At 44.4% G+C, this 72,089-nt stretch overlaps 2 protein-coding genes across 2 annotated transcripts; one reads left to right on the forward strand and one right to left on the reverse strand.

Annotated features, from left to right (window-relative positions):
* Positions 1-38,875: 38,875 nt before the first annotated feature.
* spata2 (spermatogenesis associated 2) lies at positions 38,876-45,393 on the reverse strand. The gene is made up of 5 exons (XM_048240900.1): positions 45,268-45,393; positions 43,999-44,119; positions 41,879-42,514; positions 41,521-41,798; positions 38,876-41,094 (listed from the first exon to the last, which is right to left on the reverse strand). Exons 3-5 carry the CDS (start codon positions 41,952-41,954, stop codon positions 39,565-39,567), a joined length of 1,884 nt encoding a protein of 627 aa, XP_048096857.1. The 5' UTR covers positions 41,955-42,514; positions 43,999-44,119; positions 45,268-45,393; the 3' UTR covers positions 38,876-39,564.
* On the forward strand, positions 44,543-53,905 carry rnf114 (ring finger protein 114). Its single transcript, XM_048240899.1, has 6 exons — positions 44,543-44,721; positions 45,721-45,871; positions 48,285-48,391; positions 48,512-48,626; positions 50,594-50,701; positions 52,014-53,905. Exons 1-6 carry the CDS (start codon positions 44,585-44,587, stop codon positions 52,077-52,079), a joined length of 684 nt encoding a protein of 227 aa, XP_048096856.1. The 5' UTR covers positions 44,543-44,584; the 3' UTR covers positions 52,080-53,905.
* Positions 53,906-72,089: the final 18,184 nt, after the last annotated feature.

The following is a 72,089-nucleotide window of genomic DNA, read 5'->3' on the forward strand; positions in this document are numbered from 1 at the left end:
TTTTTTTGTTTTTTTTCTTAGCTGACAAAGACACACACATCACAAGGACATGAACACACAAAAAGGAACAAATAGTGTACTGTATGTCCTAAATGATCAGGGAAGTAGATAGCAAATCAACAGTGTAAATGATTACTAAATGGCTGACTTTTTTTTTTATGTAGCAGGCCTTTTGCTGTAGAGATAATGACTCCCTATCCCTATCCATACAGGGCCGGCATTCCCATCATCTTGTGATAGACTATGCTTGACCTAATGTGTGTGTGTGTGTGTGTGTGTGGGAGAGGGAGAGAGCGTGTCACCACCTCCCACCATGCGAGCAGCATGGCCAGATCTGCCCCAGCGCCGATGGTGGAGAGAATTTGCTATTCGGACTAGGCCTACTGTCATTCTCATTGCGACTCCCCACACTGCCACAACGTTCCCCCTAACTGTCCCTATGAGCACCGACCTCGTCTAACATACCCAGTGGCATTAGACAAAGGCTCCACCACGTTACTGTCGCCGCGATTGTGGAGGTACACGTTCAGAAGACAGAAGCTAGAGCTATGGATATTAGGCTACCTCCAGCCTCGTTCGCCACACCACTAACACCCTGCTAACTTCCCGATGAACACTCGAACCCATTGAAACATTATTCCCACCAGTGACATTGGGCAAACGAGTCAACGTTTGTGCTTGGTGTAAGCTAAACTATGGAGTAAACTCTCACTTTGTCCAGCTGCATCATTGCAAGGCAGGGGACGCATCTGAAGCCTCACTAAACGAATCACCGTCATTTTCTGAAGGCAGATATTCCCCTTCAGAATCAGGGTCCGCTTGAATAGAAGACCCAACACTTCATTTCAGGTAAACTTTTTTTTTGATGCCATTAGGCGATAATCTAATGCAAATACTACCGCTGGCGTTGACAATATCGGCTCTGACAAAGTGGCTCCACGCGCACACTAGCTCCGGTATTTCATGCACTGATTCAATGCGCTGTAGCTAGAAAGTTTTGTTTAAAGCGTGTCCTTTTTTTTCGGGGATGGCGGTATGACATGTCTGCCATCTAGTGGAGTGGAAGTCGAACGAAATATGACACCCTATTTGACTAAATCGGCCGTTTTATTCAGTACCGCATCTTGTCGACTATAGTCGCCTAGAGGGTTAAAGGACAATTCCGGCGCAAAATGAACCTAGGGGTTAATAACACATGTGTACGGAGTTCGACCGTTCGCTGGGATTTGTTTTCATGCTAGTCGAATGTGAGCAGTTTTATTGCAAACCGCTAATTACCGTTTAACGCTAGCCTTCGGGGCAGACGTACAGTAAAAAGTAATCGCTATTTATAATAGCACCACACTTACACGGTAGCATAATGAGGGTCTCTACATGTAAACCGAAGCATTGAAAACTTTGTAAGTGTACAGGCAGTTTAATAAAAAAGAAACACATTACCGTTCCCGTCTGGTTCACATACAGGCAGGCGCCTTGGGAAATCAGAACCCTGGGATGTGAAGCGAATCTCGCGTGAAACGTTGTTGCCGAAAGAAAGCACTGAGCGCATAAGAGAAGCAGTGAACGCAACAGGAGACATAAGAGATGGCAGGTTATTTGAACGAATTTGAAGACATCGAGGATGAATCCTTTCGGTTTGATGGACGTCCTTATCTTTTCGAGCCGGAATATACCGACGAAGAGCTGGAGCTCCGAGAAAGGGCTACGAGAGAGAGAGCTACCTATGCCGCACACAGCCTCGCACTTCTGGAAACTGGTGGTGTGCCTGCGGACATTGTGAAGCTATGGCCACCGAAGAGGAGTGCCTGTGTTGCATGGAGTGGGACCTGTTGCGTCGCGACACCCAAGAGACGCAGTGTTTTGTAGAGTCTGAAGATTTCCCCTCATTGATAAACAGGGCTGTAGTTGAAACTTTTTTCCATGTCCCGAAAAGAAATTGGAGGTGGCGATCCATACCAGAGGGACCAGATGTAGATCCACTAAGTAAGTAGCCTACACTAGACAAGTTATGTTACATCGGAGCTATTATTTCTGATAGGCCTATATTGAGCAAATTACGTTTGATTTTAGTTCACATCGCCTGCCTGTATATGTGAACCAGACGTGAACGCTAATGTGTACACATTATGCTACTGTGTAAGTGTGGTGCTATTTTGAGCCTTGTTAGTGGTATAGAAATAGAGGTTACTTTTTACTGTACGTCTGCCCCGAAGGCTAGCGTTAAACGCTAACCCCTAGGTTAATTTTGTGCCGGAATTGTCCTTTAATATACCAAACACAGCTGGGTGCCCCATTTCTCCTCAACCCAGAAGCGAGATAGGTCACAAGTCGCAAAGGTCACAGGACAGGCTGACCCATCAGGTACCTTTCATGCTCTCTTCTGACCTTTCTGTGGGCTGTCACATTGACCCTCCACACCTCTAGCATTAACATCCTCCATAATTGGCTTTTACATCAGCCATAATGACCATTTACATGACATTAACGCTCAGCCTGTACATAATGTTCACTTGTGTTGAGTGGCTGCACAACATGAACTCAAGCGCTGTTTTCTCAATGAAAATACCAGCACGATGGTATCTGTTCCTGTGCCTGTGCAGGGAATTAGCTTTAAGGATGAAAGCTGGAGGATCAGAAGCCAAGAGATTTATAGATCAGAGACATAGCAGAGCTTGACATTTTGTCATTCGGCTGTATAAGCTGCCAGTCAGAGCCGCATATGATAGATGGATGTCCACTGTCATCTGTCCAGACTGGAGACGCTAGTCCTCAAGAATCTTATGTTACACGTTTGGCACAAACATTTAGTTTGAAAGGTCCCCACAAAATTGGCATAACTTTTTCTATTATGCTGTGACTTTGCTGAGATATTGGTAATTCAATTGGTGAGAAATTGTGTTAAAATGCACTTATCTGAAAATGCTGCTAAATTGTAAATGTGTTTACCTTAAAATGCCACTATTTTTCTGAGATTTCAGTAATTCCATTGATGGCTAATTGCATCAAATGTCCTTTCCTGAAAATGTAGTTATAAATGAAGTTAGCTAAATGTCATGACTTGTGTTTGAGCATTATGTGGATTATTGTAAGGTTCACGGGGAAGCTTTGTCAGACAGACGGATTGTACCATTCAGGTGGAACAGCCTGACATCTGCTGTGTTAGACAACATTCCCATGGAAATAGGATAAACAAACCAAAGCCAAAAAAGGGTCTGCCAAAACAGTCACTGCCATCTTTAAGCTGTTATACAAGTGATAATCTGTTTTTCTGGTATAACGGTGTTGCCAGTGTTGCTTAATATTACAATGTTGTAAACACAGATGTGTTTGTGACTTCAGGAGGTTATACTTTTGTGGCATTTTATGTTTGAATGCACGAGAGCAAAACCAGCATCAGGTGATAACTGACAGTAATCCACACATGAATATAAAAATATAATTGGGCATACATTCTTTGAATGACTTTTTATGGCATTTATTGACATATAGGTTCATTATCAATTACCTATTAAAATACAATTAAACAACCATGACATACAATTAAGAAAAAGTACATTGTATTAACACCAATACAATCTTTTCAGATACAACACGTATAAAATCTTTCGTTTTTAACTCAGATGAAATATCAAAGTTCTTGTCAGTTGGTCTCATTACAAAGGTTCTCCCCTTTGAGAGCAGCAGAAACGTTCTAAGCCACGGAAGAGAGGGCGAGAGATGAGAAAAGACAACAGCAGATAAGATGGAGATTTGTTTCCAATCTCTGCTAGCACTACGTAGATCGATCAGCAGGTCATGCCGACTGTGAGTTGGCCACGTGTGTCAGAGCTGCAGGGGAGGTTACATGAACTGTGCCTGAGCCAGGGTAGAGGTGGCCGAGGACCCGCCCGCCTGTGAGCCCCATGTGAATCCATGTGAGCCCCAGGACAGCTACACAATTAATGTAATGCTTCCCAACACACAAGTACTCTTTTGATCCCGCGAGGGAAATCTGGTCTCTGCATTTATCCCAATCCGTGAATTAGTGAAACACACACAGCACACAGTGTACACACAGTGAGGTGAAGCACACACTAACCCGGAGCAGTGAGCTCAGCTGCCTGCTACAGCGGCGCTCAGAGAGCAGTGAGGGGTTAGGTGCCTTGATCAAGGGTACTTCAGAGGTGGATGTGGACACGGGAGAGCAGTGCTCAACCATTTCCCCGCCAACATTTTTCCTACTGGGTCGGGGATAGTGTTTCATGGTGTATCGATACTAAAAAGGTATCACGATGCCTTCACGCAAAAAACGATACGATTTCCGACGTTTTTAGAATAGATCATTTGTTAAAATAATAACGTTTAGTGTCTGTGAACTGCTGCTCTCACTGCTCCTTGCACGCATCTAGGCAAGTGGGCGTGTCAAGCAGGCAGCTCCGAGTGAGTGAGTACGCAGGCAACGTCTACATAGTCTTTCCCGACAGTCCTTGTGGATAAAACAAATGTGAAATCTGGAACTATTTTGAATACATCGCGAATAGTGAAGGCAAGCCATCAGGTACACAGAGGCCCGTTTGTAAAATATGTTTCAAAGTCATTTTAAAGCAGTAGGCTACGCATGGAACTTGGCTAAACACCTCGCAGACATATCCCAAAAAATGTAAAGAGTTCAAAGAACGACAGGTTAACGAATATGCTATAGAAAACACGACTACATGGTTAGTGCCAAGTTCTTCTCTTGTTTTAGTCTAGCCTAAGTGAAACGAGTATGGTTCTCTGGGATAAAGCGAACCTTCCTTCATCAATTTTGACGTGACGTAACGAGCTGTAATCATTTTGACGAGACATAACGAGCTGTAATCATAGGGTGCTGTGATGAAAGCATAATGTTCATGCCAGAATAACATTACCATAACTTGTAAACAATCTATTTCATGTTCGGTCAGTACTACTGGTGATATTTGTCATGGCGTGTAGATTGCAATTTGTTCAATAATTATTGCCCAGTTAGTCTAGTTGACAGAAAGGTGAACCCGGAAATGTTGAGTAAGTTTTATGATAGAAATATATAGTATGGGTCCCCAGCATGCAGAAACAGCAGGATGCTAATTTGCATATGTTGGGCACTTTGTGTAATTAAGCTAATTAGCATAAATTAGCATAATCGCCTATATTGATCATATTATAGGAGCTGCATGGCCAAAATGGACAATGTTAGTATGTTTTTAGGGGTTACTGGAGATGCTGAGTCCATATCTGACATGTTCAAGACTCAAAATCACTATTTAAACATGGTTTGGTCACGTTCTTACTCTCATATAAAATAATACAGATATATTATATTGTAATCCTCTAGTGTTCTAAGGAAGGCTATTGAAATGTCTAGCCCGACCCCTCAAAAAAAAAAAAAAAAAGGTTTGTATCAAACCGAATTGTTCGGTTGGTGTATCGTTACAGCCCTACTGTATATCGCTAGAGCCCTATCCTCCAAAAATCTGTCTAAATTGGACCAAAAAACTCAGCAAAATCAGCTTAATGAGAGTAAAAACGTGACCAAACCAAGTTAAAATAGTGATTTTCAATCTTGAAAATGTCAGATATGGACTCAGCATCTCCAGTAACCCCTAAAAACATACTAACATTGTCCATTTTGGCCAAGCAGCTCTTATAATATGATCAATATATGTGATTATGCTAATTTATGCTAATTAGCTCAATTACACAAATTGCCCAACATATGCAAATTAGCATCCGGCAGTTTCTGCATGCTGGGAACCCATACTATATATTTCTATCATAAAACTTTGGTGTACTCAACATTTCCGGGTTCACAATGGGGCTCTATGGGCTGTCCACCGGACTAAGATGTAGGATAGGCTACCCGAAATGCGCTAATTAAAGCCCACAGCATATAATACCACCAAAGCGTGTTGAGTCCTAATAATAATAGCGGCTTATTGTTACATTGAGCAAATCATGTTATCAAAGAAATAGGCGTAATGTAGGAATGCACATAACAGGTAATGGTGTAGGCCTATCTACTTGAAGACCTGAGTGGTTGGAACGTCGTACTTGTACACTGGGCATAAAGAAGACTATCCTCACATTTTTCCCTTTGCAACTGTCAAGGAAATCCCATGAACACAGGAAGGCCTAGGGTAGACTATACTGTACATAAGATGGCCTAAAGATTAGCCCTCTGCATAGCATTCAGTGATTTGCATGCAGTAATTTCAACACTGACCTTGATCTAGCCTAGTTTGGCTATTTAAAGCTACTTTATTGCCAAAACACAACACAATGTAAATTAACTATAACAAACAATAAAGGACTTAGTCATACAAAGTAGGCCTACTATTTTACTGACTATAAAAAATAACTAGATGTACCGCATAGCGGTACAAAATATGACCGCCGCTCAGTCCTGTACATCCATTCCGCGAAAATAAATCACACTTCAATTTGTCTCCACATTTTACTCCATCCCCCACTCTTGAAACTTTTGTGTATGCTTGTTTGGCATGCCTGAGTGTGTGTGTGCGGTTGCACAGAAAGTAGCCTACTGGTGCTGAAAAGGTGAATAGATTGTAGAATAGCCAAAGAAGATGTAGCATTGTTATAAAACCTTTAAAATCTCTAAACAATCACAAGTAGGGCAGTTCATCACAGTTCATCCATTGCAACTGGATTGATGAAAGGTCACTTACACCTGTAGGCTACATTGTATTTGGGAAAAGCAAAAGGTATCAGCATAATGTTATTTTTTTTTTTTTTTTTAATTTTTTGTATTTTTTTATGTATTTATAAACAAAAACATCTCTGTCAGTTCCATGCCGTTTTCAACAGCTATCAAAAACAAAGGTCATTTTTGGATGGATGGATTTTTTGTGAATGTTTCTTCTTCTACATAAGATTTTAGTCATCTTTAGTTCATGTAATACTTTATTGTCAATGCACAAATTAAGTAACAGTAGTCTGAAACGTTATTGTTAATGCACAAATTAAGTAACAGTAGTCTGAAACCAAATGCTGTTTTACATCTAACCAGTGGTGCAAATAACTGACATGTCCAAATGGGCCTTGATGAAATCATTAGCTAGACTGTTCATACACATTTTAACGGGCCAAAGTTGAAGAGCTTTTGTCTGTTATTCGCAAATATAGGCTGATTCATGTTCCCTTGCATTGTGTAACTGAGGTCCATGGCTAGTCTGGCTTTCATCAGACCAAGCTCAATCTTTTAAGAAATCAAAAAATAAATAGCGGGCAGATCAGGCTGGGTTCACCCAGCCTAGTCCATAGGCACCCGATATTGTTTAATTTTCAGATTGAGATATACACGCTCTGGCTATTCTAAATGCAAAAATGCATTAGGGAGTTATGACAAAACTGTAACTAACAAACTAGATCCTAATAGAAAGCTGTTAGCTTCCCTAAGCTACAGGTAGGATTATAAGGTAGGCCTATTGACAACATAAATTGTCAATAGGCTATGCTGGCGACACAAATAAAATCTCCTTTGGAAACCAATGGCTTACGACTTACAGTATCAAGCGGACTTAAACTGCCTTATCGTGGCGAAAAGTTGTAATAACATTCACGCAGCTCCATGAGTCAAGGAAAAAAGCGAATGAAGTAGCCACTTCTAAATGGGACCCACTACACAGTAGCTTAAGGTGTGTTGCTAAAAGCAGCCATAATGAAATGAAGGTGTCATTGTTTGGATACTTCACACACACGTGCTTTTTAATTTCACAGACTACAACTACCTAGCTGGAATCAAAGCACATCGATTCCCGTCTCACACCCTGCGCACGCAAAACAAAATAAACAGGCGTCTCAGTCTCACGTATGTATAGGCAAAACTGTATCAGACCGGTGTAGTGTAACGCTGGTAAATCTTCCATTGCACAGAATGATTTTGTAGCACGCGTGCAATAAATGACAGTCGAAAAGATACAAACAGTGCTGCTATACATTTGCTTGGTATAACCGCATTTATAGTTTTCTACAAATGCAATCAATCAAATGCCTCCATCACTCAACCAACGCTTAACGGTAACATTACCTAGGTCCTTATTGATATTACAAGATTAGCGTACATGCAGTAAAACCAAGCATGTCAATAAACATCCTCAGATTTATTTTCGCTTCAAGAAGAAATGGGAATTACACTTCATGTGAACATCGTCCTGTCCTTATTAGATGTTCGCCATGTAAATTACAGTCCTTGTAGGAAGTGTCCATTGTTTTTCCCCAACCCACTTTTAACTTCCAACAAAATTACGTCTCACTGCAACGATCGCCATCTAGTGGACAAGCGACTACTTATCGCCAATACTGAAAATGCAGCCATGATGATGATGATGAATATTTATTTTGGCTTTCTTTTGATCCTACTGAATTTGTAATTATGTATCGGCCGTTCTAATACCGATAGTATGTGGGTGCCTGTGTGTGTGCATGTTTATATGTGTGCACCGCCATTTACAGGCCAATGAGTGTACAGTCACTAAATGTACACATAACCTAATTTTTTTAGACCCCCCCATGGATGAAATTCTACTGAGAAACTTGGCATACCCCAGACCCCCAGAGAATGCCAGGTCAATCATACACATAAAATTTGGTGCAGTTCTGAACATCTTAACTGAAGATAGGGGCGATTAAAGCAGAATAATATTGCATTTTCATTTTTTTGCAGGGGGTGCAAATCACAAATGAGTGATTATGAGCCAGGTTGATGTGGGCCCTTGAGACCAACATACCATAAAAGAGAACTGTGTCTGCCCTACCCTCCTTTCGGGGGGTCCAGTCCAGCGGGGGGGCTGCAGATCAAAACGAAAAATGGCTGTTCCATGCTATCCATGTGGGGGTACATGCCCACCAAGTTTGTATACCCGGTCTTTCAGTGTCCGGGAATCCTTGTTGGTGTACGTCACTAAATGTACACATAAGTTATTTTATTGTAGGGCCCCATTGACCGAAAAGTACACAAAACAGTGGCATGCATTCGGAGGGTGTCATAATGATCCTACACTTTTAATTTCGTGCAGTTTTGACCTTGTCAGCCAGAGATATTGTGATGAAAACACCTAATTTTTTGCTTTTTAATTTTTAACTAGGTGGCGCTATACATGAAATAAGTGGTAATGGGATGGGTTGACATGCCCCTTAAGACCAACATACAAAAAAGGTGGACCTCCTAGGCCCTACGGTTCTCAAGATATTCACAGAAAACTGTCTCCGCCACCTACAGGCCAGTTGGTTTATAGTAACATAAATTAATTTATTGTGTGGCCCCCATGAACGGAATTCCACAAAACTTGGCGTGCATACAGAGGGTGTCATAATGATCCTACACTTCCAATTTCGTGCAGTTTTGACTATGTTAGGTCACAGATACCTTCAATTACACCACCTCATTTTACTTTTTTTTGTGTTTAACTAGGTGGCGCTATACATGAAATGAGTGGTTATGGAATGGGTTGACATGGCCCCTTGAGATCAACATACAAAAAAAAAAATGGTCCTCCTAAACCCTACGGTTTTGAGATATTCACAGAAAACTGTGTCTGCCCTACCCTCCTTTTCGGGGTCCAATTCAGCGGGGGCTACAGATCAAAACGAAAAACGATGGTTCCATGCTATCCATGTGGGGTTACATGGCCACCAAGTTTCGTGTACCCCGGTCTTTCAGTGTCCCGGGAATCATTGACGGAAATTTGGGCATGCGAAAAAGAAAAAAGAAAAAAATCTGAGTAAACCTATATGACCGCCGCTTCGCTGCGCGTTGGTCATAATAATTATGTAGGAAGTTTAGAACCCAGAATTGACCTGCACACTACAAAAGTGCACCGAATTCAACACAAATGACTCAATACACTTGGAGGAGTATGAGTCCTTTCTTTTCCAGATATCTTAGGATTTTGCCGTAGTATCGTTTCAGTATCGAGCATCGTGATATTTATGGCAGGTATCGTATCGAAGTCATAATTTTGGTATTGTGACAACACTAGTCGGGGATCGAACCGGCAAACCTTCGGTTACAAGCCCGAAGCCCCCTAATCAGTAGATCACAGCTGCCCCCAATAATCTAATACTTAATCTTAATCTAACACACAACTACCATGCTCACACTACATGTCTTTCCAACACACAACAATAATCCTTCCCAACACACAACTACCATGCTCACACTAAATGTCTCTCAAAGTTTGACCCTCCCCCAAATAACACACTCTCAAAGAAGTTTTCCAACACTGGTCTTCTTTCTTTGTGTTCAATTACTACATGGATTATTATTACCCTGCTGTGTGTTGTGGATGCAAAATCGATTTCCAGTTCCACCGTCCTCTCTGTCTCTTTCCTGTCCCCTCCTCCTGGGCGTGAACAAGCTATGACTCAATCACCCGCGAGCGATCACTAGCTGGCTATCAACCATTTCCTTTCTTACAACGCGTAGGAAATGATTAAGCCTGTCCTCACTCGGCTCTCTTTTCCACTACTCCTTAAGGACACCAATTGAAGACGAGTGGGAATTCAAGTGGAAGGTCATTTACTGCTGTTTCCCTTCACCAAACACTTAACCCTTAAAGGTGTAGGTTTTTGAACATTCTAAGTTCCGCAACAATTGAAGGTTCTAAAATTCTATGTTGAATTCAATGAACCCAGATATTCTTTAGAATGTTCATTTCCCAACATTCCCGTCACACCGGTGTGACGGTACTCCTTTAGGTGCGATTTGTAGGATTGTTACCGAACGTTCTGTAGGCCAAAATCAAAACACTGGTGAACGTTCTCAATAATACCAGACGCGAGCCTCTTCTGGGTTGCCAGATGTAATGAAGACTTAGCTAATAACGTTAGTTGACCTGCAGCTGCTTTAACGTTTCTCCAACTATGACCCAGCTACACATTACGGAAGCAGTGAAAACAAAAAATACCTCTCTAACCAACGTAACATATTTAGCTGAAGTTAGCGATGCAGATGAAGTTTAGCCTAGGCTACCTGTTGTGGAGAAATATGGCCAGCTCTGCGTCAGACTTGATATTCTTCGTTTGACGAAGACGTCACCATCTCAGGAAGCTCCTCCGATGTCCACTTAGGCCTAATTTGTTTCTTGTTTTAAGTTTGGAAAATGTCCTGCCTCTCGTAGGCACATTATACCTGCACGTACAGAGAACAGTATTTTCAAACACATTTAACTCCTCCAAGAAATAAAACTAAAACCCAGGGGCGGACCTGCCATTAGGCATGGTCAGGCAATTGCCTGGGGCCTCGGCCACCAGGGGGCCTCGTCATCCCCGTATCGTATTTATTTTTTTTTTTTTTTTTTTTTAAATAAATGATCACCGCATCCAAACAATATATTCTAATCCATAATAAAGATTGAAAAAATATTTTGCCTCATGATTGCTCATAAACTCATCATAAAATCAAATGACTGCAGGTCCGCTTTCTGTCACCATAGCAGCAAATAGCTATGAACGAGGTCTTGGTGAGGTGTCGAGTTGAGCGATTGACAGCAGCCATGAAACGTTTCCAGAGTGGAAGTGATAAAAGAAAAAGAAAAAGCGAGGAGGAAGAATTTAGAAAGAAATTGCCTAAATTAACCAACTTCTTCCAGTCGAAGAATTCTTCCACAGAAGAAAGTAATTTTGATGGCTCTTGTACTTTATACAACAATTGGGTTCTATGGAACTATTTATTTGTTTCTGATTGGCCGAGAGACGTTCCATGAGTTGGAATATCCCTGGACATTTAAACCACAAAGACCCGTAACGAGGGATCTGGAATGTTGATTACCTAGCAACCAAGACGCTGTCTATTGAAAAGGGAACTATTTTTGATGCGTAAGAACGATGTTGATATTAACATGTTTAAACAATAATGGGGTGTTTTCAGATTATTTAGTTTGTTGTAGAATTGTTGTATAAAAGCAATATAGCACTCGTGATCGTGGGATTGGTCATGGATATTCCCACAGCTGTTGTTGCATGCGCCACTCGGCCTCCGGCGTTATGGCCAGACACCGTAAGAGATGCAGAGCGAGTTGAAATCGTTAAAAAAAGGCCCTGTGCAAATTAAGAACTCCCAAAACTGCAGATAAACCACCCAGAAGATTCACGGTTGAACATTATTACATGACCATGAAAAATGGAGAAAAAATAAACAGAAAATGGCTAGTTTATTCGGTCAGTGCAGACGCTGTTTATTGTTTTGGATGTCGGGTTTTTGGAAGATCGAACACCTCAGTTCGCACGCACACACTCACTCTCACTCTCTGGATTTTTTGCTTTATCAAAGTTCTTTCCCAATAAATATTTCCATTAGTGGATTGCTGACTGTAGGTTACAGTGAGACTTACCACACCCTAGTTTCCATATTTCCAGGCTATCTTTAGAATGAGAAGTTTTATGTTTGGCTCCCTGACCAAAAACCCAATGGTGTTTAAAATCAGAGGCGACAACTCCATTAGTCTAAAAGGTTTCCCTTGAATCAGCCCATTTGGAAGTGCTTTAGGCCTTCCCATTGCCCTTGACAGATGGGTCTTACTTCTGAGCCGACTTCTGGAAGGAATGTGTCCCTCTGGTCTATAACAGAATGACTTTGTGAAAAGGGGGGCTCTTTGTAAATTGTCTTAATTACAATATCATCTCTGCCACAAATGGAATTGAGTTAAACTGATTTAATCTCACTGGAGCTGGAAATCTGCTTCATAGGCCTTGCTCCAACTTCTGATGCAAAATACATCCCTAGCGCCACCATTACCATTGTGAGAGGAAAGAATAGGAACATAAGTGCTTAACATAAGTCTTCTGGAAAGTAAGCTTACATAGAGGTTGCATTTCTAGTCTTCTCTATTGCTTTTTCGGCAACCAAAGCCTGTAATATTTACTCCCCACAATGCATGCTTTGTTGACTAATGGCATACAGCATATTAATCATTCTCACAGAGCAGCACAGCCATTGCATCACTGCAAAACAAACCACGGCGAGGGAAACTACATCTTATCCTGATAGCTCAGGTACTGTATAGACTAAACGTGTTTGGGCAAACACACACACACACACATATGTGCTCATTCAGCTGCACCAGTAGAGTATAAGGGATTGTGTAGTACTGTACACTGTTTATTTCACCCCCCCCCACCAACCCCTTTCTTAAGCACCCTGAGGAGTCAGTGTGTCTAAGTAAAGCTCTGGGAATAACAGCATAAGCATAAGCCACTGTCAATAAAGCCTTACCTCGTGGTATGCTAATACTAACACTACTAGCGGCAAAGGGATATTTTCTCCTGCCGAATGTGACACTGCGCTGGAGTTCTAGCTTGCACTCAGGGATCAGAAGGGTGAGAGAGAGAAAGAGAGAGAGAAATTCAATTCATTCTAGGATGTGTCGATCGAGGCAAGCACCAGCCCTATAGCGAGCAGAACAAAAAGCAGGTAGCGTGTCAGCATCCTCCGCTCACATCAGGCTGCTGCCGAGTGCCCTGTGGAGATGACCGTGATGAATCATGACTTCTTCGCGACTTCAAATGGAAGCACATACACCCTGAGACACAGGCCCCTCTTATGTCTTTTGCACTGTCTGCCAATAATGTCTGCTCAACATGGATTTCAGCTCTGACTGGCAGTGGCTGAACACATATTACACAAGGGCAAGCAACCCATTCAGATTGCAGGTGCCTTTGCATCAGCCTCTGACAGCTGCTGTTCAGGAGTAAGATAGAGATATTCACAGACTTTCTTTCTTCATCATTCTAATGTGTCAAAGAGGTTTTGTTTCGTAATATTCACACCAAACAAAACAATTAAAGTGTTCTACTACTTTTGTAACCAACAACTCTTTGATAACTTATAAGGGTAAAGACATATGTAAAAAGAGTTTTGCAGAGACAAGTCTGAAATACACTCCTTTGTACAGTACATTTGGGAGAGTTATTAAAAAGCATACAAAGGTATCATACTGCTCGCGTAAACAAGGCCAAGGTATCCACCCTACATAAATGGGAGGCATTAATATGCAGGGTCAAAAATCTCATACCTCTTGTGTGATGAGTTGCGTCATTGTATAAAATACTGCTGTTGCTGTTGAGTGCACTTTCTTTTCTCTTTCTCTGTAAATACCTGTTTTTGTCATTTTGCATTTTTAATCTCTTCTTTTTTTTTAGGTGTATGCTTTTATATATCATGTATCATTTTATTATTTCATGTAACCGTATTGCCCCCCCCCCGCCCCCGTTTATATAACTCAATAAACAGTTCATTACAAAAAAAAAGCATACAAAGGTACATTTCTATGCATACATACCCCCACCCCTCCCCAACACACACACATTTTGTTGTTGTTGGGGTTTTTTTGTCTAAAAAAATCATAAAAGTGTCTACATTTTATATCCATATGTCACCCCATGTGGATGATAAAGGTCACACACACACTTTAATTACTCTGTCATTATAGAGTCTAACTACAGTGTGTAGGAAGGACTGTAGAGGCACTTGGTCCTGGCAGAGGGTATGGTGAGAGTAGCACTGTTTCACAATTGCCTACCAGTATGGCGTAGTCTGGTTGGAGGAAGAAGGTTGTGTAGTGGGTGTAATGGGTTCATCATCTCTTTAAGCATGGAGATGGCTGCTTTCTCCCTGCGCTATTTTAAGAGGTGGGGGAGTGGCCGAATGCCCCTTCTAGAGATGATCATAAACGCCCTGCGTTGCACTCTTTCAAGCTCCACCTCCAGCCCTTTGCTACATCCAACCAGAAGTACATGTCCATACTCTAGCACGGATCTAATGAGGGCACAATATAAAAGACAATCCCTTTGACGGCTTCATGTTAAGCACTAGGCTAAAGATGATTTTCAAGGATGCTTATGGTTTAAAACAATAACTTACTAGGTGAAGAAAACTGCCTTTTTAAAGGACAAAATGAACCTAGTGGTTAATAACACATGTGTACCGAGTTCGACCGTTCGCTGGGATTTATTTTCATACTAGTCGAATGTGACCAGTTTTATTGCAAACCGCTAATTAGCGTTTAACGCTAGCCTTCGGGGCAGATGTACAGTAAAAAGAAATCGCTATTTCTATACCACTAACAAGGCTCAAAATAGCACCACACTTAATAAGGGTCTCTACATGTAAACCGAAGCATTGAGAACTTTGTAAGTGTACAGGCAGTTTATTAAAAAGAAACACATTACCGTCTGGTTCACATATACACATCCACATAGAATCCAAAAAATTAAGAGGGGTGTTGAAAGAAGATATCTTGAAGATACTATATAACATGGGCACCTGCCTGGATGGTGGTTTAAACACAAGATATATGATGGATTGTCAGGACCAAATGGTGCAGCAAAAATCGCAGGCAGCATCTTGTCAGCCATCTTACCCCTATTGTGAGTGTGTGTGTCAACTCCTTCATTTTGTGGGTGTATTTTGTGCTTGTTTGTGGGTATATTCCTGGCTGTGAGTGTGTGTGCCAACTCCTTCATTTTGTTCCGGAGGTGTAGGGAGATTGGGTAATTTGATTTTTTAAGCTGATCTACTTTACTTTACATTACATTACATTTGGCTGACGCTTTTTTAACCAAAGCGACTAACAACATGGTAAACAGTAAGTTTTAGAACAATTCTCACAATTTTAGGACAGTTTAAAAAAAACACATTAGAGTACAGTAAGAATAAGTGCGTCGGTGAGTGCTGTATTTTAACAGTTACTTGTCAGTTTAACGGCTGGTGAGTGCTAGGATCAGTAAGACTTGTTGTAAGTGTTGCTATGAGAGTAGATGTTCTCTAAAGTTCTTTACTTACACATGCTTTTCTTGTTTCATGTGACTCACAGTATGAATTATAATTCTCATTAGCCTCTGTGTGATCTTGCGTGAAGAACAACAGAATAGCATAGAGGTTAGGATTAAGTATGCACCCGAAACACATACACACACACGACCCAGAGACAAGACACCTTGTGATTAATTGTCACCTTGGAATGTCATGTGTCACTCTCTTATAATGATACACCTATGACATTTCTGGGGGAGGGAGAATAAACTAATAGCGTTCAGTGAGTTCACTCACTCAGGCACTCGAACAGAGATGCACACACGCACACCTCCCGCGCACACACACATACACACACACATGTAAACACACAAACACACACAGCCCCTCCTCTGGCCCTGCTGCCATTATTTAGAAAACTAATCTGGTGCAAACATGCAGTCACTCATCTCCACTGAGGTGAGACTGTAAGTACAAACAGAGTGCCAGGCTCTGCAGATTTGCAGCACAGGCATTGCTAAATACCCCTCATACAAACCAACTCTCTCTCTCTCTCTGTCGCTCTCTCCATGTATGTATATGTGAGTATATGTACTGTAGGGGTGTCTGTTACTGTGTGTTTGTGTGTGTCAAGTCAAGTCAAGTCAGATTTATTTTTAAAGCACATTTAACATGCACATAGTGCAACCCAAAGCGCTCCACAAGACACATAACAACAAGACAAAAGATGCCGGATGGAGCGGCGTAGTCGCCAGCGTACCCATGACATCAAGACATGACAAATACATTTAAAAAAATAACAAAAAATGCCGGACGGAGCGGCGTAGTCGCCAGCGTACCTGTGACACCAAGACATACAAGACAGACAACAAAACAAACAAACAAATAAAAAATATATATTTAAAAAGGGGGAAAAGTGATGTTAAAATTAGTCCAAATTTCAAAACCAGCTGAAAATGTCCAAGGGCAATGATGATCCGTGAAAACTGCGCACAGAGCTGTGTCTTCACAACCGATGCAATGCCAACAAAGTTCTTTAGCAACTGACCAACCCGGTGAATTCACTGGCATTCTGGAGATAACATTAACGTTAGAAGCTAGGCCTTAGACTGCAGTCTGGAGATGACTGGAAGCACAGTCCAAAGTAGCCTACTGGGCGATCGTGTAGATCCGCAATTCGGTGGACTTAACAGCGACCGTTTGTTGCTCCGTGAGATTGCAGCTCTTCACCGTTAACGTTAGTCTGCAGTTGGCAAAGCAGCCCGCAGGTCAGCAACAGCTCGGCGGCCACGGCAGATCTCTCGCAGAGCAAGCCTAGGTCCAGCTGTCCCTAGAGATCCCCTCAACCAGACAGTGAAGTGCACTGTTCACGGATGGATGGAAGGATGTCAGAGGCCCAGTTAGTCTGCAGTTGGCATGGCAGCTCGCAGGTCAGCAACAGCTTGGCGGCCACGGCAGATCTTTCGCAGAGTAGCCTAGGTCCAGCTGTCCCGAGAGATCCCCTCGACCAGACACTGAAGTGCTGCACCGCTCACGGATAGATGGAAGGATGTCCGATGCCCAGCTAGGGCAAAAGCAAGCCATAGCAAGCTCCCAATGGACAAATGTCAATGACATCAGCTGACTTAGAAGCAGTAAAAAGGACTAAGAATAACACGAAAACCATCAAAAATAGCGTAAATAAATAAATAGGGAAAACATCTAACTAGACAAACCAATACAAAAAATAAACATGACATTACATAAAATTACGAACATTACATAAAAACAAACAAAAACATGATGCCAGACGGAGCGGCGTGTCTCACCAGCGTCCCCGTAACCTAGCAACCTGTGTGTGTGTGTGTACACTGTATGGGTAATGGGAATGTGTTTATGATTGGTTGTGGGTGTATTTTGTGCTTGTTTGTGGGTATATTTCTGGCTGTGAGTGTGTGTGTCAACTCCTTCATTTTGTTCCGGAGGTGTAGGGAGATTGGGTAATTTGATTTTTTAAGCTGATCTACTTTACTTACACATGCTTTTCTTGTTTCATGTGACTCACAGTATGAATTATAATTCTCATCAGCCTCTGTGTGATCTTGCGTGAAAAACAACAGAATAGCATAGCAGTTAGAATTAAGTATGCACTCGTTAACACACACACACACACGACCCAGAGACAAGACACCTTGTGATTAATCGTCACCTTGGAATGTCATGTGTCACTCTCTTATAATGATACACCTGTGACATTGCTGGGGGAGGGAGAATAAACGAATAGCGTTCAGTGAGTTCACTCACTCAGACACTCGAACAGAGATGCACACACGCACACCTCCCGCGCACACACACACACACACATGTGCACACACACACACACACACACAAACTCTGGACCACTGAACAACTTTGATTAATTTAATTAGTGACCTTTGAATGCCACCACGTTCCTCTCTGATAAAACCTGGAAGAAGAAGAAGGGAGACTAAACATAGACATTAAAAGATGTGTGTGTGTGTGTGTGTGTGTCAGCGGCGCCGGAACGAGTTTGAAAGTGGGGCTGCAAAAAAAAAAAAAAAGCTGGTTTTGGGCCGGGTTCCCCGAGACAATTTTGAAAATTCCAGAGGCCTACTTGTCTGTGACAACTGTCGCTTATTTTTTTATGACTAGAAATAGCTTGAGCTAATTTGTAGTCTGTCTGTATAGCCGCAAATATCACACGTTACCCTGCTGTGTGCTGACTGAAATATCAGACTTTAACCTGCTATGCTGACTGCCGTGTCAAATAATAATAAACACTGAGCTAACAGCGACATTTTATGTATTTACCGTATTCAACATAATATCATTGTCAATGACTGTGATGAAAAGATCTGCACGTAACCTACAATTTGAAGGTTAGCGTAAAAGGTCCCGGTAACCTGTCACTGTTTATCCCCGTAAGAAAACGACACTAGAATTAGTTACCCAATTGTGTCTGTTCCCTTTGTGTTTGACTGTAATCATGTTATACATTAATTATTGAAAATCCTGTCCCACCACATCCACATCATCTTGTTTCTTGTGTCTTTTTTCATGTGATTTCACCCACACAAAAAATAAAGCACGATTCACCGCAACATTGGTCTGACTGTATTTGGAACCTCACACCTGATAGCCTAATAAGAGATAGCCTGTTAATAACATATAGCACACAGTGATATGACAACATTGTTTTTATTGAATCAATTAAAAATTACATCTCATGCTCTCAAACTGTATACTCTAACATGTACCTTAGCTTGTCGGATCATTGTTTACACATTGGTCCAAGTAGCATTTTTCTGTAGCCCTACGAACGCACCTAGCACTTAGCTTAGCAGCTATGCTAGCAACTGCTTTCCGCATTGATCAACATTGACCGTCACCGTAGTGTAGCGATGTAGTAGTGTATCTAAGATCTCTGTAGTCCTCCACACACAAGTTTCAAGAACAAATACAACTGTAGGTAGCGTAGAGCAGGAATGCACAGCAATTTGTAAGGTAAGTGTGGTGGTGGCATAGGGGGAGGATGCTGGAGGCCAAGACAAGCTGTCTGTCTGTAACAAATAGAAGAGGAGGTGTTCTCTTTTCAAGGATACAAGGATACAAGGAAGTTTATTGTCACATGCATATAGTTACTGAGTAAGAAATGCAGTGAAATTATGTCTGGTGTCAGCCTATTTGTGCATGTATGGGGGGGGTAAAAAGTGCAGTAGAAGGGGTTTAGTAGATTAAGTGGCAAGGGCTGCATAAGAAAGGTGGGGGAGGATTGGGATTGGGCGGGGGGCACCAACAAGGAGCACCCAAGAGCAACAGGGGCAAGGAAAAACTCCCTTACCAAGGAAGAAACCTTGGGCAGATCCACAGCTCAAGGGGCTAACCCAACTGCCAGGGGTCTTGGTGTGTGTGTTGGGGGGATGACAGGGGAGATGGGATAGTGTGCTGTGTATGTGGGGAGAGGGCAGTGTGCAATATGTGTGTTGGAGAAGCTTCCTCATGAGACAATGTGCTGTGTGGGGGGGGGTCAGTGTGCTGTAAGTATGTTGGGGATGTGTGTTGGAGAAGCTTCCTGATGAAATAATGTGCTGTGTATGTAGGGGAGAGGGGGGGGGGGGTGTACTGCAAGTATGGTGAAGGGACTTACTATTGCAGAGTACTGTATGTATGATGTATGTGAATGATGACAGTGAAATGTGTGTGTGTGGCGGAAAGGGGAGTGGAGCAGTGACTGTGTGTGTGTAGTGTGTGTGTGGGTAGGTGGGGGCAGTGTGCTGTATGTATGTAGAGGATGTGTGTTGGAGAAGATCCTGAAGACAATGTGCTGTGTATGTAGGGAGGGGGGGGCAGTGTGCAGCAAGTATGTAGAGGAGGCTTACTGTAGCAAGCAGTGTGCTGTATGTATGTGAGGTGATGATGTAAGTGTGTGTGTTTTTTTGTGTGTGTGTTGGGGATTTTCATTTTCAGAAGCCTCCACAACTCTTGAGTGGAGAGTTGGCAGTGGTGGGTAGTAACGTGTTACAAGTAACGCAAATTAGTTAAAAAGTACTTTTTTCAGGTAAGGAGTAGGCTACTTTCCACGTTCCTTTTTTAAGTCTGTAATTTTACTCTTACTTGTGTAAATATTAGAACTAGAATTCTCTTTACTCAATTACATTTTCCATTGGGCATTCATTAAAATTAGTATTTGATAGAAGTACACGTATATTGTGTACATAAATATTGTTTGGATTACCAAGAAGTCGTCCTTGGTTAATAACAACAGTCTGTTTTTATGAGGATAAAATATGCAGATGATAAGGAAGTAATTGTACTTACTTGAGTATAGATTTTCAGTACTCTACCCACCACTGTGTGTGTGTGTGTGTGTTCATTTATGGGTGTGCATTGGGTGTAACAGTCTAGCAGTTAGTCAAGTCAGGACATATTTAAAGCAAACAGGGGCCGTTATGCATGTCTGTATTTCTGTCCTCACAATGACTGATGCTAAAAAAACGTCTGCATCATATTCACCAGAAGACATTTGGCTGACATAAAATGTATCTTTTGAGCAACTTCTTTCAACTCTCTGATGGCTAAACAGACCTTCTGGGATAATTATATATCAGTCTAAAAGTGGCGTCATTCAGGATAATTTACTGTTGCAGTAAATAAAATCAAACACAGAGAATCAGAGACTTTTCATGTGCTGTCATTTAATGTGCTGTCAACACATCACATATTTACTGGCAGGCTTTGAACAGAGTGTCAAATGCGACAGCTCAGATATACCGACTCTCCCCTCATGTTATTGGGCTTCAGGGCATGTCTGACTCCTGCCACTGATGGCGGGACGAAGGGAGGTATCTTCCTCTTCCTCCTTTATTCGCAGATAAACAGTTTTTTAGTAAGACATCTCCAAAGGTGATACAGCATCGGTCCCTGCCTTCAGACGCATGATATATGACCACAGGCGTAAACATAGGGTATGAAATGTATTGGTGGTGGTGGAACGTGCAGATGTGTATTGAAGTGGTATGTGTGTGTCTGTGTCTGTGTATTTGTGAGTGGTGTAGAAAACTTAGTTCATGTTTTGCCCTGTCACAGCTCGTCTATGTGTTGATGTGTTCCGTGTTTCACCATCTTTCCTCTGTCCACTCTGGATCCATGCTTTAGCTTCGTTATCTGCCACCTGCCAAGTGTCAATTCAGTTAATGGAACAGCTTATCTTATCAATGCTGCAACCCAGCTATGCATTAGTCTCAGTCTGTGTGTGTGCTTGTGTGTCTGTATGTGTGTTTGACACACACACGCGCACACACACACACACACACACACACACACATCTGGGGCATGAAAAGCCATGCACATACAGACAAAGGACACAGAAGCATACGAAAAAGCACAGCATTCTGAGTGTCACCCTCCACTGGCTCCAGGACATCATTGCCAGTTCCCATGACCCAGGCAGACAGGCAGACTCAGGCTCTGGACACAGTCTCTCCCCTGCATGCTCGGTCAAACTTTAAAACAGAAGGAACTGTTTCATGTTTTTTTTTATCTCTGCTTGTGAAAGAGAGAGCGAGAGAGAGAGATTTAGAGAGAGAAGACAGAGACAGAGAACGTGGCATATAGGGAGAGAGAAAGAGAGAGTAGAAAAGGCAAACAGGTCCTTGTCACATTTCTCTTTTGCTTAAAGTAAAGTTATTTTCAATTACCCACTTATTGCTGCAAGCTCAATTTCTTCCAACCAGGATGCAAGCCAACCAATCATTTGCAAAGACATGGAAAGTAACACAAGACACACACAATGAATCTGTGTTTTTACGTGATGCTTGTTTGAGAAGAAATGAGCACATAGTAGCACGCATGCCCATGTTAAGAGCTGTGGGTTACAAAAATGAGAACATGACACAGATCACTATCAAGTAAACATGTGATGACAGTTGGGAACATTAATTGCTAAAAGAACCATGACTGCCAAAGCAGTAGTTTATGGCCATGCATGGGCCTTGTCTGTTTTAATCAGCTGTGATGGGCATACATGTAGCCCAAAGGCATGCTTAGTCTATTGCAACCAGTGAATCTTATCATCTGACCATTTGTGCGGGCTGGCTGCATGTCTGTGCTGTGCAAAATGTGTCTCAACACCTGTCAGCTTGTCAAATGCACTTGCCACACCATCACATTCCTACCTGAGTTTTGAAGGTTTACAACTCTCATGCCCCTCCCCGACTACCACCGAGCACCCTCTCGTCGAGTTTGTGCTCAGCAGTGAGTCAGTACACACCAGACTGCACCAGACTGTGATTGACAGTCAAATCTCACACAGCCCTGCTCTGATTGGACCAGAAGAACCGGGAGCTGTGGATTTTTGCAAAACAAATAACAGGCTAGGTGGAGGTAGAAGTGCGGGTTTTTTTTCTAAAACCGGCTGATTTATGTTGTTCTGTCGGAGCATAGTGTCGGTTTCAGTGAATATGATCAAAATTTAAATTGTGATTCTTACGTATCTGATGGCAGACTCTTGCTGATAGCACACCCACTAGTGTAATTCCAGCATTGGGCTGAGTTAAAATTACAAGCAGACAATCTCCTCTGCAAAACTGTCCAAATCTGGTATTAATGTTTAAACAGTGGACACTGGAGAGGCCACTCCATCAGAGGGACTGGGGAATGAGCCGGGCGCCTCCTGTTCATTCTGGCATCCGAGTCTCCTTCATCTCCTTGTCGGAGTTACTGGATACTGACAGGACGGCCCTTTGAAGCTTTTTGGTTCGCCTGTTCCTCTGTTCAGAACTCACACTGGCGTGTTATGGAGTTGTCTGTTGCTGTGGTGGAAGCCATTCAGAAAAATAAGCATGGTTGAACTATGTGCTCGAAATCTGGCAGGGAGAGAAATAAACAGTGATGCTGCTTAATTACATTACGTTACATAATTTGCTATTCAGCAGATGGTCTTACCCAAAGCAACAGTGAATTAATGGCAGGGACAGTCCCTCTCGAGTAACGTGGATGGTTATGTAGGCACAGTCTCATCATCAAGACTCATCTTTTCCACACCTCCCCCCACACTCCCTTTCCTTCACGCACACACACACAAACACACACACACACGCACACACATGCACACACGCATGTAGGCACCATCACTTGTATCTTGGTTCTTTTGCACTCCTCAGGTTGATAATAACTTGGTTGCTGGCATAGACCATGTGCACATTGCACCTCACTTGTAAGTGGAGTTGGATGAAATGTGGTGAATTTAAACTGAAACAGATGATTTAGGTGTATTAAGCTGGACCCGCTAAATAATTTATGTGAACGATGTGAATGTAAACACCCCTCTCGGTACTCTGTTCACCCTCATCTTCGAGAGTCTATTAGTCTTCCTCTATGGCCTCCAGAGACAAGACAAATAGCCAGATGGTTAATTAAATAAATAGATAAACTGTCAGTTCATTTAGTAGAATTAAATATTGTTTTCTTTAATTATTTGAAAATAAATTGATTTAGAAGCATGACAAACGTTGTCATGAAGGTCACTTTTCTCCATCTCACAGTCTCCTGTGAGTAGCCCATATTCTCAACGGGGGCATAAAGGCTTTCATTATCTTCATACCATTCATTGCCTTGAGGTAGCAGGCAAACCATTTATTGTGTTTGTTTCAGCGATTGCATCTGTTTTTTTTTTTCATTTTATGAGAAATTAAAGGGAGATGCTACATAAAAAAAAAAAAATGGCATTTTACCCAACAGCTTCAGACAAAAGCATTTTCAAGGGCTTGGGATGAAACCTCATAACGATTTGCTTTAGTTACAAAAGCCAGAGAAGACGTCATTACTGTCACAGCCCAGTCTGATCTGACAGACAAATTCACTATTTATACATTTGGCTTGAAATTCAATGACGTAGTAAGTAAATTATGCGGGCCCCAAAGCTGCTTCATTTCCACTTGTCAGGGCTGGCTTCTGCTATGGCTTGAGGAAATATGACAGCCAAGGTTTCAACCCCTCAGGCCAAACATATAGATTTGTGGTTAAAGCATACAGACATGTTGCTATAATATGCAGTGCTAACTTGGCCCTCTCTCTACCACTTCACCTTCTAGTTCAGTGTAATTATGGAAATGTAAATGTAAATTCATTTAGCACATTATCATACACAGTGGTCATTCAATGTGCTTTACATGTTAAACATTAATCAATACAACAATATATGTAAAAAGTATAAACAACACTATAAAGACAAAATAATATTAAGAAACAAAATTATGACAAGAAATAAAATAGTGACTAAATGCCATTTCACCACCATTATAAACAGTTTGTTTCTCCCTGCCAGTCCCCGGGAGTGCACTGTTTATACAGGGGAAATTCAGCTGTATGTCATCCACTTTCACAATACGTGAAACTGAATAGATCAGTCCATGATGAAGAGAGAGATATGGTCCATTGAGATGATGAAGTGAAGCCTTATGCTACATACAAGATAAATGAGATGCTTATTCATTCAGCTTGACCAAAAAAAAGCTAGCTAGAGGGTCATCATGCTCTACACAATTCAAAAGGCATAACAGGCTTTTCATCAAGATGACTTTTTTGAAACCCTGTGCTGGTTAAAGCCGAGCTTGGCCCTGATCTGTCCCTGATCCGTAGTCTCTGGCTGTTGCTCTTTAAAGCTGAAGCTGTCAGGTCTGTTTGAGCATTAGAGCTCATCATATTTCAGTCTAACCAGCAGTCATAATTTTCATATCATATCCTGTGAAATTACTTGCTCCCAATGTACAGTTAAGAACAAAATTAGTCTTGAAGATGAAATTGCTTCTTTTGTTTATTTGATGTTTCTACCACATTGTCTTGCAACCTTTTGGCATGTGGCAGTGTCATTTTCAGTCAGAACAAAAATATTAATAAAGAGAAAATCAACATTTAATCATTATTTGCCAGGGGTATGAACAATTTTGTTCTTAACTGTAGATAGAAAGATTGATAGATTGACTGAGAGATTGATTGATTGATTGATTAGCAGGGGCAGACACTGAAATGGATCTGATCCTGGCATGTATCTACTGTCTTCTTACAAAGACTCCTTGGCAGCAATTTGTTCATGGTATGGTATCCTATTCCTTCAAATCCCTCTGCAGGAGGAGGAGGCCATAGATATTCATAAACTGTGCTGTATATGACTACCAGCGACAGCTGAACAGGCTTCCTGAAGTAAAGAGAAGGATTGTAAGGAGCCAACAGGACACTGGCTGGCTTAGTTGTCTGAGAGAACTGCATTTTAATGGAATTATAGAGATAACTCTATCCACAATGAAACATCAACACAATTGAACTAAGGCCACTTTTTATTTGAATTATAGCATTGTCCTTGCTGTGTGTGATTCAGCTGTGTAATAACAGATTATGGTCCCAGCAGAGAGTAGTGGACCTGACTCTGATCTGATCCTGATCTGTCTCTGAGTCAGTCTGAACAGAAACAATGTCAAATGAATGATCAATTGTAAAATACAGCTGCTTCAGGGCCTTGGGTCCATTCTGCTTTGTTTCCACTCTGGCCTGTGTAAGACAAGGCTGCACACGCCCTCTGGGACCAGACCTTGCAAGAAGAGCCTCAGGGGGCTCAAACCCTTTTAAAAGAATCTGGCAATATGTGAGTCACCTTTGTTTCTTGGTGTATTGATTTAGCCGTGATTTAGCTTTGCCTGTAGCCACCACTTCTGTGCCTTGATGATGTTTCTGTCCCTGATCAATCCAGTGCACCTAATGAAGCCCACATCGATCAAATCTCCCTTGAAGATTCAAAGTGATGGCAAATCCACTGTCATTTCTCTCACAGCAAAGTGCTTTAAGCCCCGACAGCTCCTTAATCAATCTACCACAGTCTACGATATCAAGGGGCATCAAGGCCTCATACACCTTAGCTACCAGCGGCGGTGGCGGTAGAAGAACCCAAGGAACTGAAGTTCAAGGAACCGAAGCTTCACCCATTAGCTGAAGATGACCTCATACACTTGATCTTGGTCGAGAGAGTGACAGCAACATGCATACGGCCAGAGTCTACAGGGGCTCTACTTCAAGAGACCCTGCTTCGAGGAGGCCTTGCTCTTCTCGGGACGACATGCGTCCTCTGCAGAGGAGGGGGGAAGTGTAACGGTGCGGTTGCCCGTTACGGCTACAGTTTATTTCATACGGGAGCTAAACACAAAGAACGGACAACGTGGTTTACAAACACACTTTATTTACACACACGAACACGAACGGCATCTAGCATGGTTGCAACGGCAACACCAAAATGCATACGGGACAATATTAGTTAAGAGCCTTACTTTCAGGGTGGCCAACTGAAGGTTGAGGGAACACGGACATTCAGCAAACTTTTCATTGTGTCGGACAATAGCGCTTCCTGGTCTAGGGACTGAGAAAAGACCCGACGGAAAGTCACAAGGAACATTATACGTTCGTGGAATGTGACGTACTGCACAAGCAGAGGTCAAGTGTGCAGGACAAGATGGGTGTTTGGGACGTTCTGGTTATGTATGCTATGCATTAGGTTATGAAATTAGATAATAGGATTGCCTTGTTATGAAACTGTGGGTTTTATGGTATGGAGTGTATTATTGGATATTTATATAGAGAAGATGCGTTTTGTTAGTTGATTGATTGATTGATTGTGCATTGGTTTAGTCGGCAGAGTTAAATTCTCTGGTGGGACTAGAGCAGGTTGAGAGCAGAAGGAGGTAGAATGGTCTGAGGTGAGCAAGTGATTGCCCCTGCTTATAGGCCTAACACTCTTTTTGTGATTTGCTGCAGTTTGCCCTATAATTGAAAAGGGTTGTCAAAGTTCATTTTGATATAGTTTTTGAAGTTTAGTGATTGATTTGAGATTATTGTTTGGAGTTTTGTTTTTTCTTTTATTTTTCCAATTTCTCCATACTGGTACTTGCATGCTCAGCTGCTAAGGTGGAAATACAACCTGGCTATTTTTGAGAAACATCGCCGCAACGCCATCCCGACCACAGAAGGTGATGTATTATGGGATTGCTCCCTGACCATGACCACACATGAACACACATTGCAGGCATGAAATGGCTGACGTTTTACCAGGGGCACAAATCCTTCAGCACTACTAGCAGAGTTCCCACACCACCACCCTACACAACCCCTTCCTTCCCCACTCAAGCCCATAATGTGTGTGAGCAGGCAACACAAACAAACATTGGAACATGGCAACTCAACCCCCCACCACCACCACCACCAGTGTCTCAAAGGCTTATGCGATCACATGGCCACTTAAGGGCATCCACAACTTGTTATTCATCTATCTGGTTCTCTATGAGCCTCTCTGTCTCTCTTGTATGCAGACAAACATGTGCACATGCACACAGACACAGAGACACACACACACACACACACACACACACTTGCAAACAGACAAAGGGATAACAGAGAGATTTGGATATATATATATGTCAAGTTCAAGTTATATATATATATATATATATATATATATATATATATATATATACATACTGTTCAAAAATTAAGGGAACACTTACAGTTTTCCACAATTGTTAAAACACATTTTTTGAAACCTTCCACCCTTTTCCCCAGTCTCAAACGAGTTCTTGCAAAATAAAACACTCGCTTCAAAAGTTTTACTTGTGCTTAGAACCAAACAGTGTCAGAGTACCGATCCAGTGTATGATTGAAGTGTTCCCTTAATTTGAGCAGTAATATTTATATATATATATATGAAATCCAGTCTATTTCAGTGATGTGTGATTGTGTAAGCTTCCACAGGGTGTTGAAACTTTAAGTCATGCAAAAGCACACAAGTTGTCTCCATGTTTCATACAGAACTCTAAGGAGATGGTGTTCTAGTTGAGGGGATTTGGTGTATCGTATACCAACAGCCAAGTTTTATTTTTAATTCATGTCAAAGACAGAGCAAAGATACTTTAAGGAATTAGTTAAAAAAAATGTCCTTAATTTGCATCAGACCTGGCATCATCTTCGAGGATCGTTGCTTTCTGGCAACCACACAAAGCCTTGCAAGAAAAAAAAAATGTTCAAATATTAAAGAGTTGACTTAAGGGAAATGGTGAATCGGGATAACATGTGATGGAATACCTGATGAGACAACTTGAGTGTTCCTGAATTCAGTCTTTGTGTGTGTTTTGGAGTGTATGTGTGTGTGTGTGTGTGTGTGTGTGTGTGTGTGTGTGTGTCTCTGTGTGTGTCTCTGTGTGTGTATGTTTAACCATGACCAGCTCTGTGCGGCAAGGTCTCAGCAGATGGTATGGTGACAGGTATTCATGTCACTTTTGTCAACACAAACAATGAGGTGAAAGGTCACATCACGGTAGCCTGAGGCCAGCTACACTGCAGAGAGGCAGACACAGTAGTGAGTAGAACATGACGGGACTCTGTGGCCTGCTAGTTGGAGTTCATAAACAAGCAATTGCAAACAAACAATAAACGATTGCCAACAAATCCATTAATATATCATGAACGTTTGTGCTGTGACATGATATGTATGTATGCATAATATAAGATGGCCGAAATTGCTTCTACTCTCAGCTTCACACTTGGAGTGAGATGGATGGCTCCCGCTGTGGGTGTTTCAGATACACAGATACCAGATTGCTAAACTGCGGGATGTCATGTTAGTTGTCATGTTAGACAGAGTGTGGTCTGTGCAGATGTCCTGCCTGGTGATAGCACAGAAGGAAAACTGGCTCTCCAAGGATAACTGGCCCTCCATGTGCATCTTGGCTTTATGAAGAGGAGCTTCTGTTTGTGAGGCTCAAGCAATTCATTGTTTTTGTTGTTTTTTTTCCCTTTTAGTCAGGTTTCTCTTCACAGTCCTCTCAGCCAGCTGGACTAGGCTGTGTCTGTCATGCGCCTTCCCTCAGGAAAGCAAGCCATAGTCACTATGGACTGTCAACCTCTGATAGACTCCCTATGTATTGTATACACACACACACACACACACACACACACACACACACACAGGGTACATACACACATTTGAGGACACTCCACTGCTTCTCCCTGTGTGCTCACCATGGCACGTTTCTGCGGCCTTGGCATCAATCAGCCCATTCTTTCCCCCTTCTTAGCGCTCAAGCCTTGTCCTTCACCTTGTCCGTCAGCCCTTTATGTCCATTAGAAACCATTGTAAGGCAGTTCGATTTCTTCTAATCAAATTTGCAATAAAAAAAATAATAAAACAATCCTCTCTGCTCTTTCCCCTGTGTGAAGGTTGTTTCATGATATCTTGCTTGCTCTCTTTCTGTATTCTGTGCATGCGAACAGCGGACATATGATGTGGGCTTTACTTGAAGTAAAAATGCATGTCATGTAAGCCCAGACGGCGCATGGCATGGAGTGGACATGGCCTGGGAGGGACCTCTGGGTGCGGGTCCGAGCCAGTTGCGTTATGAAAGCCTCTCAGCTGGATTATGTGCCAGGCAATTAAACCCTCGTGTGGAGAGAGAGGCATCATTTACATCGTTTCTCACTTAGCCAACGCTCTCCGGTGACGACAGCCAAGCCACTGAACTCATTAGCACTGTGCCGACGCTTCCCTGAAAACCAGCGTCTCACTTCTCCCCCATATGCTCTCTCTCTCTCTCTGTCTCTCTGTCTCTCTCTCTCTCTCTGTTCTTACTTCCTGATGCATACAAACGACAGTCACACAAACCCACACATGCACATGCTCACACACTAACACACACACACACACACACACACACACACACACACACACAGACAGAGCTTCATGTGCATACCCTGAAACACACAGGCAATGCATCTCTCTACCTCCCTGCCTCTCTCTCTCTCTCTCTGTCCCACACACACACGCACACGCACACACACATACATTCTCTTTCTAAATTACTCTGTAATTATCTCACTCTTATCCTTTCTGGATGTCAGTACGGCCGGCTCTCAACCTGTCCATCAGATAATAATCACTCTCTAAAATCTCCATTCTCTCATTCACTCCCTCTTTCCCCTCTCCACCCTCCAATCACTCGCTTTCCCCATCTCATGCTGTCACTTTTATCTGTGTCAATCTTCTATGCTTTTCAAACACTCTCTGTGTTCTCAGAACAATCAATGGGTACTTTGCTGTCTATAAAATGGGGTGAGCCTATTTTACGACTGTCTATCTCTGAGGTGGGGACAAGGACTAAGAGCCTGCATGCCATGTGCATGTCTATGTGTGTGTGTGTCTCTTCCTCTGTGTCTGTGTGTGTCTGTGTGTGTGTGTGTGTGTGTGTGTCTGTGTGTGCGCGTGTGTGTGTATCTGCCTCTGCCTCTATCATGTTCCCTGTCTGGTGAGTACGCTGACATGTGACTGCCATCCGGAGCCCATTTATCTGCCACATTTATCTGCCCCCTGTTGTTTTCCCCCAGAGCGCAGAGGCAGAGGCTCCTTTTGATGGGAAAGGTAAGGCTTAGTGTCACTCTCCCTCAGCAACCCAATTAGCCTCTAATAAGCTATCGCAGCAGCAGGAACTGCAGCATTGTGTGGTGTTTACATGGCATCGGCACATGGCATCGGCAGCAGATAGCGTTATCTAACAGTGGTAAGACAGTATGGAGTAAATCTTCTCTAAATTCTCCTCAGCATTATATCCCATCATGCCTCACATCATGATGGAGAGGCTACTGGACTCGGGAGTTAATGGTGACATAATCATCAGATGGATTGAGTCCTGTCTGACTGACCGAGTACAGTGTGTCAATGTAAATATAGAGCTGTGTCCTCTCTTATTATCACACTCCAGGGCTCCACAATGGAGCATTATTTCTCCAGTCGTATTCACTCTCTATACAAACATGTTACAATTAAATTAGCCGATGACACTAATAGTGTCAGGAGAGGAGTAGCCTACTAATAGTGCATCACAGCAATAGATAGATAGAAGCTTTATTTGTCATTACATAAAATACAGAGTATCAATACAACGAAATTCAAGTTGCCACTCTTGGTCAGTGCTTTTTTAAAAGAGCGATAAATAATTCATAATTAAATAATTAAACATACACAAACATACACAGAACACAGAAAAACATCCCTGGCATGTCAGTGCAGATATATTCGAGACTGGTTTCAGGAGGATCCAGAATCCACATGGCTGGAAATAGAGTCTGAGAAGACATCCCCTAATGTTTAAATTCTATACACGTCAAAGAAATGGGCAAGTTCAGCTGTAAAGGGAGATTTTCTTTTACAAAACACACTTAAAGTTTGGAGGTTGATTAGGAAAATAGAAGGCCAGGATAAAGTCACATCTTTACTAACCCCACTGCATTTCAATCCAGGTTTCCCTCCCAGTCTTGAGAAAGGTTCTTTCAATGTGTGGTATGACAAAGGTATTAGGACACTAGGGGATATATGGGTAAATGGCTCAGTGTTAAGCTTTAATCAGCTGATAACTGAAAAACAAATACCAGCCACACAACTTTTTAGATATTTCCAACTGCGTAGCTATGTTGTAAACACTGCCAAGAAGTGTCAGACTAGTTGTACAACTTCACCCCTGGAGATAATATTCACCGGTGAAAATGATTTACAAAATTAGTTACAAGAATGTATATAGAGTTCTGCAAGGTAATGAAAGAGGACACAACAACAGTGCGTTTAAAATGGGAGACTGACTTTGGTGTACAAAGACAAACAGAGGATCGGGACGAGCTATGGGTTCATCTAAATGGTTGTTTTACCACTAACAAAGCAAAGGAGCTACAATTTAGAATCACACACAGACTACACATCACCCCATTACGACGTAACAAAATGAACCCGGACCTATCAAAGTTTTGTAACAAGTGCAAAACTGAGGAAGGCTCATACGTTCACTGCCTATGGGATTGTGTTCACATTACTACGTTTTGGGCAGATGTACTCAAGGAAATCAATATCGTTGTGGGTAAAACAATTAGCATCTCTCCTTTATTTTGCATCCTGGGTATGGACCCCCCAGATATCTCTGCCACCAAGTTGACACTTGTAAATATTTAGCTTTTCTGTGCCAGAAGATGTATTCTGTTAAAGTGGGTGTCAGAAGAGTCACCCAATGTAACACAGTGGATAAATGGGGTGTTGGAATTCATGCCTCTTGAGGCCCTCAGCTTTTACTTAAAAGAGGAACCATACAAGTTTGACAAAATTTGGGGGCCATTTATGACTTACCTGGGCCCGGACTGTTTAGAGACACTAACAAAAGGGGTATGTGGGTTGGCCTGGAGAGAATAATTTGTGTTGTCCATATATGCTTGTGCCTGTACATTCCTTATTTATTTTAAATTTTTTTATACTGAAGTATCATTGTGCCCATGTCTGATGCCAATTGTGATAACATGTAATTCTGTCTATGTTCAATAAAAAAAAAAAAAAATCCCCTATATGCCCCGCCCTCTCTCTTGCTCTCACACACACTCTCATCCACCCAGCCCCAAACGCAGCACAACATTTACACACAAAAATACCCTCCAGACCCTCCCAGACAGAACACACTCCAGCACACATGAATAAAATAGCCGCAGTCTAATAGCAAGGAAAGTGCCTGGTGCATAGGTGCACAGAATGCAATATTGTGGTGTTAGAGGTGGATCATGGCAAGGGAGGGGAAGATTGGGGGGTGGCCACAGTTTGCAGAGAGTTCTTTTTTTGGTTTAATGAACGAATGGCCCAGGGGAAGAAACTGTTGGTTAGTCTGGCGGTGCATGCATTTATTGACCAATAGTGGGTTTGATACAGGACAGTGATGAAACCACCTACTGGGCTTGGGTACATCAGGTTGCAGATTGTGGTGCAGGTCTAGTTTTCTTCAGTTAAATACAAAGAAAAGTAAATCATTTATCTTTGACTTTAGGAATAGGAGCAATGCCCACCATCAGATGACTATTGAAGGGAAAAGGGATTGAAGGTGAAGGGGATTATTAATAACTTACTTAATAATAACACTTAAAGGAACCATATGTAAGATTGTGGCCAAAACTGGTACTGCAATCACTTTCAAATTACTGTAGAGCGGTGTATCCCCTCCCCCTCCCCCCTGACTCGAGGTTGCCAACCCACATGCCAAAACACTACTGACTTCGTGATTAGTAGATAGGTGGAGGGTGGCACATCAGGCCAAAACACAACATGACATGACAAAACACAACATCAACATCAGTTGAGGGCTGCAACTTCACTTTTTAAATGACAATATCCTGGCCGGTCTACTATTGTCAGTGATATAAGTATTTGAAATGAACATGATTTCTTAATGTCTAGTGACATATCAGGGCCATTTTATGATTAATTGAAATACATTTCTTACATACGGTTCCTTTAATACTTTATATTCAAATGCTACTGATGATACTGCACTTTCCTGTTCTATAATGTAGAGATATCTGGGATGTGTATAGTTTTTGTTTAATGTGAGCTGTTCTATAATGTAGAGATATCTGGGATTGTGTATAGTTTTTGTTTAATGTGAGCTGTTCTATAATATAGAGATATCTGGGGTTGTGTATAGTTTTTGTTTAATGTGAGCTGTTTCTTGTCCTCCCTGACCCACCTCAGAGAATTGTAAAAATGGGCTCACTCCATTTTATAGACACCAAAGTATCATCAGAGCATTGTTGTCTTGTCTGTCTGACGTGCTGTATGGCACAAGATGAATTTCAGAAAGGACCAAATCTCTCTCTCTTTCTCTCTCTCTCTCTCTCTCTCTCTCTTACACACACACACATACTCCTTTCCTTTCACTTATAAAAGGGGGTTCAGCTGCAAGCCAAAATCCCCTCCTTGGCCCTTTACTGTTCTTGAAAGAGGGCTAAAAGAGTTTAATCTCCTAAAACAACAGGAAGAAAGAGAAGAATGTGTGCTGCCCAAAGAAGACACTCCTCGACCAAAGGCTACAGCCAGCAGCACACACAGACACATCCACTGAAAGTAAAAGAACACACCTGCCCTCTCCCACTGGACATGGACCTCCCTCCTGTCCACTCTGTACGACCCAATTCTGCTGCAATGATGTAAGGGGCATTTGCTAAGACAATGATAAGCGAGGAGGAGGAGGAGGAAGAGGAGGAGGAGGAGGAGGAAGATTTGGGGCAGGGATTTGATTGGTTTGATAACACCCTGAGCAGACAGCTGCCTAATTCTCTGTCAGTTTCTCTTCTCATCTGTGGTGTGCTGTGGGGTGTGACATGACAGTTTCACACCTTATTAGCCGTCCGCTGCTGCGGATGATGATGATGATGATGATGATGATGAAGATGGCTGTAGTGAAAATGATTATAATGGTAGTAGTAGTGGTGGTACTGTAATGATGGTATTAGTGGTTGTGGTAATGAGGACGATGATAATGGTGACAGCGTTGAGTGGCTTACCTGTCCTCAGTCTTTGCCTCCTGCAGAGAGAACGGATGGGAGAAACAGCATGTTCGTGGCAATGAGTGGATAAAGCGCTTTGGGGGGAGACTTGCTCTCTGACGGCTCCTGTGGGGAGAGAAGATGATCCTCTGGGATGCAAGCACATTTATTAAACACACACACACATACACACACAAGCGCATTTATTAAACACACACACGCATACACACACACACATGCACCACACACGCACACACACTCTACTGACCCACACATACATACACACACACACATGCACCACACACGCACACAAACTCTACTGACCCACACATACACACACACACACACACACACACACACACACACATATATATATATAAATATATATATATATATTCATACTGACACACACACACACACACACACATATACGTTCATACTGACACAATTCACCGCTGTAAACAAGCACACCTCTGATTTCACAGCTCCCTCTAGAGCCAGATTGAGAAAAGCGCAGCTTCTGAGCCGTCGTGTTGCAAAATCAGTTATGTGACAGGCGACTTTTGTAATCGCTCGACCGTTGAACAATCATCGGGGAGCGTATGAGTCATCCACTATATGCCAAATGCCAGAACAGAACTGCAGCGGATATAACCAACACTCAAGTGGTTGCAAAATATTATGAATTAATTTTACCATGATGTGACAGCAAAAAAAAAAAAATAAGACAAAATAAATAAATATGTGAATAAATAAAAAATCACCACAAGGCTTAAGACAAGAGTCACTCGTTGAGGTGAGGTCCACTCTGCGAGTTTGATGGAATGTCAATCCAGATTGCCGATCCATGTGTGTTTGTGCAGCTGTGCACTGATTGCACTGATATCTTGTCAGTCTGGATGGAATGGCACTCAATCTCTCTCTCTCTCTCTCTCTCTCTCTCTCTCTCTCTCTCTCTCTCTCTCTCTCACACACACACACACTCTGACTAACATTCCATAAACATTTTGTTTTTAAACGTTGGTCTGATTTCTGAAGATGAAAGGAAATTCATCTCTTTGTCAGGCACATTGTTTCCTAATAAGACATGGGTTTGTTTTGGACGTAACATCTATTAAACCAATGAGAGTGACATTTGCCATTCCCTTTAATAGCAAGTAGCGCAAAATTAAACAGTGTTTTGACGACGAGTGAGTGCATCTCTGCAGAAGGAATCTGCCTGCCCTCTTTAAGCCCACACTAAATTACCATTTACATAGCCTAATGCAGTCAATCAAAACACTGAAGCAGTGAAGCAGTAATAAATGCCTATTTATCTCTATTTATCTCAAAAAATCTGGGACCAGACACGAAATGAATCTGCCCATTAACCCAGACCAACTCCTGGTATAATCTCAGAGCTCTGGTATTCAATAGCATTTGTCTCCCCCTACTGGCTGATGATGCAATAGCAGCGTATGCAGGCAAATCTACTGTTCTTGCTGCCTGTCAGTCACCGCTGCTCAAACCATATTAAAACACTGTCAGCAACCACTTAAAAATTCAGCACTCCTCATAAATAATCCAGGCACCTGTGATGATCTTTAAGAGTTTCCTAAACAGATGTCAGATTTGCAATATGGCCATAAATTTGATGCCATCCAGTCAATGCATAATTCATAGGTGCATTAATATAAAAATATGTATACTTAAAATGATGAATTAGCAATGGACAGGTTATAAATGGAAATGAGTGTTCCATGTTGTGCTCTCTATTCATGGGTCTAAGAGGAAAAGGTTCACGAGTTTCTACACTTAGCATAACAATAACTCACACAATGAAAACAAAACCATACCAATTGCATCTTTTTTTTTAGAATTTTATTCTTCAAATTATTTTATAAAATCATCGCTTTATAACTCATTTATATTTATATATTTATATATATATTTATATACTTTCACCAACAAACATTTTGGCTGGCTCCTTCCCTCTGTTCCCTTGTCCAGTGATCAAAGTGTGTAAAATTGGGAAGGAGACTTTGAACCCTTCATACACACACACACACACACACTACACAGGCACACACACACAAACAGACAGTGCTTGGTGCTTCTCCACTGGTAGCATTTTGACTACGGAGGAGGTGGGGGTGGTGTGTTTGGAGGAGAGTGGAAATGAATGGAGAAAGTTAAGGTGAGCATTTGGAGCAAAGATTCTAGAACAGAGCTCTGTTCTAGAATCTTTGATTTGGAGTGCATGCATGGCTCTGTACATGGAAATACTGCCGTGACCTTATCACCTGAAAGACAGACACAGCATCAGAGAGGAGGTGAAGCCTACAAACTTCCGTGTGTGCGGTAGAGATGGAAAAGGTTGGAGGAGACCCATTTCAGATAGTGGGCATGTGTGACAACCGCAGGAAAGGGTGACCTCTGGTGTCAGAGAGAGGGAACTGCAGAATTTAAATGAAGTATTTATCATTTGGCACCCCATCACAGCAGACCTACAACTCAAGTTACTAACTGGGAGTGAACTCCTTAAGAATCCGATCTGTATATAGGAAAGTTTGGCTGGTAAACAAGTCGAAACAAAAGGCGCGACACACTCTCTGTCCTTTCAGTGCTGGGGGATCATCCTACACACTCCAGAGAGCCCCAACAGATGACGGAACTGTTACACCCGAATGACCTGACTTATGTTCAGTTCACCCTAAACACTGTGATGGAGGGCAACCTTGCAATCGCCCAGAGAAGACGTCGTCCATAGGAAAATGGAGAGGACAGATGGTGGACCACCCCCCTAAGGAAGCTTGTAGTCTCACCGACATCTGACCATCTCACCATGCTTCCCTAGAGGGGTTGGCACCAGGAATGGAAAATGTCAACGTCTACTAGCAAGTTACAGATAAACGGTCAAGTTCTCCAGCCACTCAGCGGTAAACAATTTTCTTTCCTATTTTACCCGTAATTGGCTGGTGCTAATTTCCATCCCTGGTTGACACTGAGCACTAACACAAGCTATGCCTGCGAGTACTCCCGTCATGATGATCTCGCAGCGCCTTTCCCTTACGCAGCGAACAACAGGGACAACTCCGATCTGTTCCATCATGGCTATTGTCATTGTGCCATTGCTCCCTCTCTTTCTCTCTCTTTTTCTCTCTCTCTCTGACAGAGCTGGCTACTACACTCCATTTTCTATAAGCTAGTCTTCACACACAGTCAGACTGAGGGGGAGGACTAGTGTGTATTATGCATGAACAAAAAGGCAAGTGTGCTGTGCACTGTACTATAGCTATAGCACTACAGCTTCCCGGTTCTCCTCCGATGTGGGTTTCTGTCTGTGGGTCAGGTTCAGCCATAACAGAAAGCCATACTGCTTAGGTTTGTGTCCTTACTGCAAATAGTGTTACACAAGAGAATCTCAAGAAGAAAACAAAATGAACACACCAACATTACAAACCATAACTTGCACACACACACAAAAAAAGATACAATATATATATATATATATATATTAAAAAAAAAAGTAATCACAGATCAAATGTGCACATGGCGCTTGTGTCTTTGCAATAACAGCAATAAAATTATATTCTTTCATTTATGGAAAAAAGGTTAACTTCCTTCACCCTTGAGATCTAAGGACTTCATCATATTATCTCTGAGAGGCTTTTCCACTATGACTCCCTGCTGTCGATTAGAAACCTGCTGGACATGGACGGGAGAAGTGGAACATCACACTGAGATGGATGAGGTGTGAGTAACATTTTTACACACACACTCTCTCTCACACACACACACACACACACACATCTAAGAAAAAAAAAATATTTAACAAAACAATGCAACCTAGAGCATCCCACCTGGTTTCAATACTCCATAGCAGCCTCTGGACATCTTAGAGATGACTTGATTCTTCTTATTTCTTTTTCTTTTTTTTTTTTTTTTTTTACAAGGGTAAACGGACACAGGCGTTGCTCATTGGTGGACTACACAGTTAAGTGGCTAACTATCATCTTTGATACAAACTATCAATATCCTTCCCTTCAAGCCCCCCCCCCCCTCCTTCCACCCAACACAAACCCGCCCCCACCCACGACCCTGAACCAACAGTCGCACATTAGGTCTATACAATAATGATTCAAAATATATACTATTGGATTCCAGTGTAATGTTCTTCTCTTTCATTTGTTTTCCTCATTTGATTAAGTCTGAACAGGTTCTTCCACACATTGTGAATATCCAGATGGGGGAAGAGTCTTCTGCAAACATCTATGTGGATAAAATTCAAACGGCTGGGTGAGCGCTCCGCTCGAGGCTAAAGTCAGTCATGTCTGTTGTTGTTGTAGCTGTTGTGTGTTTGTGTGCCTGTTTATTTGTTTTTCTTCTTTAGTTGCTTGTTTTTAAGTAGGCCAAGAATTCAGGTACGGGACAAATTACAAGATCACATGGCCAAAACGAGAGCAGATGGAGAGAGGAAAGGGCCTGGTGGAGGAAGAAAAAAAAAAAAAAAACACAAAAGAAAGAAAAAATGCTTTCAAGCCTAAATTTCTACAAGGCAGTGTGATGGCCCCGATGAGATATGGGCTAGAAGTACATTCCAGGGCTGATATGAGGAGGCTGCTCCCGCAAAAAGAAATTAAGAAAGAGAAGAGAAGAGAAGAGAAGAGAAGAGGAGAGGAGGGACAGAGAAATGGAGAGAAGCCCACACAGCAGCTGAATCAGGGATCCGTCTGGTCCTGGCCAGGGACATTTTCACTGTGGAATCGGACCAGAACAAGGACGGCGACTATTCTGGAGTTAGATTCTATAAGAGGGTAAACAGTACAGAAGTTCAGGATTCCAGGCCCTGCATATTTGTGTGTGTGTGTGTGTGTGTGTGTGTGTGTGTGTGTGACAGTGTAAGAATGTGTGAGTGTGTGTGTGTGTGTGTGTGTGTGTGTCTACCGGTAGACCAGGTGGGAGATGGTGCTGGACTTGAAGTTGAGCTGGTGGTTGGGCAGGAAGCTGTGGTGTGGCGTCTTGCGCGTGCACACGTCGCCACCGTACAGACCCATGCACGAGTCGCACGACACCTTGGAGCAGTTGACGCACGTGTGCGCCGCCCCGGGCTTGTTGCAGAATCCGCAGCGCGACGAGCTGCCCACGCTCAGACGGTCGCTCACGCCGATGCCGCTGGGGGCAGAGGTCGTCACCATGGCGACGGGCTTGCTAGGGTACAGCTTGCCGCTCATCATGGGCTTGTCCAGCAGCTGTGAGTGCGAGTGGGACAGCGGGTGCGGGTGGGGGTGCGGGTGCAGGTGTGAGTGGCTGATCACGTGGGCGTGAGGGTGTGTGTGGGGGTGTGTGTGCATGTGCGCGTTGGAGTAGACGGACAGCTTCTCCTTGGCGGGCAGGTAGCCGTCAAGCTGGCGCAGCAGGGCAGGGGGCGTCACAGTGGCCACTTTGGGGTAGTCCTGGTAGCCGCAGCAGGGCGTGGGCTCGCAGGCCATGCACGAGGAGCAGAGCACCGTGTCGCAACGCTGGCACGAGCTCAGCACCGAGCAGCCCAGCCCACAGCCCTGGCACTTGGCCCCGCTGTGGGCCTTCAGCAGCCAGCCGTCCCTCGGCTCCCGGCTGGGCGGCCGCGACGACGACGAGGCCGAGGAGGAGGGCGTCTGGCGGCCCCCGAGGGCCATCCCGCCAGCGCCGCCGCCGCTGCCGCCGCGCTCCGTGTACAGGTCCACCTCGTCCAGCGAGGACAGGTGGTAGGAGTAGGGGTCGGAGGAGGAGGGCGGCGGGGGGGACTGGATGGGGAAGAAGTCGGCGGCGGAGGCGACGGCGGCGATGGAGGACGAGGATGACGAGGGGCTGTAGGAGGGCGTGGAGGCCAGGGAGAAGAGCGGCGCGTTGGGCCGGAGGATCTCGTCGCGAGCCTCCTCCTCCTCGGCGTCCACGAACAGCGGCTCCTTGCGCAGGCTGAGCGAGGTCCGCAGCACCGGCTTGCTGGCCGGGTGCCAGTGGCCCGCGCTGTCCGTCACGTCCACCGACTTGGACGGACGCCCGGACCGCCGCAGCTGGTGATGGTGGTGGTGGTGGTGATGGTGGTGCGGCGTGGCGGCGCGCTCCATGTCGGCCGGCCGCAGCGACAGCCTCGCCATGTCCATGGCTGCGAGCGAATCGCGGCGCCTTAGAGCCTCGGCGCAGCCGGCCGCATCCTCCCTGCTCGCCCGCCGGAGCTCCAGGGCCTCCAGCTCGGTGGCAGCCCCCCGGGCCAGCGCCACCACCTCCCCCAGGAGCCGGCACTCGGCCTGGGCCAGCAGCAGCTCGAAGGCCAGCTGCCGGAGGTGGAGGGCTCCGCCCGGGGGAGTCTCGCGTGCCTGGTAGTGCGTGTCCTGCTCGCTGCGCGTGTAGCCCATGGAGCGCAGCAGCGAGCGCAGGTCCGACTCGCACATGGCCGACTGCAGCTGGTACACGTACGGCCCCGTGAAGGTCTGCCGCCGGACAGGCAAGGTCGCGTCACGCCACATCATGTCACAAGACACATGCAGACAGACACACAACACACACAGAGACACAAACACACGCGCAAACACACATTAGCAACGTCAGTATATGCAGACAGGTCTCAGCTAAACACTTGTCAAGCTAACATTTGAATAAAAACCATTACAATGTCAGAATTTTCTCAATACATAACATATACTCAAGATAACACATTCTAAACCACATTGATTTCCAGCTCATCTAATATTTTCAATAGTATTGATCAAATGCAATTATTGAAGTTAACATATACTTTGTTATACAGATAACTCAAGTTTTTCTTCACTTCAACTAAAGTTCAATTGAAAGGAAAACCATAAAGAAAGATAAAAAGCCTCCACACTCAGGTGTTCCTGAAAGCTTGGTGCCCTCACCTTGATGCAGCGGAACTCCTTCTTCCAGGGGAAGAGCAGCAGGTTGGTGCAGACCGTCTCCAGTGTGGCGAAGGCCGCCTCCAGAGCCCTGAGGCTGGAACCCCGGGGCGAGCGCAGTGCGTTCTCCGTCACCTCATAGAACCGCAACAGGCGGAACCGCTGCGACGGCTCCGGCTGGTACGCCCCCAGCAGGGCCGTCGCCGTGGAGACGAGCGCCTCCTCGCTGCTGCTGTGTGCTGTTGTGGTCGTTGTCGGACGGTCGCCCTTGGCGCTGCTCCCTGCACTGCTCCCATTGGTGGTGCTGCTGCCACCACCACCGCCGCCACCGTTCCCCCTCCTCCTCCTCCTCCTCCTCCACCTTCGCCCTCCTCCAGCCGCCTCTCCAGCGACGCCACATACCTCCTAAACAGGTCCTCGCGCAGCTTGGCATCCATGGGTGGCGGTGGGCTGCGTAGCCGGCGCCACTCCCTCTCTCATCCCCCTACTCCCTGGGAAGGTACGCTCAGGCAACCCCGGCCATGTTGGGGACCCCCTGCACTGGAAGACGAAAGTGGGGTGGGGGGGCGATGTACTAGTGATGGTGAGGGGGCAGAGGAAGGTAAGGTGGAGTCTCTCTTAACAACGCAACAGCATCGTAGTCAACTCACACACACACGAGACAGACTGTGAGAGGCCAACTCTATGGCCCTGGCAGCCTCCATGGGGGAAATGGGCAGCGGTTTGAGGTGGCACTCGTTTGTTTGTTCGTTTTTATTTCTGGCCGAGTGTGTGCCCGCAGTCCGTTCCTCTGCCAACAGGCATGCCAGGGCACCGTTTCAAACGTAGAAGTTCCACAGAGCAGGGCAGAGTCAGGCTGGAGCAGGAGGGGAAACCAGGGCTGGTCGTCCACGCACTTCTCTTTGGGGCTTCAGGGTGGAAGGCAAACACTCAAGTTCAAGGTCAACAGGGACACGTCAGGGGGTGGTTGCACAGATGGAGGACAACAACTCTGGAGCTGTGACAACACACAAGAAAAACAAACTAATCTGAATGACACTTAACTGGATCGTTCACAAATACACACACATATACTACATTTCTATCAGCAGGAAGCACTGGAGCTTTGTTCTATGACAGCAATGCCAGCGACTGGACTCATGCAAAGACGTTGCCAGCTTGACATGGAGAGTATGCAATGAGTCAGAACCACACACAGTACAAATAGACATGTCAAACTCCAAATGACCTGTGTCACCTTAATGATCATGCTCTCTCCTTCATCTGCATGCATTTATGTGTGTGTGTGTGTGTGTGTGTGTGTGTTACTGGAGTTCAGATAGTGAAGGATGGAGAAACACACCCACATCATCACTAGCAGTGTACGTGCCTTGTGTGGGATGTGTGCATGCATGCATCCCTCTCCTCCCACCTCACTGTATTCCATCGAACCGTTAAGTAACCGTTCACTACAGCTGCACCTGCTCGCTGCCGCCGTCCTGAAGTGATGACACAATGGCACACCGCATTATAGAGTGCACCCTCCACCATCATGGCCTCGCGCTTAAATTCATCACCCTACATATCTACCCCAACGCTACTCAACGTCCATGATAAGCAGCGATGTGAGCCGTGTGCTTCGAACTGCGTCTATGGCTGCCACACCAACTCTGTGACTGCCGAACATTCTGCTACGCTGACTCCCCGTCGTTTGACATTTGCGTGTGCGTCAGTGTCGTGGAGAGTATAAAACAGTTACGTTGAACCTCGTTAGCCAGCGAGCTATCTCGGTCTGAATGCAACCGGTTTTTCTGCACACACGCCCTTCTCTCTCTGCACCGCCGTTCACGGGTGATGCTTTCATCCTCGTAGACACGCAAAGGGGGGTGTTGCTAACAAGCTGACGTTCGACAGCCAAATCACTGCAGCCAAAATGGATGCAGTGGAACCGTGAGAGAAAGACGGCTAAATAATCAATCTATATAAAATGGACTTGCTCATATGGTGTTTGTGTCGCAGGTATAAATTACAATAAAAACAAACTAACGACAAAGCTAACTGGCTAACTACATATGTGGTATGGAGAAATGTATGACGACCCGGGTGTGCACACTTGTACTAAGGAGGTTCCAGTGTGTCATTTGATGTGGATCTAGTTTTTAATTTGGTAGCACGTCAGACCGATCAACTAAACCGACCAAAGCTGTTCAATGCCACAGCACAAGTGACGATAACGCTAACTAGCTAGTTAGCTGTCGTTAGCCATGTTACATCCTCGAGTCCCAGGCACGGCCCCCAAGCACAGAGACGCCCAATTCAGGCTAGCAAGCTAGCCTATCACTTTAAATCGACGAAGAGGCAACGCGCTGATGATAAAATCATTATGACGACCTCAAGAGAAACACAGTGATGTCCACGCTAGTATACACTGCTAATATTACAATAATTTCCCACCAAATTATGTTGACAGTAATTAGACGCCAGTCTCATTTAACACCTTACCTTCGTGTTCTGCTGGAAATCCCCATCGCTGTAATGCGCATGCGTGCCTCTCGGACAGTTCATCAGTACCAACTGGCACGTGCACTTAGGGCAATCCGACTGCAGATGTTCAGATTGCTCTCTGCGGCCAAAGAGTGTTATCATCACATACAAAAAATATCAACAACTTGAGTGAATGTAACACAGCAGTTGCAGTCTTTCTCAGTTAAAAGTATCCACTGCAGATGGTCCTAAAACAATTTTCATATACCGGTAGACTGTTAAATTATTGCTTCATAAATTCTTAAAATGTACAAAATAAAGTATTGAAATTGTTTAAAAAAACAAAAAAACAAAAAAAAACATCTGTTCAGCCATGGCATCTCGTGCATTCAGTTTAATGAAGAATAAACCAATAATGTGTGGGGAAAGTTCTCGCAGACGTGATAAGAACTAGTTACTCTATCGAAACAATGTTTTCTATTTAGCCTACTTTTACTATTTTAAGACTGTTATATTTGTCTTCGCTCCTCCTCTTGTTAGATTCCATTGTGACGTTGTACTCTCGGGGATTGGAGTTCAGAGCGGAAGACAACACAGAGAAGAAATGGCGATGCTAGGGAGCCTTGGTGCGGCGCAGAAAAAAACAAATGCACTCGCTGGAGAAAGAGATTTAACGGAATTCGTTTGTCCAGTTTGCCTCGAAATCTTCGACAGTCCTGTTATTACACAGTGTGGTCATACGTGAGTATTAACGACATCTACAAGCGCGTCAAAGCTTAGTTCTGTCGATGCGAGATAGCAGATGGACTCGAAATCTTGCCGAGTTTTTCTTTGTGCGTTCACACTCAGGCAGTGGAAACAAATAACATAATGCACTGTGGTTCATTTAATGATGCGACTATTAGTGATTTTATATAGTCATATTTTGGAACATGCAATTTAGTGAGTCTTCAAGGAGATGATACGGCTTTTACTTTCAGTTTTGTTTACATCGTGGCACGGCAGTGTTAAGGGCTTCTGGGAAATGTTGTTCTATATCGTCTTACTGGTGTCAATGCTTAGAGCTAAAATGCTGTCAAGTACCACAAGTCCCATAGTCCTTTCCAGACCTAGTGTCAGGAAGTGTTGCGATGTTCTCATATTCAGCCTTTGGAATAGGATATCACATACCACAACAATCGAGGACATTGCGTGCTTAGAAATGGTGTATACTGAATTTCCACCCTGTCAATCATAGTTTTATCTAGACCAGACATGTTCTCGATTTAACCTAATGCGTTATTTTACCTTTGCATTGTAGAGGGTTTCAGTTTCTTTGTCAAACCTGGCACATACTTACCAGCCCCAGTACCTTAGCTCAGTAGCTCTTCTGTTAGTTTACATTTAAATGTATTCATTTAACTGACTATTTTGTGATCAAACAATCAAAACAGTGAAATCAAAACAATGGTGTAATAATAAGTTAGCCTGGGTCCACCCAGATGAACCTGTTAGCAAATTTGCTAACAGGTTCGTCTGGGTTCACCCAGGCTATTAATAAGTGCTAGCTTGCATAAGGAATGGAATGACAGTTGAGAGTCAGTTTAAGTCAAGGGATGTAGATAAGAGGGAGAACTACAATTTTATATACCAATTGGTACATGTCAGTATTATCCTATTGCCATATATTTGTCTTTTAGTCTGCCTGTCTCTTTCATGATATTTGGAGATATCCTCAAAAGTTTCCTCTGTCACGCTCAGGTTTTGCCAGGGCTGTCTGCAGGAATGTCTCCGACCTCAGAAGCCCGTCTGTGCTGTGTGCCGATCGGGGCTGGAGAATTGGACCCGAGCCAATGATCTAGACGCAGCTATCCACACGTCGGTTGGTGCATGCAAGGGCTGTGGCACAGAGGTGGGTGTCAGACAGTTAATTTGTTTTATACTTAACTGAGAGGTTGTGACAGTTGTGTTGCGTCTGATTATTGAGCAGTTTCATAGACATATGCACACATTGCCCATTTGATATGCCAAAGCATATCTTTTTTTTGTTATTTTTTGTTGATAGAAATGGCCAAAAAATAATGATAACAAGTGGTTTTATTCACCCAGGCCTATTAGGAAATATGTTGTTGGACTTAATAATAATAATAATAATAATAATAATAATAATAATAATAAAGCTTTATTTGTATAGCACCTTTCATACACAGAATGCAGCTCAAAGTGCTTTACATTTGAAGCATGTAACACAATAATAGTCAGTCAGTCATTATCAATCACTTTTCTTTGCTGTTTATGTTATACTCAGCAACATATCAAAATATAGAAAATGGCGTCATAAGACTGGCAGCCTTAACCCTCTTACCCCCACAAGCCGCCATATGGCAACTGTGGCAAGGAAAAACTCCCATATTCCAGGAAGAAACCTTGAGCAGAACCTGACTTAATAGGGGGAGCCCATCTGCTTCTGGCTGGCTAAGCCCTCAATAGTAGCAGATGTAGAATAATCTGAAAATGTAGTCTACAGGATAAGATGAGTTAACTAAAAGCTTTCCTGTACAGGTATGTGTTCAGATCTTTTTTAAAATATTTACTGAACTCGCCTGCTTGATGTACAGAGGCAGGGTGTTCCATAGTTTGGGGGCATAATGGATAAGCGCAGCTTCTCCACTTTGTTTGTGGAGCACTTTGGGTGCGATTAAAAGATTAGAATTGGATGATCTAAGTTTCCTTTGTGGTTGATAAGATATTAAAAGCTCAGAGATATATGAAGGTGCTATGCTATGCCATTCAGAGCTTTGTAAGTAATTAACATAACCTTAAAATCAATTCTATAGGAAATAGGGAGCCAGTGCAGTTCAGCCAACACAGGGGTGATGTGTTCTCTCTTCTTAGTCTTAGTTAAAAGTCTAGCCATGAGAGTTCTGTATGAGTGCCAATTTCTTTAGATGTTTTTTTTGGGAAGACCAGTGAAAAGTGCATTGCAGTAGTCTAACCTGCTAGTGATAAAGGCGTGAATTAGTTTTTCTGCATCTTGTTGAGTTAAAAAGGGCGCACTTTGGCAATGTTTCTCAAGTGGAAATAGGCTGTCTGAGTAACTTTACTGATATGGGACTTAAAACTTAACTCTGCATCTAAGATGACACGAGGCTTGTTACTTTTGGTTTGACCTGGTGTGCCAAGTTCCCCAGATTACTAAGAATAATATCTCGCTTTAGTTTTGGTCCAACCAGAAGTACCTCTGTTTTGTCATCATTTAGTTTCAAAAGTTTTTGCTCATCCACTGATTAATGGAGGTTAGGCATGCAGTGAGGGAGCAAAGGCCATCTGGGTTAGTTGGCTCCACAGAAAGATACAATTGGGTATCATCTGCGTAGCTGTGGAAGTTTACATTATGCTGACTTATGGCGTTTCCCAATGGAAGCATATATAGAAAATAGCAGGGGACCAAGGCAGCTCCCTGGGCCACACCAAAAGGCAAGTCATGTTTTCAGATACATGATCTCCTAGACTGATATACAAATCTCTGCCAGTAATGTAGGTTTGAAACCAGTTTAGAGCATTATCAGAGAGACCCACCCCGCCATGAAGGCGGTGAATTAGGATGCTATGATCAATGGTGTCAAATGCCGCACTCAAATCCAGAAGAATAAGGATTGAGACTTTGTTTGAGTCGGTAGCTAGTCTGAGATCATTGACTATCTTTACTAGAGCCGTTTCTGTGCTGTGATTTGATCTAAAACCTGATTGGAATTTTTCAAGGATACTGTTTTCGTTGAGGAAGGTATTTAACTGATTGCAAACAACTTTTTCAAGTACTTTGCTCAAAAGCGATAGATTTGATATAGGCCTGTAGTTGCTCAGATTGGTATGGTCAAGATTTGACTTTTTTAAGTAAAGGTTTCACAACAGCGGTTTTAAAAGCAGTTGGAAATATACCTGTTTCTAATGAGGTATTTATTACCTTGAGAAAAAAGGGAGCTAAGCCATCATATACTTTTTTGAGGAATGTAGTAGGGATTGGATCTAAAACACATGTTGAGGAGCCAGTTTGAGTTATAATTTTACCAAGCTCAGATTGAGCAATAGTGCTAAGGACCTTAATTTTGGGGGCTGTTTTGGGTGTACTATCAAACATATTACTTGTGTTACCAATAGCCTCCCTTATAGAAATGACTTTGTTTTTGAAGAAGTCTGCAAATTCTTCGCATCTTAGAGAGGATGCCTGACTGAGTGTATCAAAAGGTGTAGTTAAGCCTAGTTTATCCCATAGTAAGTCTTTACATTTGTGTGTGTGTGTGTCTGTCTGTCCGTGTGTGTGTCAGGTTCCACTGTTCCAGATGCGGAGCCACACTTCCACCTGCTCCAAATACCAGGAGTACATTGAGGAAGGAGTGAGGAGTTCAGCCCAGACCCAGCCTACTGTAATAAGGTGAGGCATATTTGGGCTGTGTCCTCTTTCCAATCTAGTACTGGTCTCAGTGTGGTTAGATTACAGCAAGGATGATTAACAGGAAGCAATTGTGTGTGTGTGTGTGTGTGTGTGTGACAGTCCTGTGCCGAACCGGTACACATTTGCCTGCCCCTACTGCAACTCCCCGAACCTGGACCAGGATGGCCTTGTGGAACACTGCACAGCACATCATGCCAGAGACCCACGCCAAGTGGTGAGGACCTGTCCATCTTTTCTCTCTTTGTGCAGTCTTCTCTGGAGGATGGAAAAGGAGAAACATTTGAACACTGTTGTTTATAGGATTTGCCATGCAGTGATGGGTCAGGACAGCAGAGTGTAAAAATCAGCCTGTAAAACTGCACCCTATTCTGCCATGTCAAAGATTCAAGTGGTTGATTTTGTGTGGTTTCCTGTGGTTGTTGTGTTGAACTTGATTCAACTTCCAGGGGCCTGTACTACGATGCGGGGTTACTGGCTTATCTGGGTAACTTCGAGAGTAACTTGATCAAGTGTGGCATAACTTCCCGATTAACCCATTACTTTCTGAAGGTGGATAGGTTTTAACCGAGGTATGCTGCCATGGCAATTTACGCTGCATCTCAAACCTGCTCCGAGCAGGTTATGTTCTTCGTTAACCCGAGGTTTCCGTTCAACCACAACCTTTATAAGTACCACCCCTCCACTAACAATTTTTCCCGAGACAATGTCGGCGTACCTGGATGATCCATAGGCTACGACATTGGAGCGCAAATCATGAGGGGCTCTCTTCGCAGGGCGAGGGTTTTTAAAGACCGCCAGAATCCGCTAATATACCCGGACGATATTCTCTATGACGATATCTTGTCAGCCGAGGGAATTCGTTATCTTTGTCAGCTGATCTAGACAGACGTCTCTAATGTCGACCGTCGTAGCAATGGCCTTACGTGGACAATTCATGTATTCCATCGGTGATGCTGAACATCTGAGCAAGAATACTGTATGCCTGAAAATAAATCGGACATACAGTAGGCCTAATAAATTAAAATCACCATTTTAACATGAACTTGTTGAATTAAATGTCATATTACCCTGCACATAAAGGCTGCACATTTCCACAGCACCAGAATCCGACCGAATGCCTCCCTCAACCCCCTCCATAATCGGCCTTCCACTATTATTTGCGATGGCCAACTCCTCTGCTACTGTAAAACACTCTGGTGCCTTTCCTCCTACAGTAGTGTTCAAAGACACCTTTTTCTTGTTAGCTGTAAAACAGAGGCCAAGTAGGGTCTGGGTAGGTTAAGCTCCCTTCGTAGTACAGGCCCCTGATCCCGAACCCCAATGTCACATCCAGCATGCATGCTAAGAGGGGGAAAAACACATACACACGGGTGTTGACGTGTGGCGTGTCAACATTAGCCTATCTCCTCAAACTTGAAGCTACAGCCACTTAAAAAAAGTCTTCAACCTAACTAGAACCCCCTCCTGCTAATACTTCTGTACTTACAATACCGGATAATAGTGTACACATGCATTCACTTGTGCACTAATATTAGGTAAGTACAGAAGTATGCGCTTTGATGATAAGGCTACTCAACTTTGCAACTGAAGTTCTAGATATCCTAGAGTCCAAAATAACTTTAAGGCATAAAACACACACTAACAGTGCAATATTCCGTGAACACTAACCTTGTGTCTCTTTGGAGTGTGTTATAACAGTCAAATGATCATTCCGTGTTATTTCATTTCTCTATGTACACGTCTGTGTTGTCTGATATGTTGAAGAATAATGACACCCCTAGCCCTGCTGCCACTTCCTTATTTTCAGTCTGTTACCTGTCTAAGGGAAGTGCTTCAGCACTTTGTCACTCCTTTCTTTCTGTCTTTTTTCCTTTCTTTCTTTGTTTCTTTCTTTCTTTCTCTCTTTCTTGCATTCTCTCTCTCTTTCTTTACATCTCTTTTTCATCTCTTGCTCTCGCTGTCTTGGTTCCTGTTTGGTAGTTGTATGCCTGTACTTGTCTGGGTGGTGTTGAAGCTACTGACACTGTTGACATGGTGTCACAGATGTTTCATCTCTCCCCCCTTAATAAGCGTGACTCATGCTCTAGCATATTTTGCTCTATCTTATTTCTTCTACTTTCCTTTTTTTTGATTTGCTTACTTTCTCTTTTTTTCGCTCACTCTCTGTCGTGTCTTGTGCAGGTGTGTCCCATCTGTGCCTCTATGCCCTGGGGAGACCCCAACTACAGAAGTGCAGACTTCCTGCAGCATCTGAGGATCCGGCACACATTCTCCTATGACACCTTTGTGGTGACTATTCCCTTTCATCACCTTGTCTTGCTTTTGTTCTTGTCACAATGACGTGCTCCTCTTTTATATTCATTGCTGATTTTCTGCATTTGGTTACTGATAAAACAGTGAACGTGTCCTTGACCATGTGGCGCTCAATGGTGTTTTATGCCCCCGATGTCGTCTTGCAGCGCTGCCACCGCTGACTTAAAGGTGCGATTTGTAGGATTGTTAGCGAACGTTCTGTAGGCCAAAATCAAAACACTGGTGAACGTTCTCAAGACTACCAGACGCGAGCCTCTTCTGGGTTGCCAGATGTAATGAAGACTTAGCTAGCGTTAGTTGACCTGCAGCTGCTTTAACGTTTCTCAACCATGACCCAGCTACACATTACGGAAACAGTGAAAACAAAAATACCTCTCTAACCAGCGTAACATATTTAGCTAAAGTTAGTGATGCAGATGAAGTTTAGCCTAGGCTACCTGTTGTGGAGAAATATGGCCAGCTCTCGTCAGACTTGATATTCTTAGTTTGAAAGGCGCCACCATCTCAGGAAGCTCCTCCGATGTCCACTTAATTTGTTTCTTGTTTTAATTTGGAAATTTGCCTGCCTGTCGTGGCGTTCATGGCTACAACTGACAGCTGTTGACAGTTGGTCTTTGCTAATTTGGCAACCCAAATGGGAGGGGCGCTAGCCCATTATTATCACGCTATTCTAGAAGTGTCGTTCAAAACATAAACAAAATTTCCGGCCCGTAACTCATTTTTTTCATGGGGTTTACAGGGTTTTACGGGTTAGAGTATTGTTGTCAAATAAGCCATTACTTCAATTCATCGTGTTTCCTTACTCTCTGACAACATATGGTGATCATTTTTTGGAATGGTTACAGTTTATTTTCCATTATTTCCTACATACTGGTCCTTTAAAGGCACCTAATCCAAAACCTACCCCCAACCCTAACCTTAACCCATGGCTAACCCATGTGCCTTCCAGGCAGCACTGCCTTGAAGATAACGTTGAGGGCATAAAACACCAAGAAACCCATGTGGCATGATTGTATGCCTGGAATTATCCCTCTCAATTTTCCTTCACTTTCAGATTAAACCTCTGTCTGTCTCTCTCTCTCTCTCTCTCTCTCTCTCTCTCTCTCTCTCTCTTTCTCTGTCTGTCTCTTTTTCTATTTCTCTCTCTTTCGCTCTCGCTGTCTTTGTCTCTCTTGTTTCCCTATCTCTCTCTTTCTATCTCTTTACCACTCTATCTCTTCCTCACTCTATGCTTATCTCTCCCCGTCTCTCCTCCGCTCCCTCCATCTCTATCTCTTGTTCCCTACAGGACTACTCTACGGATGAAAGTGCAATGATCCAGGAGGCTCTGCAGCGTTCCTTGATGGACCATTGAGGCGCTCCAGAGTCTTGAGGGACGAAGGGAATGGAAGAGCAAGAGAGATTGCTGTGGTACCTCATGTCAGACATAACCAAGCGTGTGCCTATCCCATCCATGACTATCCAAAACATTTCGCCTTCAACTCGGCCCATTCGACAGAAAACATTGTCCTGACACTTTACCCCCAAAGACCCTCGCTGAGTACGACACACAAATTGATTTTTGTAAATCACTAAAGAAGAGCATTTGGTCTATGTCAGAGCATTGGATAAAAGACAAATCATAGTTTAAAAGCTTCTCGTAGGAATATCTAAATAAAGTAAACAGTGCGTTCTGTTAAATCACAAAATGTTTATTCTGCCATGTATCGCAATGATGTCTGAGCTTCCAAAGTGATGTGTTTGTTGAAATATCCTAAAGACTTGATCTAAGTGCAAAGCTAATATAATGATAGTGATAGGAGGATAAGTAATGATGCAAAGCTAAATTTATATACGCACTACCGTAATCTCAGATGTTGTACTTCTGTGTGCTCACTAGATGGCAGTCTCTAGCCAGCGATTGCTGCTGATGGCATATTGAACTCTGTATTAAATGTAGATCCCATAAGCGGAACCAGTGAATACCCTGCTTAAAAATCTGGTAGCTCTCTCTCTCCCTTTCTCCTTCTCTTTCTTTACTTCTTTCTCTACTTACTCTACTTCTCTCTCTCTCTGTCTCTGTCTCTGTCTCTGTCTCTCTCTTTCTGTGTGTGTGTGTGTGTGTGTGTGTGTGTGTGTGTGTGTGTGTGTGTGTGTGTGTGTTTGTGAGGGTAAGGGGTTGGGGAAGCATCTGTCCTGGGCAAGTGGAAAGCTGCTTGTCTTCCTTGATGTCCTTTGGCAGGCATAGCTTTACGATTTCTCTTCTGTGTGTGTGGATGGATGTCTTTTGTGTATGTGTGTGTGTGCGTGTGTGTGTCCGCGTGTGTGTGCAAGGATGTGTGTGTGTTTTCATGAGAAGGTCTGGTGCACTTTCTTGAAGTTCATGTGTAAGAGCAACACATTGGAATGTTAACTGTTGAAGTAGAAGTCCTTTTTTGTTTTCTTTAATAATAATAACAATAACAGGACCATCATGCTCTTCTGCAAATGTGTGCTTCATTCATCAGAACAAACCTTGAGCACTGCTGCAATGGCATCCTTTGGCCTGAGGGTGGCAGTGTTGCTCCAGTAGTTCCCAATCCTTCATCCAGTAAACAATATCTACCTATGCTGCATACACTACTCACAGTTACAGCTTTCTCCTCATTGCTTTCTTCCTCTAATGTTTCTCTTTTCTCAATCAGCTGGTTACATCGTGCGCCATGTCAGGGTTTGCTACCCAGTTTCATATGGCTAGACTAGAAGTCACTCCATAAGTTTGCTTGACTCCATAGCATTTGTAACATGACATATTTAACTAGACAAATGGATCGCTGGTGTAAGCAACCGCATTTATTACATGTTGAGAAAAGTTGTGTGGATTATACTTGGGAGGATCTGGTTGTGATGTTTTCTGTTTGTGATATTTCTTTTTTGTTTGTTTTGTTCATTTTTAGTTTTAAGAGTATAATAACTTAACTCTTGCTATATCTCTCTCGTTGACGGCTTTACTAAATCACTGCCCTTTGTTAACGACATATAGAGTATTCTGGCTAAGCCACAAATGTGTCCGCACTTCAGACAATCTTGACTGAGTGATCGACAGAAAATGTGACTCCCGTATGCGTTTCTGACACGCTCATATCTGTACTCTGATCAGGTCGGTGCCTTCAGTGCGCCGCATCAGATCATTTTCAATTAAAAATCCTTTTTATGTCTAAACACTCTCTCAGTCTGTTTTTTTCCCCCATATCCAACCGCGGGCGACAAGACAGCATGGCGGTTGAATGAACAACACCCCACTTTATCATTCTTTGAAATTGTAATGTATAGTGTGAATTGCACATGTATGCATATGTTATTTCTGAATTGCACATGTATGCATATGTCTCTCTCTCCCCCTCTCTTCTCTCTTTGTCTCATTTCCCATCTATAGGCCTTCTCTCCTTCTCCTACTCCACCTCCTAGTGCTGCTGCTTCCTGTCAGCTCATGTCTGAAGGTGCTAAATCCAGATAAATTAAAGCATTTTAATTATTTAAACACTGGACCCTGGAATCAGTACTAGTTGTGTGTGAGTGTGTGTGAGAGAGAGAGAGAGGGAGGCACTCCAGGACAGAAACAACACAGAGTGTGTGTGTACTGATGGATGACTGTGGTGGAGGGCCGAAGGGGTGTTGGAGAGAGTGTGTGTGTATAGTACAGTGAAGAGCGTTCACTCACTCATATCACAAATACTTCAGTCAGTCGAGGAGCTCTGCTAAAGTGGCCCCTCTTTGCTTGACCTTACACAGCTCACCGCTTGTGTGTGTGTGTGTGTGTACACCACCTCAGAAGGCTCGCTTGCCTGCATCTCATTGGGCAAAGCAGTGTGTTAGATGGAATGGTCCACAGATGTGATAGTATTTTTTTTGTTCTTGTTTGTCTCTCTCTCATGGTTATCATAAATCTCCTTTGTGAGACAGCTTAATATGTCTGCAGGGAAGGCTGGCCAGAGGTCACTGAGGCATTCTGGGGTTTGGATGCCATCACACATGGCCTCCAGTCCACAGGCCTGTCAAGACGAGGCCCTCTGACAAGCTGCGATGGCACTTCCACACATGCCTTCGGTCAGTCACAGCGCAGGCAGTAATTTAGCCATCACTGGACTTCAGCAAAAGACATAAGCTGATCCCAGAGGATGTAATGGCAGGACGTTTTGTTTAAAAAAAAAAAAAAAAAATTCAAAGAAAATCCCTGGCTGTGCGTGTGTGTGTGCATGAGAGAGAGAGAGTTGGGTAGGATGAAAGAACAGCGCAACAAGCGAGCGGGTTGTTGAATGCAGTGTGTGTTTGTGTGTGTGTGTCTATCTGTCTGTGTGTGTGTGTGTGTGTGTGTGTGTGTGTCTGTGAGGAGACACCCTGCAGCAGGTTTCAGGCGCTGGTGTTATTTACCCTGTCCACTGGGAGATGAGAAACTTTTGTTCTCCTATTTTTGTTATCGTGCTCATGTCTGTAATTAGTTAAGCAAAATGTAGCAGGTCTCTTGGCTTGTAGAATCTCTTCAAACTTCTTTTTTCCCCCCCTTTCTTGTTTCCTGAATGTTTTTTTCTCGCTTCTGGCAGATGGAGATGTTGGTCTAACAAGATACTTCAATGCTTCTAGGCAGGAAGGAAGTGGTCCCGTAGAACATGGGAGCCCTCTCCCTCTTTTTTCTGTCTCTCTCTTTTCCTCTCTCCTGCTCTCTCTTTCTCCCTCTCCCTCCCCCTCCCTTTTTCTCTTTGTTTGGTGGTGAATCATGAAAGGGTGGCTGAATTGAGGAGAGAGAAAAAAAAGCAAAATCGGATGGAGGAAAAGTGAACATATATTGAATAAAAATTTCATAAAGTTCAGCGTGTCGTTTCTTTGATGAGAGAAATTAGAAAGTGTGTTAAGTCTGGAGGCTGTGTAGAGGCAGCAATTACCGTTACATGCCCCCCAACGCCCCCCTACACACACACACACACCCCCGGGAAGCTTACACCGGGGGAAGAACAAGAGGGTAACAGGCCGACGATTTGTTTCAGAAGTGTGTCGCACAGAGATTTGCTTCCATTTACACTCCGTGTCTCATCTTCCCTTTGTTCCAGGGTTTATTTCACGTTCACTTCTGTGGTGGAACTCTACCTGTCGGGGGAGAAGACAGAAACCTGTACTCCCTCTCCCAGTCACTCCCTCCCCATGACTTAGCCCTCATGCATTGACATTTGCTCTACATTGTCAGGAAAGCATGCACCTGTGTCATGACGTTGACAGGTTGTTCCGTGAATAATATAGATACAGTGTCATTCTCAGTATTTCATGCTTATCGTGGATTGTGCTGCAGCTTTTCTGGCTCAAGTGCAGGATGTTCCAGCCAGATCTGTAGTTACTCTACCTCAGTCACATGTGTTTTCTATCCATTTGTCAATGATTCACAGTGTGTGCAGACTTTCCCACAGACCAAAACAAAAGCCCATGTTCATAATGTTAAACTGCTACCATAATACTGGTGTGCTGGTAGCAGTTTAGTATTATAAACATGGGATTTTTTATTATTAAATACAGCTTTTCTGATGAAAACAAACCAATCACAATTTCAGAATGTATAAAACGATTGCCATTTGATGGGTATTATCGCAATCTAAGGCATGTAAAGACAATATAAGGCACGGCTATGAGATGTGTCCAATCCGAGACTAACTAGTGCCTGTGAAGAGGTGGATTATGAGTGTCCGCTTGAGAGGCTTGTCCAGATGAGGCAGCGCTCCCGGCTAGTGGTGCTGGCATGTGGCACCCTCGTGGTTGTGGTCTGGGAGGTGTGTGTGATGAGGCCTGTATCCTGTGAGACTTTCCAGTCGCTCACGCATCAGATCGGCACAGCTCTTCATCTCACTCTCACACACACCCGCTTGGGCCAGCTGCTCAAGAGGATGTTTATCGGCATGGCTTTTATCCACGAATCCATGTGGGCTTCACACACACACACACACACACACACATTACAGCACGCTCAAGGCTGTGTGGGGCATGTTTACTGTGTACCTCAGTGCCTGGAAAGTCAGGTCTCTCCTCTTTCAGGTTTTGCTGAGCCAGGTAGCCCTATTTTTGTTGGGTGAATTAGTGGGTGGGGGGGTGTTGTACAGGGAGTTTGCTCACCGCATAAAAAAAACAGAAAAAAAAATTCCTCAAAGTCAGGAGAAACAGGAAGCTTGCGCCGGGAATCCTACCGCCCGGCCCCACGCCGCACGGCAGGTTAACGCCTTCAAATGTTTGAACAGAAAGATGGCCGCCGGGCATCCCCGACTTCAAGCCTGGCTGTGCGGCTTCCCTCTCCTTCCGCTCCTGAGCTCTCTCCTCTCCTCTCCTCTCCTCTCCTCCCCTCTACTCTCCTCTCCCCTTACCGAGCCCCTGAAAGGGATCCGGGCGCAACTTTGATTTAATAATGCCCCAAACCAACCTCTGGCACTGAATCAGCTACTCTCATCGTGCCAAGCTCTTCCTCTTTTTTTTTCTTCACCCTCTTTCACGCACCTACTCGGCTCGTTAACCCCCCCCCCCCACACACACACACACACACACACTCCCTTAGTCTTCCTTCTGATTACTCGTATACACAATCTAGGTGATGGAGAGGACAGAAGCTCTAGCCTGCCTAACCAACACAGTGCCTCATCGTAGTCACAGTTCATCGAACCCAAGCTAACCTAAGTAGAAAGCCTAATCCTGTAGAATTTAAATAGCCTCCTCATAGCTGAATCCCGTTCTTCAGAAAACCTGCAGAGTCTCAGGCTACATTTGCTAAGCAGACAAAAGAGGAGAGAGGAAGGTTGCCAGATCAGCCCTGAGGCTTACGGGGTTTTGAGGGTTAGAGTTACTGGCTTGTCCGGCTGAGTCAAAGATCTCACGTTTATCGCTTGGCCCGCGGTACTATCCGATCCTGTCGGCGGAGGCGTTTTGTTCAGTGTTAAGTGGGGACATGGCACGGGGGTGGGGGGGTTGTCGCCAGAGGTGGTGGTGGGAATGGGAATGCGCTGTGCAGCGGAAGGATGGCGTTGTCGGATGGCCACAGCGGTCTGGAGTTGTCATGTTCATGTCTTCAGGGAGACAAGTGCCAGAGACCCAGTGGTTTTTGTGGCATTGGAGGGGCTGGAGGGTGCTGGGGGGTGGGATGCTGTGATGGAGTTGTTGGCTAAGAGGGATCTCATTGCCAGGAAAAGGAAATAGCGGGGGGATGTTTTGAAGGGTGTCTGTGTGTGTGTGTGTGTCTGTCTGTCAGTGAGTCAATGTGTGTGTCTGTGTGTCAATGTCTGAGTGTGTGTGTGTGTGTGTGTGTGTGTGTGTGTGTGTGTGCGTGTGCGTGCAGATGGGGGTTGGGGAATGTCGGAAGAGTCGGACAGTAAGATGAGCTTGTGTTGCCCTCGGTAACCCCCAATGAGGTTTCTGGTGTCTGGAGGAAATATCTTCCATCGTCAGAGATGGCTGGCAGTTCGCCTCGCCCCGCTGTGCCCCATCTAACAACCAATGTCTCCATTTCGGTGAAGTGAACGCATAAGGGTTGGCTATTAATGCTCCAAACGAAATTGTCCTGATGTAATGCGGTTTTAACAACGAAAAAAAAAAAAAAAAAGAATAAATACAGAAACTAAAGTGACAGTTGAGCAACTGCTGATGAACCGAGCTGAAGAAGCAGTAGAGCAATCTCAATTCTCGTCATCCTCCTGATTTCTTCTCGTTCCTCCCAAACCTAAAAAACCTCACTGTCATGTCATTTCAACTTCAAATGAAGTTGGCTTCTTTCACTGGCTGGTCGCTTGTGTAAGTCACTTTGGAAAGAAACGGCAACCAACAAATAAATCTGACGATGACAAATGTTTTAGGATCTCATGCTGTTATGTAAGCATGAAAAATAGTCATTTATGTTACTTTTTTCTATATTTCTATTTAAAGCCATTCCATGGAAATGGTGGACCTGGGTTGACAGTTCCTAAAGTTATGTGGTGCTTTAAAACCTTAGAAAGTGTTCAGTATCACTGGTGCTGCAGATTCTCTCCTCCTCGAAGTAAAAATGAATATGAAACATATCGGCACGAGGCTAGGAGGAATTGCTAATCACGACTTCATTAGCAAACTTATTTATTTATCTGGGATACGCTCAACCCCTCACCCCTTTACTAATATTTGAAAGTTTGGCCCTTTGAGGTGTACGAATGTGCTCAGCGGATATGTGTGTGTGTTTGCATGTGTGTTTGTGTGTATGTCAGCGTGTTTGTGTGTGCGGCTCTGTGTGTGTGTGTGTGCGTGTTGGCTGGGATGTCCCGTGTGTGAGGTAGTTGCGTGTGTGCGTACTTGCCCACGAAACACTGGGGGGTGTAATGGTGGTGGTGGTGGTGGTGGTGGTGGGGTGGAGAGAGGGAGGGGGGGCTGTCGCAGTGGAATACCAGGCTAAGTGTGGGGAGGGAGAAGCTAAATTTCGTTCGCAGCTCCCAACCCCTCCAGAGTAGGCACAGAGCGGAGCGTTTGAACAGGAGTCGGAGCAGCTAGGCCCCGGGCTGTTATTCCCCCATTAATTTTTCCATTTGAAATCTAGGCACTCTGGGAGACAGAGAGGAAAGGGTGCTGGGGAGTGAGCGACCGGGGAGGTAAGATGTAAGGGGGGGGGCTGTCTTGCAAAGGGGGACTGCAGATGCTTTAATGTCCAACAGGGGAGGCAATTTCATTTCCAAAATATCTGTTAATAATGCCTGAGCCTGGACCCATATACACACACACACACACACACTCCCCGTCCCATACCCTCAGGGGCAACTATACCTCCATCAGATCTCTGTTCGGAGCTAGACGCTCCCTCACCACCTACGGGTACCCTCCAGACACTCCTTACACACACACACGCACACACACACTCTGCACTTCTGGAAGTGTTCCCCTTAATTAGGAACAATCACAGTTCCAGAACATCTCTTTTAAGAAAATATTTGTCCGTGTCTCTCTCCCGTCCTGTGTGCGGCGGTGACTGTCTTAACAGGTGCACAGACAGAGAGAGACACGTTAGTCTGAGAACTGGGTCCACGTGGCCTACAGGCTGCCTTCAGTGCCTCTCCCTCTGTCTCTCCCTCTGTCTCTCTCTCTCTCTCTCTCTCTCTCTCTTTCATGCTGTTAGGTGGCAGCATCTGTATGTCTTGCTTCGACATGTTTCATTTTGTCTGACTTCATCTTGTTTGACAGACAATGAGCGGTTCTAAAGCAAGACTCTGGAGAGCGCAAGGCTGCCTCTGGCATAGTCTCCGCTGTGCTCTCCTCTCTTCACCTCCTCTCTCCTCACCTCACCTCTCCTCTTCTCTCTTATCCTCTCCTCTCTTATCTCCTCTTGTCCTCTTCTTGGCTTCTCTGCTGCTGGTCCAAGCTCAGCGCCCGGGGCAGGAAGTTGCTTACAAAGCGTCAGGAACACAAACCGCAATAAGTAACCGGACCCTTCACATCTCTATTTCTCTCTGTCTCAACCCCCACACACACACACACACAAACACAGACATACACACACACACACACACACACACACACAAACACAGACACACACATATGCTCATCCTCTTCTTTTTACATCCTCCTTTTCCCACTCGAGCTCCGATCACCGTTTTCCTCTCGCTTTTCTTCGTTCTTTGTGGAGAAAGCGCCACAGTTAGCTGATCTGTCAATCACCACGTGTCGGCCTGTCTGCGAGCGGCCATACACCTCCACAGGCTCACGGCTCAATTATTAACAGGCAGGTACTGAGGCAAAATGCTGACGGGACGCAAGCCCACCACCCACACCACCAGCACCCCCACCCACCACCCACCCACCCTCCTGCCGCCCCTCTGTATGTGACAGCTCATTTGAAAGACAATGGTCGTTTCCCTCCACCCCAACCCCCCCCTTAGCTTCCCCCACTTAACTTGTCAAGGCAGTCAAAGCACCTTCGCCGCTCACTCTAAGATGAAAAACGCCCTGCCATGACGTCAATTACCGAGCCATTACCGCAGATGGGATATCAGCGTTGCCGCCGTTGTGCTGTGCCGTGCGGGGGAACGGAGAATAATGATATCGCTCCCGTTCTGCTCTCTCTGTCTCCCTCTCAGAGAGCGTAGTGAGGCCGCGCTAAACTCGTCTCACCTGTTTTTCTTTATAGTCTCCCAGAGGACACACTGCCTAGGGTTTCTTTCCCATTCTTTTTTATCTCTTTATTTTTGCATCATATAATCAGAAACATATTATCTATTATTATTGCTTTCATAAATATTCAAAATATTATAGCATAGATTATAGCATATCGTATTAATATTACACACAGATTTACAGGCCCAGTGTAAATGACATTGAAGAATGGCGGTGAAATTGAGTCATTAGTACCATCGGCTCACTACAGCACCTTATTAGTTAAGTCAAATCCCATTTAGACGAATGCAGCACTGGGATTTACACTGGGAAATGTAATATTCCCATACAGTAATTCAGATTCATAAATATGCCAGCCAGCATACTGAGTGAAGCCATTGGCACTGTGTGTTTAGCAGTCGGAATTTGATCATTTGAATATTCCAAAGGCCCGTTCTCCTGCCCCAGTGGACCGGCTGGCTCCGTATGTGTTCTTAGAGAGAGAGAAAAGGGAGAGGAAAAAGGGGGAGGAAGAAACAGATCGGGATGGTGAAAGAGGAGTGAGGAGAGTCCCAAATAGACATGTAAGATCAGCAGATTCCCTAGAGGCTTTGCTGATAAATAGTCAAGCAAGGCCCAATAATTAACCAGCCCCGCTGTCTCTCTCTGTCTCTCCCTATCTCTGTCTCTCCCTCGCTCCACACCTCCTCTTTAGACTCCCTGCGTTTCCTCAGGTTTTGAGTTGGCACGGCGGCTGTAGTGACGTTTCCTTTTTTTTCTTTACTCTTTTCTGTTTTTCCTTTCCCCCATCCTCTTTTGAGAACAGACGACGCAGGCAGATCTGTCAATCTTCCCCGCCTGCCCAGCGACATACACTTCCACCATCGCCCCCCACGCATCCTCTTAACAGGCTCAATAATTAACCAGCAGGTACTGAATCATAGATCTTATGAGAGCTTGTGTGTGTGTGTGTGTGTGTGTGTGTGTGTGTGTGTGTGTGTGTGTGTTGTGGGGTCTGAGTGAGAGTGTGTTGGTGTGTGTGTGAGGGGGGGCACTATGTGGTTGTTACAAGGATTTAGATGGTGGTTAGGATAGGTGGGCAGGTTGGTAGGCTCTGCTGTGACCTTCTGTGTGTGTGTGTGTGTGTGTGTGTGTGTGTGTGTGTGTGTGTGTGTGTGTCTGTGTCTGTGTGTGTGTGTGTGTGTGTGTGTGTGTGTGTGTGTGTGTGTGTGTGTGTGTGTGTGTGTGCAGATGGGGATATGATAATGCTGTTGTTTGAGGAATCATCCACCAGGCTAGAGGGCCTAACGTGTCAGGCTCACATCAGAGGTTTCTTAGCAGACACGGAGGATCACACACACACACACTCCCTACATCCCTCTCTCTCTCCTTCCCCTTCCCCTTCTTCTCACTCTCTCTCTCTCTCTCTCTCTGTCTCTCCCCCTTTCTCTCTATCTGAGTGCCACTCTTTGATTATGTCTGTCTCCTCCTGTCATCATAGACAGGCTCTTTCACCTTGTCAGTGATCCCCAGCTAAACATTAACAACACCCCTGCCTGCCAGGCAAGTAGAGGGGGGCATCAGAACAAAATGGAGGTATTGGAGGAGGAGGGGCAGTGGGCACAAAAAGAAGCAATGCGCCTGACAGAATGGGTATATGTATTTGTATCATCAGCAGATTCCTGCCTTTCTTTGACATTTTATGGCCCTGTGTTTTCTTCTTTCCCTCTGCCTTTTGTTTTTGTCCCCTCTGTCCCCGGCCCTGGTTCCCTCCCCGCCCGTCCGCCCGTCTGTCTGTCTGTCTGTCTGTCTGTCTGTCTGTCTGTCTGTCTGTCTGTCTGTCTGTCTGTCTGTCTGTCTGTCTGTCTGTCTGTCTGTCTGTCTGTCTGTCTGTCTGTCTGTCTGTCTGTCTGTCTGTCTGTCTGTCTGTCTGTCTGTCTGTCTGTCTGTCTGTCTGTCTGTCTGTCTGTCTGTCTGTCTGTCTGTCTGTCTGTCTGTCTGTCTGTCTGTCTGTCTGTCTGTCTGTCTGTCTGTCTGTCTGTCTGTCTGTCTGTCTGTCTGTCTGTCTGTCTGTCTGTCTGTCTGTCTGTCTGTCTGTCTGTCTGTCTGTCTGTCTGTCTGTCTGTCTGTCTGTCTGTCTGTCTGTCTGTCTGTCTGTCTGTCTGTCTGTCTGTCTGTCTGTCTGTCTGTCTGTCTGTCTGTCTGTCTGTCTGTCTGTCTGTCTGTCTGTCTGTCTGTCTGTCTGTCTGTCTGTCTGTCTGTCTGTCTGTCTGTCTGTCTGTCTGTCTGTCTGTCTGTCTGTCTGTCTGTCTGTCTGTCTGTCTGTCTGTCTGTCTGTCTGTCTGTCTGTCTGTCTGTCTGTCTGTCTGTCTGTCTGTCTGTCTGTCTGTCTGTCTGTCTGTCTGTCTGTCTGTCTGTCTGTCTGTCTGTCTGTCTGTCTGTCTGTCTGTCTGTCTGTCTGTCTGTCTGTCTGTCTGTCTGTCTGTCTGTCTGTCTGTCTGTCTGTCTGTCTGTCTGTCTGTCTGTCTGTCTGTCTGTCTGTCTGTCTGTCTGTCTGTCTGTCTGTCTGTCTGTCTGTCTGTCTGTCTGTCTGTCTGTCTGTCTGTCTGTCTGTCTGTCTGTCTGTCTGTCTGTCTGTCTGTCTGTCTGTCTGTCTGTCTGTCTGTCTGTCTGTCTGTCTGTCTGTCTGTCTGTCTGTCTGTCTGTCTGTCTGTCTGTCTGTCTGTCTGTCTGTCTGTCTGTCTGTCTGTCTGTCTGTCTGTCTGTCTGTCTGTCTGTCTGTCTGTCTGTCTGCGCGTTTCTGCCATTCTGCCCACTTCGCCTGCTTCTCAGAACGAGTCCGATGCAGACGACAAGGATCCCCAAACTTTAGATTTTTTTTTTTTTTTTTTTCCCAAGCTGGAAGCATTGTCCCTGAGGACAGGCAGGAGAGAGAGAGGATGAGAGAGAGAAAGAGAGAGAGAAAGAGAGAATGAGAGAAGAGGAAGAGGGATGAGGAAAGTTCTGGTGGAGCCAGGGGTGTCGGTCATAGGGAATCAGAGGAAAAGTCAGTCCAGCCATTGAGGCCACTGCTGTCAGTACCATTTGAACGTGTTTATAATTACTTAGATTCACAATGTCGCAGAATATCTTTGTGTCCTAAAAATACATTCATACAGTACATACATACATACATACACATACATAGATGTACACAATGCAAAGGTGCAAGGTTCGGAAAAGTTGCTAATTACTTATTTGCTTGGAAATCTTGAATTTCCCCTTGAGGATCAATAAAGTATCTATCTATCTATCTATCTATCTAAATAGTCAGTCTAGTGATTGAGGACACTGTGTGTTACTGGCTGGAGTGAAAGCCATTGCTTTGAATTGAATCTACTCTCCGGATACAGCACCACAGTCGACTCTAGTGGAAATAGTGAATGACTTGGAACCTTGGGGGTCCTTTCTCCTGGTATTTTTTACAGTCTATGGTTTGCACCTTCAGGTTCGATAAGACTTGATGAGTCTTCTTCAGAACTCAAAAGTTCCACAACTTTGAAAAAAAATATGTAGCCTAAGGGCGATTTTCACAGTTTTCCGAGTGGTTCAAAATTCAGGAGTGCATGCTTGGGTGACCAAATTAGAGATGAGTTGAATTGGATGTAAGGCGATGAGTTTAATTGTTTAATGGTGCTTGACTTCTGTTCTGTTCTCCATTCTCTGTGATCTGACTTCTGTTGTTGAATTTTTTCCCTCTTGAATAATTTTCTGAACTGGTGAAGCTCCATCCCACTTTATTCATTAGAACAGTGATGCCATGTGTTTTCAGATGGTCTTTTGTACCGACTATGAGCTCACTGCATCCATAGACACATCAGTGGAAAACTCCTCTGTACCCAGTAATTGAGTTTATGAATAACACAGTGATGTTTATTGTCCATGATGGCGTTGGACACATACCCGCAGTGAAATGTGTCGGAGCGCCTTGTTCTCTGGACGGCTAGTCTGTCGTTATGTGAGTGAGACGGATGCAGTTTACAGGAGAAGCCTGCTAATTAAGTCCAATTAAATGATCCCTCTAATAAGCAGTTGTTTTGTCCTCCCACAGTAGAGCTAGCCCATTCCTCTCCACTCCTCTCCACTCCTCTTTCCTTCCTCCCTTCATTTTCCACTTCTTTACCATTCTACCTTTTATTCTTCATACCTGCATACTCCTCTTTCTCCTCTCTCTCTCTCTCTCACTCTCTCTCTCTCTCTCTCTCTCTCTCTCTCTACCTCTCTCACTCTACCTCTCTCTGTATCTTTTTGTAATGATCTGTCTTCCTTTATCTCTTATTCTTTCTATCCCTTTCTCTCTTTATCTCTCTCTCTCTCCATTCTCTATCTGTCTTCCCTATCAGGGCTTTGTGTTGTCACTCATATACATCCTCTCTCTCCTTCTCCCTCTCTCCCTCTCCCTCTCTCTCTCTCTCTCTCTCCCCTCTCTCTTTCTCTCCTGTGCTCTTTTTGAATTATTAACTCCCAGCTCAGGGGAGTGAATGCTTTGTGCTGACCGGACAGACGACAGATCCGGCCCTGCAGTGCACGCGTTTAGGAAGTCCGGCCATTCTGGGGGATTACATGGCCTGTCCCCATCAACCCACTCCCCACTCCCCAACCCCCAACCCCACTCCATTCATCTATCCATTTATCTATCCATCCTTCTCTCCCTCTTTCCCCCCCTCCACCCACACACATCACATACATACAACAGTGTGCTCTCCCTCTCTCTTTTCCACTTCCTCTCACTGATGGACCACATTGAGTGAGTGAGTGAGTGAGTGAGTGAGTGAGTGAGGGGAGTGCTGTGCTTTACTGTGCTTAAACGCAGGCCCGTGTTTAGTCACACATGATTTAAAAACACACACATTAAAATGTCCATCAATTTCAGCCACTTGCGAGCAGTGGTTTCTTTTTCTTCAGTGTGTGTGTGTGTGCATGTGTGTGTGTGTGTGTGTGTGTGTGTGTGTGTGTTTGTGTTTGTGTTTGTGCGTGTGTGCGTGAGTGTATAAGTGACTGAGGGAGTCAATGTGTGCAGTGTGCCTTTTAAAGATAACATTTAAATAATGACCCATCACATGTTGCATAAGGGGAAAAAAGGAAAGGGTCTGATTTATTCTTGATTATGCACTTGGATGACATCCAGCTCCTTTCCTGCTGCTGCTGTTTCGAAGCCTGGATGGCTTTTCCTGTTTAATATTCGGCTGTGTGAGGACTTGTTGTTCCTGGCTTTGTCCAGAGGGGGCAGTCAAGTGGCATGTAGGCTCTCAGGAGGGCATCTGCATGCCCAGGTCTCTCGCTATGTGATATGTGATGGAATGTGACAGGAGAGTATCTCTAGGAGTAGGAAATCCTGTACCCTGATATAAATGCTGGAGCTTTGTAATACATTGACGTTGGTCTTTTGTCTTTTGTCTGTCAGTGCATAACTGCTAGATTTATAATGGATTTCAAGGAAGTACAGCGGTGAGATTTTTCTTGCCTTGACTTGCTTTTGCCAAAAATTGTCACCTACTACCAACAGTGTACTGCTGACTATAGGACACTGTTATTTCTGCTATCTGATGACATAATGAAGACAATGGTGGTGATCATCATCATACAGTATGTACAGTATGTTATTTATTAGGTATAATTATCATTGTTTTATTTGTGTCCTCTGGTGTGGCTCTTTTAAAATATATCCCCAAAAATACCTCCTTGGAATAGGAAATCGATTATACTATATTTGGTACCCAGGTTATCACTGACACTATGCACTAGTGATAGTATTGGAGGAATCGGTAGTCTGGTCTGTGAGACTGGACCGTGCCGGTCTGGACTGAGTGGTGCCTGCTTGGGCCATCATCCTGCTGGCCAGCCGTCCCCTCACAATCCCCAGTGTGTCTCCCCTGTCCCACCCCACCCCACCCCACACACCAGCCCTCCAATCCACCCCCTCATCCCATCCCTTTCCATCCCATCCCATCCAGGCCAGGCCTGATCAATGGTTAACCCAGCCGCTCTCTGATCAATGGCTCTGCTGACTCTGATACATCAGGAGGGGCGCCGCAGCTGCCATGTAGAGGAAGCCTGGGCTCTGTGCGCAGAGTGACGGAGCACATCCCGCTCTGTCATGCACGCCACCCTCCTATCCTCTCCTGTCCTCTCCTCCATCTACCCCACCACCACCCCTCCAAATAAAAAAACCCTGCACCACCACCCCCTCCACCTATGTGTGTGTGTGTGTGTGTGTGTGTGTGTGTGTGTGTGTGTGTGTGTGTGTGTGTGTGTGTATGTGCCCTACCCTGCCGCTGAGGTCTGACTGATGGGGTGGCCCTCTTTCTGCAGTTGGTCCCGGCCTACGGCTGTGTGGGCGTTGGAATGGGCATTTGGCCCACAGAAACAGAGAGAGAGAGAGAGAGAGAGAGAGAGAACAGAATGGCGCTTAATAAACGCTGTAAAGGGAACTTTCTCATGACCTGTGTGTTCTGTGTCCTAAGGGGACGGTGTTTGTTCCTATTTATTTGTCTGTCATGATGTGAGTTCATCGCCCTCCGTCCCCAAAGCCCATCCTGCCTCAAACCTCACAAAACAGTGACAGGAAGAATCCTCAAGAGTGGGGGGATAACATCTTTTAGACGTTAAAAAGAAAAAGAGTTTGACATGTCAGTGAATGTAAATAAAAGCAGACCTTTTGAGGAGACATTATGCAAGATAACCTCATCCCCTTACTGCACGACTCTGTCTTAGCATTTGTTGCCAAACACAGCGCGGCTTTTTACCCTCACGTAGCGCAGACTGCTGACCCTCTCCCGTGTAAACAAGTGTTCGGGTTAATCGCTAAATCCATTGACTTTGACCTCGTGGGGGAAGCTAATCAACCAAATCATCCCGCTAACCTCTGGTCGGACGTATCGGCCCTCTCTCTCTCTCTCTCTCTCTCTCACTCTCTCTCTCTCTCTTACTGGCCAACAGGCCAACGGGCGGCGCAGGGCTGCTGACAGTCTCGTGACCGGTCGCCACCGCTGCCGCTGCTGCAGAGGTGGTGGAGTTTTCCATCCGCTCATTATTACTGAGATGGATGAGCAATCAGGGGATTAGTGGAACAGCATGTCCTGCTATTGTACAACGGAGTGGCCTATTGCATCACTAGGAACAGTCTCTTACTAGGTAGAGCGTCCATCCTGTATTCATATATTCCAGTTTAATCCCTTTAGTCACATCTACTCACACTGAAATACTTCTCCTCGTTAGGCATAGTCTCAGATGTTACCATTAAAATCGGATTGATGAAATATGATTTATTTTTCTCCATGCCAATAATTAGGGATGGATTACTGCACGGGCCTACCGGGCCCAGGCCCAGGGGCCCAAGGGGTCAGGGGGCCCTGAAGCCCAAGCCTTTGCATGGAATCATTGCCTCAATATCAAAAAATCAGGATGTAGGCTATGAATCTTATTGAATTTAGTATTGGCCATCCCCAAAATGCATCAGAATACAGAAAATGTGCTGATGAATACACATCAAACAAATTAAAAGAATTCTGGGGGAGGACCCCCAACCCACCCCCCCCCCCTCCCACATATGTGACATTTAGTGGGGGCCCTTAATACATCTGGGTCCAGGGGCCTAAAAGTTCATAATCCGTCCATGCCAATAATTAGAAGAATTAAAAGAACTACAAATCTACTAGCTGTTGAGGCTGTGTGCTCATGAAGATTAGTGCTGTCTAAAGTACCTCCGAATACAGTTGTTCCTCCAGGACTGTACATTAAATAACATTAAATAACTAATAATATGTAACTTGTACATATTACTTATAAATAATTACATATATATTATACTGTATGAATATAAATGTAAATACATATGAATGCACTTAAATGTGGGGAGGTAACAGTACTAAAAGCTCCAATGCATGAGGTAATGATGTCCTCAGATAGGGGTAGATGCTAATGTTCTAATACCCCCCTCCCCTCTCCCTAACTGCCCCAACCCCCTCCTGCCTCCCTGGTGCCCCACACCCCTACAGTCTCAGCTGTGGGCACAGAATCATTAACCTGGCTCAGTGTGTCTGATGTGCTGACTGGCACTGCCACCATTGTCTAGCCTGTCATCTTCAGGAAGTGAGGATTTCCCCCTGCTGACAGCTCTGTGATGGGCGATGCCCACTTTCCCTCCCTCTCTCTCTCTCTCTCTCTCCCTCTCTCTCTCTCTCTCTCTACCTCTCTCTCTCCCTCTCTCTCTTTCTCTCCTTCTCTCGTCTTTATATGTGATGGAATGCGCTGGCTCGAGTTTTCCACTGTGCCCAAGGCCCATCTTTACCATCCCAGATGCACACAGTGAAACAGGACTCCAGGTAGTGACTAGGGGGACATTTAATGGAATTGATTGGAGCCATTTACAAGAAAAACATTGTACATGTGCAGCCGTACAGCCCAGAAAAGCAGTTATATTGCCGTTGAAGTGACAACAGTAATTGTAGCAGTCCTGACTTATTTTCTCAGGGAGACATTTAGCATATTTGTGACATGCTCCGAGGAGCTAAGAAAACATTTTGTTTACCAGCATGGTACATTTGAATGGTAATGGCTACTGTAGTGGGGGTCTTTTCTCCACTGTAATGACTGGAATGCCTGTTGATTGAAATTCAGAGGGGCTTCACTGAGGGGTGGCCGGAGTGGGAGAGGGGGGTTGAGAGGGGGAGTCTTTTCCTCGGCGCGGGCCCCTGGCTGTGAGCCGGTTCAAGTATTAACCCAGTGCCGTTAAACAATATTGCTGACTGTTGTGAGAGCTGAAGGGGATCAAAGTTATCATGTAAGGGGGAAGAAGGCCCTTTCAGGGCAGCCTATACAGGCTGTCCACTCCGTCTTGTCCCCCCATTGAAAAGAGCTGAGCAGAGCAGGTCCCCAGGCCCTGTCACACACCCACTCCTTCACTCCCTCATCCTCTTCTCATTTTTCATCCTCTCTCTCTCTCCCTGTGTCTTTCTCTCTGTGTCTCTCTATCTCTCTCTATCTCTCTGCTCTTCACTTTATGCTCCCCTCTTTCCTCCTTCCCTTCCTCCTGCTTGTGTCCTCCTTTTTTAATGTTTGCGGTTTTCTCTCTAGTCTGTGTTTTTTTCCCTCCTTTTCTTCCTTCCTTTTCTGCTTTTCCTTTTGTGTTTACGTCTCTCTCCTGATGACCGTCCTCTACTTTGGTGAATATCTGTGTGTGTGTGTGTGTGTGTTTATGTCTCTCTCCTGATGACCGTCCTCTACTTTGGTGATTATCTGCGGCCGGCATCTCCTTCTGTTTCATCTCCCTCGCTCTCTTTTTTTCTCCCTACTCTCGTTTTATTGCCGTCTTCCTCTCCTCTCTCCTCTCCTCTCCGCTGCTACGACCATCCTTCTCTCTTTATCTCCCTCCCTCACTCGTCCTCTCCTCTTCCTGCCCTCTTCATCTGTCTCTCCCAGATTGCCGGCCGTGTCCCTGTCACCCGGTGGTACGGCTGCGCGTGCAGGGGCTGAAATTGATGTGTTGCTTCATGAAAACTTCATGCTGAGGCATCAACAATCTCACTCGAAAGCTCCTCGGCCTCAACAGCCTCCAGGCCAAGCAGGAGTGGATTTAGTGCAGGAAGCATGAACAACATCACGACTCAAGTTTAGTTTTGATATGATGATATTATCTACTCTATGTTGTGCCAGCATGGGTATACAGATCATTTAAGTTCATGTGAGAAAAAAAATAACGAAATGAATAAACTAATAATAATGAAATAACTTATAAACAATATTTAATAAACAAAACACTGCCAGGATTAACACTCCTGTGTGAAGGATCCAAGCAGAAATGTCCTCCGGAGTGATAGTGCTGTGAGAAAACAACAGTTTGAAAGCAACCAATAGGTCTCTACTAAAACTCCCCACTAACCCTCCCCGTTCTCCCCCCTAAAGTGGCACAATCTCTTGCCTTGCCTCCTCTGAATGTGCATGCTGTAGGATTACAGCAAAGGGCCCGTTTCGCATCCCACTCTGCCGGTCAAACGCGAGAGAACTCTCTGGAGAGCACCCTCCGCTGGGTTCCACTCACACGGGAGGACCGAAATTCTTAACAAGTCTTCGCAGCAGGCTGGTGAATTTCGAGCGCGGGTGCAAAATTGACCATTAGGGCCGGTGCACTGACATCATCAGCTGATTCACTGGATAGTGCTGGGCAGAGAGAGCTAGAGTTTCAGCCCCTATACATTACATATTAAGGGTGGGGGGAGGGAAGGGGGGGCTGTGTGACATTGAACGCTTGACTTTTCACTGTACATTAAACGGATCTCATTTCAGCCCAAAATGCTGAATGCTGAGGTTGAAGTGGCTGCGCTGTGTTTTTAGGGGTGTAGAGCGCAAGGATGGATCGATGTGGGTGGCTATGCGTGGGAAATACACAGATGGAAGGGTTTAATGAGAGAAGGGGTTGATAGATGTGTGTGGGTGTGGGTGTGTGTGTGTGTGTGTGTGTGTGTGTGTGTGTGTGGTGCATGTGAACACGTGTGTGTGTGTGTGTGTGTGTGTGTGTATGGTCTTTCTTAGTTGATGTGTGTGTGTATGGTGTTTATATATCCTTTGGTGTGTGAGTGTTGTATATGTATGTGTTGATATGTGCTTGTGTTTATATGTGTTCTTTATTTATATGTGTTTTATATGTATATGTTTCTGTGTGTGTGTGTGTGTGTGTGTGTGTGTGTGTGTGTGTGTGTGTGTGTGTGTGTGTGTGTGTGTGTGTGTCGGGGTGTATGTGTGTGTGTAGGGAAGGGCATATGCAGGGCCTGGATGGTGATAGATTGGCCTGGGAGAGCAGGGATGCAGATCCACTCCTCAAGATTGATGTTCTGCCATCCTGCTTTAAGTGCAATTAAAAACAGGGCCCCGCGTTACAGACCGCACCCAGTAGCCTCCCGAGGTGGGGTGGTCGGATTTCTCTAAATTTACTCTGCATATCCAGGACTGTCACATGATCCAACACCATGTGTTTGTCCCTAATCACTACGATGCACTCTAACTCGTCTCTCATACATGCATGACCTATGTTTACTGCAGAGCAAATACAGCCAACACGTCTTCTGCTCATGCAGTGAATGCCTGTCACACAGTGTTGACGGAGAGAGGTTGTAACTTGTTAAGTATATATTTGTATATGTTAAGCACGTGTAGGCATGTCCATATGGTGTTGGGCTCCCATCCCCTTTCCTTCCTTCCTTCCTTCCTTCATTCTCTCTCTCTCTCTCTCTCTCTCTCT

This window comes from Alosa alosa, chromosome 4 (assembly GCF_017589495.1).
Source record: "Alosa alosa isolate M-15738 ecotype Scorff River chromosome 4, AALO_Geno_1.1, whole genome shotgun sequence".
NCBI lineage: Eukaryota > Metazoa > Chordata > Actinopteri > Clupeiformes > Clupeidae > Alosa > Alosa alosa.

Excerpts from the sequence above, each read along its gene's own strand:
- spata2 (XM_048240900.1), bottom strand. The coding sequence starts at position 41,954 with ATGGATGCCAAGCTGCGCGAGGACCTGTTTAGGAGGTATGTGGCGTCG. Across the intron at positions 41,799-41,878 it reads GCGGCTGGAGGAGGGCGAAG|GGAGCAGCGCCAAGGGCGAC; the intron begins GTGGAGGAGGAG and ends GGAGCAGTGCAG. Across the intron at positions 41,095-41,520 it reads AGGAGTTCCGCTGCATCAAG|ACCTTCACGGGGCCGTACGT; the intron begins GTGAGGGCACCA and ends GTCCGGCGGCAG.
- rnf114 (XM_048240899.1), top strand. The coding sequence starts at position 44,585 with ATGGCGATGCTAGGGAGCCTTGGTGCGGCGCAGAAAAAAACAAATGCA. Across the intron at positions 44,722-45,720 it reads ATTACACAGTGTGGTCATAC|GTTTTGCCAGGGCTGTCTGC; the intron begins GTGAGTATTAAC and ends TGTCACGCTCAG. Across the intron at positions 48,392-48,511 it reads ACCCAGCCTACTGTAATAAG|TCCTGTGCCGAACCGGTACA; the intron begins GTGAGGCATATT and ends TGTGTGTGACAG.